This window comes from Cherax quadricarinatus, chromosome 54 (assembly GCF_038502225.1).
Source record: "Cherax quadricarinatus isolate ZL_2023a chromosome 54, ASM3850222v1, whole genome shotgun sequence".
NCBI lineage: Eukaryota > Metazoa > Arthropoda > Malacostraca > Decapoda > Parastacidae > Cherax > Cherax quadricarinatus.
The window spans coordinates 2,302,128-2,374,216 of NC_091345.1; positions in this window are offsets into that span (position 1 = coordinate 2,302,128).

Sequence of the window (72,089 nt, forward strand, 5' to 3'; positions counted from 1 at the left end):
TGCAATACTAGGGTATCCTTAGTGGCAAAACGTTTCCATGATAAAGATTCCTAAGTGTTACACATGTGTCTAATTTATCAGCTCAGTTTACTGTAGAATAGAACTCTGGGAAGAACCAGGAGGCCAGATATTGTTTAAAGAAGAACCAAATGCAATAATGGAATTAAAATAATGATAATAAACGAACAAAAAAATCGTATAGGAAAACAGGAAACTCACAAGAGAGGAATATTTACTACACGAGAATACTAATAAAAAAAAAGATACTATTCTCAAGAAAAAATAGGAAAAATGGTATGACGGCGGCAGTATCCACTTCAGGCTGCGAAGGCGAACATCGGAGGGAAGAGATCGAGGAAAGTGAGATTGGATGATAGGAGATTACTGAAGTTCTCCAGAGCGTGAGGAGCTCCCTAGTCCCCAGCACATCCAAGTGAAGTGGCACGTCAAGGAGGTGAAGGGAAAGGATGAGAGACAGGTTTGACTGCCTCTCCACTTCCTCAGCTGAAGATTATTGTCACCATCACTGACAGCGGGCGGCGAGTCTCTGCCAACAACAAGAACGTCCTGGTCTGGAAACTCTGTGCGAGAGGAAGTTTTCATTACCTTTCTCCTTTGAAATAAGTAAAAGTGCTCTTTAAAATCACTTTTTTGAATATTATTTTTACAAATATAAAATTATTAAGCGATTATTCCATATGTTGAGGGACATTCACGATCCAGTGTTTGAATGACTGCACAGATCTGAGCAGATGGTGCTCAAATTTAAGCAAGCGACCTGTAAATGATAAGTCCACAGTTCGAATTCTAGCAGAGCGATACGAATGAGCAAGTCTCTTTGCTGCATTACTACGTACATTGAGTCTAGTGGGATGGTTAGATGCTTCGCATAACTTGAATACAAACTGATCTCAAACTTCCTCGCGGGTACAACTTCAAAATTTCATGCTGCGAACTAAGTAACAATTTATTCTTTTAAGTTTTATTAGAATTGAAATCATTTAGGATTACAAAACTTCCCTCATCCTCACTTCTGCTTGGTACCAGGGACATCCTGTTGAAAAATTCTATAATTGCAACGGTAGTTGTATAATACTCAATCCCTTAGCCCTTGTCGTTCAGGTGAGAGTTGAATGTTGTAAATATTTTAGTGCCTTCCTTCTTACGTTAGTTTTTCCACGTGTGCATTATGAGAAACCTGCAGAGTTTGAGACAGTTCCTCAGAGTTCAAGTACTTCTTAATCAGTAAAGCCAGGGCCTCTTCTTTTCCTTTCTCTTCTTTTCTCTTTGGAAAAAATTAATTAGTTTTCATAACTAATAGAAAGGTTTCTGTGGTAACAATCAGAACTGAGCATGAGTCTATTATCTCTCGGAATTCAGCGTCCCTCTTTGTTAATCCGTCTATGTGTATATAAATTGTATCTATATTTTAATAAGAATAATTATCTAGCGATTCTTGTTTGATCATGAGAAACTGTTTTTCATGTATAGGTTAATTGTGTGTGTAAGTGGGGGGAGGCAAATCTGAGGGAAGTGCGAGAGAAGTGAGTAGGAAACAGTATGGATTTGCTGGTGTGGAGCTGAGATTGTAGATGCAATATACCGAGTCGGGAAGTAAACAATTGAGGGTGAGGGAGAGGTGGGTAATAGCAGTTGTGGTGGTGAGAATCTGATACTGAGGTAGTATGTTGTGGGGTAGACGTAAATGAATGTAGGCGTGGGAGTAGGTTTTAGATATTTTTCTCCACTCTCCACACCACTTCCTTATCTTATCTATATCCTTCTTGTAAAATCTTATTTTAGAGAGACTTGCAAGTTAAAGTATTTTAGTCTTTGAACCTCCTATCTGAAACATCTTTCTCAGGATGATTTATCCCTGCCAGCATATCTCCCAATCCGGAAGCAGCATTTTACGTTGTGAACTGCCAGACTACATTTCTAGTTCATAGAGGATTTCCTGGATAGGTTTTTCATCCAAACTGTTCTTACTGGTTTCTCTTAAACTGAGTAGTACCATCTGCATGTCATATTTCATATTATGGTTGACAATTTTTATTGCTTTCCTCAAATTTAATACCTTCTGTGTGATGTATGATTTTGTTTATTTACATTATAGTTGCCTAGTATGACCAAAAAAAACGTTTTGCTTCTATGTTTTGCTGTTTCAGCACCAATTGAATCATCATTCTTTTTTCCTTGGTATTTTAGTTTCTACTCTGTCGACGCCACTATTTAGTTGGCTGAACTTATTATTTTCTTCTATATTCAAGCTTACTTTATCATGCATTTTCCCGGCTGATGTTATTTCATTTATTTTCACTTTTTTTTTCTTTTAGTTTAGTTCTCCTCTCTTCTCTAAATCTGAAGAGTTGTGTTTGAAAGAGTCGACTCATATATCTTGTGCTGTCATCAAAATTAAAATCAATCAATCTTTTCGATTCCTGGCTTCCAAGGCCTGGTCAAATCTACTCTTGAAAATGTATATTAATGCTCACTAATAACCCACATGGAGACAGAAGCTCGGAAGATTGATTGATCTGTAAATTTCTACCCTCTTTTGTGATCCTTTTAAGCTGAAGAACATCTCAGAAGGGGGTCGAAATATACATGTTGTGGCATGCAAAGAGTACGTAACCTTTATTCGGCGCATGTACACACCCTCATTGAAAGGCTGTCTCCCCCAACCAGCGAACCAGGTACTAAGGGTTGATGAAGGGGCCCCGTCGTTCAATCAGTACCCAGGTTCCAGCCAATGAGAAGAGGATTTTGGCAATCGCAGAGGTGTTGTGGGTATCACTCACCTGTCTGTCCTTGTCATTCCCATTCTAGAGCTGGTTGAAGCACGGTCTGCTCTCTAGTGGCTTCTATTCTGCCTTGCTTACCGTGGAGTGCACTAATACCTGTTGTTGTACATAGTGTATATAGTGTGCATAATTCTGTTCTAAATTGGTGAAGGATAATACAAGTCAAAAGATTTTCTGCTGTGTTTATTTTGCTCCCTTTACCCCCAGAATAACAGGCCTTTGGGACTCCTGGGTTGTAATACATGTCAATCAATCGTCTGAGTTTCTGTCTCCATTTGGGTTTTTATTGAGCACTGACAAATGTTAATTACTCTTTATATTAATGTTTACCTTCAGCACTTGCTTTATCACATGGATTGATTTACCTCACTAAAAAAACTGAAGTGCATTTCGTAATGAATTAGAGCCTTATAAGGGGATTTCGCCTCTATCAGACCTCTATAGACGACTCGAATGAAGACTTTGAGACCATCAAGTTATACCATCAAAAACATCCCTGTAAAATAAAAGACTGAAGATTTTTTTGAGATCTGTCTACCCAAATTTAGCTCCAGATAATATACTAGAACAATATCAATCCCTTGTTTGTTTCTACTCACCCAGCAAGAATATGGATGCGGAGAGGAAGGGTGGGGGGGGGGGTGGAATTCGCTTTTTTAATTTCGCATCATTTATCAAACTTCCCCCACCTATATCAATCTACATATTCATGTTACTTCCGGATACTGTTCGAATTTGATTCTGGAGAAAAAATTCTGTTGTAATCTTCTTTTTTTTATTTTGAGGTTGAGCCGCAGATTGACTGGACTGCCACACCCTCCCTCGCCAGCCATAGCCATGTTCTGTCTAGTTCCAGTGCTTTTGTTGAGTCCAGGTTTGTAAATAATGAATACTTTCATATTTTTTCACAGGGTTTTACAAAATTATTACTGGTTCCTAACTTTATTTACAAGCTAAGAGCTGTTACTTACATTAGCTCGTTTAGAAGTCTTTTTATTGTTATGAGACATATAGATAGGGAACAGGATGAAGTTGGAGCCATTTGTGGGCCAGCAGGTTCTTTTGATTAGCTAACTTTATTTCGTTGATATCATTATGCTGTACGAACATGTTCCAGACCCGAATCATCCTAGGAATAAATGATCTCAGATGCAGCGATATTCTGGAGAACAGTACAGTCAGAGTGAAATTGCTGCTTGCTACCCGTCTAGTAGTGCAGAAGCTCACTTCTCGCTGTCCTCGGAGTGGGGCCAAGTGTGGTACTTTGACAATATTGGCCTTGTACATAACAGTAAGGTCACCAACATCCCTCCGGTGTTGAAGGCTCTGCTGAAATGACAGATCTATCCAGGATGGGTCCAGGCGAGAGATGAGACGTCTTGCTCTGTTCTCTTCTCTGTCAAGAAGTCGTTGTATGCAAGGTTTTTAGAACTAGTTCTTGGTTCTCATAGCTCACATTTATTTTTATAGTATCCTCTAAAGTTCCACTGGGAAAACATTCTTAAATTTCCCCTTTAGTTCTTCACAATCTTTTCATTCATTGGTCGAGTTTCTGTTGCTGTTCTCAGTTTAACATTTGGTCTTTAATATTCTTATATCAATAGTCAAAAGTTTCACTTCTATTTTAGGCCCTAATGTAATATATTCAATGATTTTTTTTCTCCATTTATTTTCTTATACTGTTTACTTTTGGTGATATATTCCAGGATTTGGATTTTTACCCCCATCTAACGCTTCTCTTTTTTTTGTTCAATAAATCTCTGATTTAACTACGGATTCCTATTCTCTGTTTCTTATATATTTTTTTAACCCCATTTGTTATGAATCACTGATTTCTCATTAAAATTATAATCAGTAAAATCCATCATTTATTGTTTTAACAAACCATCTATTTCAAAATCAAACTGTAATTTCATTGGGAAGCTTCACAATTTCTCTTTATCGATAAGCTGAAATTAGTTATTTCTTCTAGCATCATATATATATATATATATATATATATATATATATATATATATATATATATATATATATATATATATATATATATATATATATATATATATATATATATATATATTTTTTTTTTTTTTTTTTTTTTTTTTTTTTCAACAAGTCGGCCGTCTCCCACCGAGGCAGGGTGACCCAAAAAAGAAAGAAAACAGTTTTCTTCTTATTATTTTTAGTAATCTTTACAGGAAAAGGGGTTACTAGCCCATTGTTCCCGGCATTTTAGTTGACTTTTACAACACGCATGGCTTACGGGGGAAAGATTCTTATTCCACTTCCCCATGGATATAAAAGGAAAAGTAATAAGACCAAGAACTATTAAGATAAAATCAAAGAAAACTCAAATGAGTGTGTATAAATAAATGTGTACATGTATGTGTAGTGTGACCTAAGTGTAAGTAGAAGTAGCAAGACATACCTGTAATCTTGCATATTTATGAGACAGACAAAAGACACCAGCAATCCTACCATCATGTAAAACAATTACAGGCTTTCGTTTTACACTCACTTGGCAGGATGGTAGTACCTCCCTGGGTGGTTGCTGTCTACCAACCTACTACCTAAATATATATATATATATATATATATATATATATATATATATATATATATATATATATATATATATATATATATATGACGTTATACGTCAGAATGCCTAGCTTGAATGGTTATGGTAAAGCATTCATGAGAGATATGGAAAATATATATGACAATTTTTCTAAAAAGCCGACGTGACTCAGCTTGTAGTACGAGACTACCATAGCATTGAGGGTTAGAGAATTAGTGAAGCAAATATGTTAAAGTGATATAAATTCGTTTTCGCAAAGTAATTTTAAGTAAGATACCGTCAAAAATTAGCTCTAAGACAGGTTATTCAGGAGCCACACTGATGCCATTAAATATTAACTGTGAAATTGGTTAATTAAGATATGATGGAGTTTTAACATCGATCCAAACAGACATTCAGACATTTTTATATATCTAGCGCCGATATTTTTTTATGGAAGAACAAGAGAAGCGGCGAGAAAATAAACAAGAATAACGAGAGGAGAAAGAATGAGAATATAAAGAACGTATTGGTTTTTGCTTTAAAGAAAAGTCACATTGGCCTGGGGAAAAAATGCCAGATATTGTCCAGAAGATATTTCCGGAAACTCTTTCATGAAAAGAGATCAAAGGCATTAAACAACAGAAAATTGTAGTGTGATCCCAAAAAATTTGTGGATTTGAAAATTGAAATTAGTATAGTCCAGCATTCCAGGGCTTCGCAACAGTGTACATGTTCTTGAGCAGATGCTGATTTGTGAGTATTATGCTGCCAGTATTTGTGAGTATTATGCTGCCAGTATTTGTGAGTATTATGCTGGAAGATGCTGCACATGTCATGAGAACAAAGGCTATGTATGACAACAGTAGTGCAGCAAGGATGCTGGCCACAGAAGTGGAACAGAGGAAGCTGCCCCAACTGTGGTGGAGTAGAGGAAGTTATCACAGTAGTGTGTAACAGAGGAAGCTTCCACAACAGTAGTGGAACGGAAGGCTATCACTGTAGTCTCGTAGCAGAGAAAGCTGTCACAACAGTAGTGGAATAGGAGGCTATCACTGTAGTCTCGTAGCAGAGAAAGCTGCCACAACAGTAGTGGAACAGAAGGCTATCACTGTAGTCTCGTAGCAGAGGAAGCTGCCACAACAGTAGTGGAACGGAAGGCTATCACAGTAGTCTCGTAGCAGAGAAAGCTGCCACAACAGTAGTGGAACAGAAGGCTATCACAGTAGTCTCGTAGCAGAGGAAGCTGCCACAACAGTAGTGGAACAGAAGGCTATCACAGTAGTCTCGTAGCAGAGGAAGCTGCCACAACAGTAGTGGAACAGAAGGCTATCACAGTAGTCTCGTAGCAGAGAAAGCTGTCACAACAGTAGTGGAACAGAAGGCTATCACTGTAGTCTCGTAGCAGAGGAAGCTGCCACAACAGTAGTGGAACAGAAGGCTATCACTGTAGTCTCGTAGCAGAGAAAGCTGCCACAACAGTAGTGGAACAGAAGGCTATCACTGTAGTCTCGTAACAGAGGAAGCTGCCACAACAGTAGTGGAACGGAAGGCTATCACAGTAGTCTCGTAGCAGAGAAAGCTGCCACAACAGTAGTGGAACAGAAGGCTATCACAGTAGTCTCGTAGCAGAGGAAGCTGCCACAACAGTAGTGGAACAGAAGGCTATCACAGTAGTCTCGTAGCAGAGGAAGCTGCCACAACAGTAGTGGAACAGAAGGCTATCACAGTAGTCTCGTAGCAGAGAAAGCTGTCACAACAGTAGTGGAACAGAAGGCTATCACTGTAGTCTCGTAGCAGAGGAAGCTGCCACAACAGTAGTGGAACAGAAGGCTATCACTGTAGTCTCGTAGCAGAGGAAGCTTCCACAGCAGTAGTGGAGCCGGTAAAGTTATCACAGTAGTGGTGAAATGAAGGAAACTGCCACAGCAGTGATGGACTGCCACAGCAGTGATGGACTGCCACAGCAGTGATGGACCAAAGTAAACATAATATTGGTGACAGAGAAATATATCACAGTAGTGTAGAAACAGAGAACGCTGTCACAACAGTAAATAGAAGAGAGAAAACTTTCACACTAGTGGAATAGAGAAAGATAACGCAGTAATTCTGGAATCAAGAAATCTGTCGAAGAGAAGGCGTTTTACATTAATTGAATAATGCTATAAAAAGCTATCTTAGGAGTTAAATTTTGATATTAACCCCGCTAATGTATAACGTTCATACGTGTAATCCACCCGACCCTTTGTACCTGATTCCACCTCATTTAGCCATTTTATGTACCTGATCACACCTCATTTGGTCCGTTTTGTACATGATCACACCACATATGGCCACTTTTCGTTCCCTGTCTCCCTCCTTTCCTCTCGCCTTCCCTCCCTCCCTCCACACCTGTCCATCCCCCATTACCTCTTATTTCCTCATCTTCTCATCTCTTCCTTTTTCATTCTTTCCCTCTTTACATGACCCCATCTCATTTGGTTATTTTTGTACGTAATTCCATTTCATTTCGCCACTTTTATACCTAATTCCTCATTTGGAGACTTTTGTACCTGATCCCAGGTCAATTAGCCAGTTTTGAAGCTGATCCCACCTCATTTGGCCACTTTTGTACCTGAACCCACCTTATTTGGCCACTTTTGTACCTGATCCCACTTCATTTGGCCACTTTTGTACCTGATCCCACTTCATTTGGCCACTTTTGTACCTAATCCCACTTCATTTGGCCACTTTTATACCTAATTCCACAACATTTGACCACTAAATATCTCCATCTTCATTACCATCTATGGACTTGATTAATAAATCTCTCATGAACTTAACGTCTTTCCAGTAAATATTCTATTACGACATATGTGTCCTGCGCACATGTTGGTATATATAACATCTCCTACCTGACAGAGGATAGATAGTTCACTTGCGTAACAATTCCCAAAAGGATTGAAATTTTTGAGAAACATTCTGTGAGAACAGTGGCGTGCTCAAACCTGCATCCCTTTCACTTTCCAACTGATCGTTAAGTTCAATGTACTTTCTAGACTTTTGTGACTTCCTGAAGCTGGCGACTATACTTCCTTCATTTCTTCGGTATTGCAGATAGTCACACACACACACACACACACACACACACACACACACATAATAACACAGAATAATACAGAATAACACAGAATAACACAGAATAAAGAGATTAGTCGACGAGCCAGAAACGAGTATGCACAGATAAGGAGGGAGGCGCAGCGGCAGTGTGAAAATGACATAGCATCGAAAGTCAAGTCTGATCCGAAACTACTCTACAGCCACATAAGGAGGAAGACAATAGTCAAGGACCAGGTAATCAGGCTGAGGAAGGAAGGTGGGGAGCTCACAAGAAACGACCAGGAGGTATGTGAGGAGCTCAACATGAGATTTCAGGAAGTATTTACAGTGGAGGCTGAAGGGACAACGGGAAGACAAAACAGTGGTGTACAGCAACAAGGGATATACCAACAAGTGTTGGATGAATTACACACAACTGAGGAGGAGGTGGAGAAGCTCCTAAGTGACCTTGATACCTCAAAGGCGGTGGGACCGGACATCTCTCCATGGGTCCTTAGAGAGAGAGCAGGGACACTATATGTGCCACTAACCAAAATCTTCAACACTTCCCTTGAAACTAGGTAACTACCTGAAGTATGGAAGAAGGTAAATGTAGTCCCCATCTTTAAGAAGGGAGACAGAAACGAAGCACTAAATTATAGACCAGTGTCACTGACATGTATGGTATGCAAAATCTTGGAAAAGATTATCAGGAGGAGAGTGGTAGAGCACCTGGAGCGGAACAAGATTATGAACGACAGTAGACACAGATTCATGGAAGGCAAATCCTGTGTCACAAACTTACTAGAGTTTTATGACAAGGTAACTGAAGTAAGAAATGAGAGGGAAGGGTGGGTTGATTGCATTTTCTTGGACTGCAAGAAGGCCTTCGACACAGTTCCTCACAGGAGATTAGTACAGAAGCTAGAGGAACAGGCACGTATAACAGGAAGGGCACTGCAATGGATCACAGAATACCTAACAGGGAGGCAACAGCGAGTCATGGTCCGGGATGAGGTATCACACTGGGCGCCAGTTTCGAGCGGGGTCCCACAGGAGTCAGTCCTGGGACCAGTGCTATTCTTGGTATATGAGAACGACATGACGGAAGGGATAGACTCAGAAGTGTCCCTGTTTGCAGATGACTTGAAGTTAATGAGGAGAATTAAATCAGATGCGGACCAGACAGGTCTACAAAGAGACCTTGTCAGGCTGGATGTGTGGTCCCGAAACTGGCTCCTAGAATTTAAACCCGCCAAATGCAAAGTCATGAAGATCGGAGGAGGGCAAAGAAGACCGCAGACAGAGTATAGGCTAAAAGTCCAAAGGCTGCAAACCTCACTCAAGGAGAAAGACCTAGGAGTGAGTATAATACCGAGTACATCGCCAGAAGCACACATTAACCAGATAACTGTTGCGGCATATGGGCGCTTGGCAAACCTGAGAATAGCGTTCCGGTACCTCAGTAAGGAATCGTTCAAAACTTTACACACTCTGTACGTCAGGCCCATACTGGAGTACGCAGCACCAGTTTGGAGCCCACATCTGGTCAAACACGTCAAGAAATTAGAGAAATTGCAAAGGTTTGCAACAAGGCTAGTTCCAGAACTAAGGGGAATGTCCTATGAAGAAAGCTTAAGGGAAATCGGTCTGACAACACTGGAGGACAGGAGGGTCAGGGGAGACATGATAACGACATACAAAATACTGGGTGGAATAGACAAGGTGGACAGAGACAGGTTGTTCCAGAGATGGGACAGAGAAACAAGGGGTCACAATTGGAAGCTGATGACTCAGATGAGTCAGAGGGATGTTAGGAAGTATTTCTTCAGTCATAGAATAGTTAGGAAGTGGAATAGTCTGGCAAGCGATGTAATGGAGGCAGGAACTATACATAGTTTTAAGACGAGGTATGATAAAGCTCATGGAGCAGGGGGAGAGGGGAACCGAGTAGCGGACGGTGAAGAGGCGGGGCCAGGAGCTGAGTTTCGACCCCTGCAACCACAATTAGGTGAGTACAATTAGGTGAGTACACACACATGCACAGCTTACCGACCGTTAGTCTTCCTCCTTCCTCCTTCTCCTTTTCCTCCTCCTCCTCTTCTTCCTGTCCACTTATTCCTCCTCCTCTCCCTCCTCCTCCTCTTCCTCTTCTCCCTCCTCCCCTCTTCCTCCTCCTCTCCCTCCTCCTTTTCTTCCTCTTCTCCCTCCTCCTCCTCTTCCCCCTCCTTCTCCTCTTCCTCCTCTCCCTCCTCCTTCTCTTCCTCTCCCTCCTTCTCCTCCTCCTCTTCTTCCTCTTCCTCCTCCTCCTCTTCCTCCTCCTCCTCTTCCTCCTCCTCCTCTTCCTCCTCTTCCTCGTCTTTCTCCTCCTCCTCCTCCTCCTCCTCCACTTCTTCCTCGTCCCCCTCCACCTCTTCCTTCTCCTCCTCCTCCTCTTCCCCCATCCTCCGCCTCCTTCTAATCCTCCATCTCCCTCTCTTCCCCTTTGCCTTACCCCTCTTCCTTTCCTTCTCTCGCGATCTTTTCTCTCCTCCGTCCCAACCATTCCCCCTCTCTCTGTTTTTCCTTCTCCTTCCCTTCCCTCCTTCCTCACCCTCTCCCCCCTTCCCACTCTCTCTCCACATACCTCTCCATCACTCTGTCCCACTCCCTCCTTCTAATCATCTCCTTCCCACTTACAACTCCCCTCACCCCCACATACGAACACACATACACGCACACACACATACGCACACACACACATGCACACACACACACACACACACACACACACACACACACACACACACACACACACACACACACACACACACACACACACACACACACACACACACACATACAAACACACACACACACCTCAACTAGGTGAGTACACACACACACACACACACAGCCAATTGACACCTCACTGTGACTAGATAGCACCTAGCCACTCCCTACACTTCCCTACTCTCTCTCTCTCTCTCTCTCTCTCTCTCTCTCTCTCTCTCTCTCTCTCTCCCTCTCCCTTTTCAGTTCCTCTCGTTTCCTTCCCCAGTCTGCTCTTCTTTCCTTCCTCCCTTCCTTTCACCCTTTCTCTCCCTCTAGCTCCCTTCCCACCCTTTCTCCACCCCCGCATCACTCTCCCTGTCCCCCTCCCTCTCTCCCACCATCTCTCTCCCCTTTACAACTCCCCCACCCACAAGCACACAAACAGCACACACCCACATTACAACACCTAACCTGTCTGACTGTGTGTCTCTTCCTCTGCCCCTCATTCCCACTTTCTCTCCACCTCTCTATCAATGTCCTCATCTCTCTCTCTCCCCTTTTACAACTCCCCCCCCCCACACAATTACATCACCTAACAAAAAAAAAGATGGTGGGTCAGAAGGGAAGTCGAAGGCTCACGGGATCAGAGGAAAATGGCTCTTGTAGGGACAAATGGATGACAAAGCAATGTAAAAGGATGGAACAAGAGTGGGAGAGCAAACTAGGTGAGTTTTCTGCTAAAATAGAGAAGAGACAGTCAGAGTTTTCTGTAAAAATGGGGAAGAGGATGGAGGCAGAGAAGAAGAAATGGGAGTCACAAAACAAAGCTGTAGAAGCCAGGATCAGAGTCCTAGAATATGAGGCAAATAGGCTGAAGGGAGTTACAGGGCTATTGCCCAAAGGAGACATAGCATCTGAAGCAGGTACACCCCTACTGAACAAGGAGCCCAATGGAAAGGAAGGAGACATGACTCATTCTAAGGCCATGTCAGTCCACCAAGCAGGGCCGAGGAATGAATGGGGAGAACAGTTGGGAGCAGGGATAGCAGTAAGAGAGGAGGGAAGTGGAGAGGGTGGATAGGTCCCATACAGAGGCACACTCATTCCACCAAGAGCTACAGGAAAAATAAGGGAAATAATGACCATGTACAAATGGGACACAAAGAGAAACACAATAGGAGGAGGAGAGGGAGAGGTCAGTGTTTATTCCTGGGCTTCAGGTGAGCGAGGGGAGGACACACAATGAAACACGGCAGGAAGAAAAACAGGATATTGAAAGCATCATCAAAGAAATAGGCGAGGAGAGCATGACTTAGATAGTAAATTTTCAGAGAATAGGGGGGTTCTTGAAAGGAAGAAATCGTCCGGTTAAACTGATTTTCAAGACAGAAATAGTGTGAAACCACCGCTGAAGTAATTGTCAACATACAAGAGGGTGTTCCTAGACCAAGACAGAACAAGAACAGAATGACAGCAGCTGAGGGAGAGGATACAGAAGTGAATGGGGCTAGAAAGAGAGACAAGGACAGAATCAGCAGAGGGTAACCAGAGCAGGGTAGAGGAATAAGAGCAAACACACACAGAACCACCCCCAGAATCCCACACCCAAAGAAACTTTCTCAACACAAACCACAGTCCACACTTATAGCCCCCACCCTGCACTATGCTGTAGAATACCACAGCACACCGCCAGGTTCCCCACCCTCACAGAACCCCCAGAAAACAGTGTTGGAGAGAAAACTGAAGGTATGGTACACTAATGCTGATGGAATAATGAATAAGTGGGAGGAGTGGCATGAAAGAATCAAAGAGGCATCACCAGACATAATATCTCTCACAGAAACCAAGCTTTAAGGAATGATAGCAGACGCCATCTTTCCAATGAGATATCAGATCCTGAGGAAAGACAGAAGTAACAGAGGGGGTGGAGGAGTGTCACTGCCTATCAGACACCGATGGGATTTTGATGAGTTGGAGAGAGGAGAATGGAGAAGCAAGAAACTACATAATAGGAACACTTCAGTCTAGAGGTCACAGGGTGGTAATTGCAGTGACATATAACCCACCGCCAAACAGCAGGAGGCCAAGGCAAGACAATGATGAGATTAATAGAGTGAGGGTTGATGCACTGGCTGAAGTGGCCAAAAGGGCTCATGGGAGCAGGGCAAAGCTGCTGTTTATGAGGGACTTCAACCAGAAAGAAAATGGCTGGGAGAACCTGGAGCCACATAGGGGCCCAGAAACATGGAGGGCTAAGTTGATGGAGGTGGTACTGGAAAACCTCATGTACCAACACATAAGGGGCACTACCAAAGAGAGAGGAGAGGATGAAATAGCGAGACTGGACCTAGTATTCACCTTGAGTAGAGCAGACATTGAGGACATCACATATGAGAGACCCTTCAGGGCCAGTGATTATGTAGTTCTGAGCTTCGAATACACAGTAGAGTTACAAGTGGAAAGGGAAGCAGGAAAGGCAGGACGAATGAAGCCAAACTACAAGAGGCATGAAGAATTTCTTACACGGGGTTCAATGGGACAGAGAACTGGCAGGGAAGTCAGTAAACGAGATGATGGGATATGTGACAACAATATGCAAGAAAGCTGAGGAGAGGTTTGTACCCAAGGGAAACAAAAATAACAAGAAAGCCAGGATGAACCCTTGGTTCACCCAGAGGTGTAGAGAGGCCAAAACCAAGTGTGCTAGAGAATGGAAGAAGTATAGAAGGCGAAGGACCAGGAGAATAAGGAGAGAAGTCTTCGAGCCAGAAATGAGTATTCACAGGTAAGAAGGGAGGCCCAACGATAATATGAAAACGACTTAACAGCAAATGCCAAATCTGATCCGAAGCTGTTATACAGTCACAACAGGAGGAAACCAGCAGTCAAGAACCAGGTAATCAAGCTGAGGAAGGAAGGAGGGGAGATAACAAGAAACGACCACGAAATATGTAAGGAGCTCAACATGAGAGTCAAAGAAGTGTTCACAGAGGAGACAGAAGAGACTCCAGAAAGATGGAGAGGTGGGGCACACCATCAAGTGTTAGACACAATACATACAGCCTAGGAGGAAGTGAAGAGGCTGCTAAGCTAGCTAGATACCTCAAAGGCGATGGAGCCGGATAACATCTCTCCATGGGTCCTGAGAGAGAGAGCAGAGGTGCTATATATATATCCGTAACAACAATCTACAACATATCTATCGAAACAGAGCGACTACCTACGGTATGGAAGACAGCAAATGTAGTCCCTACTTTTAAAAAAAGAGACAGACGCAAAGCATTAAACTACAGACCAGTGTCACTGACATGTATAGTATGCAAAGTCGTGGAGAAGATTATCAGGAAAAGAATGGTGGAACACCTTGAAAGGAATGAGCTTATCAACGACAGTGAGCATGGTTTCAGGGACGGGAAATCCTGTGTCACAAACCTATTGGAGTTCTATGACAGGGTGACAGCAGTAAGACAAGAAAGAGAGGGGTGGGTAGATTGCATTTTCTTGGATTGTATGAAAGCGTTTCATACATTTCCACAAAAGAGATTAGTGCAAAAGCTGGAGGACCAGGCAGGGCTAACAGGGAAGGCACTGCAGTGGATAAGGGAATTCCTGTAAGGAAGACAACATCAAGTCATGGTGCGTGGCGAGTTGTCAGAGAAGGCGCCTGTGATGAGTAGGGTTCCAAAGGAGTTAGTTCTAGGACCGGTGCTGTTTCTCGTATTTGTGAACGACTTGGCGGAAAAATAGACTCCGAAGTGTCCCTGTGTGCAGATGACGTAAAGTTGATGAGAAGAATTCAGTCAGACGAGGATCAGGCAGAACTACAGGGGGATCTAGACAGGCTGGAGGCCTGGTCCCGCAAATGGCTCCTGGAATTCAACCCCGCCAAGTACAAAGTCATGAAGATTGGGGAACGGCAAAGAAGACTGCAGACGAAGTACAGTCTAGGGGGGCCAGAGACTTCAAACCTCACTCAAGGAAAAGGATCTTGGGGTAAATATAACACCGGGCACATCTCCTGAGGGGCACATCAACTATACGGGCGCATAGCAAACCGAAGAACAGCATTCCGACAACTTAATAAGGAATCGTTCAGGACCCTGTACTCTGTGTAAGTTAGGCCCATACTGGAGTACGTTGCACCAGTTTGGAACCCACACCTAGCCAAGCACGAAAGGAAACTAGAGAAAGTGCAAAGGTTTACAACAAAACTAGTGCCAGAGCAAGGGGTATGTGCTACGAGGAGAGGTTAAGGGAAATCGACCTGACGACAGTGGATGACAGGAGAGATAGGGAGGATATGATTACGACCTATAAAATACTGAGAGAAATCGACAAGGTGGACAGAGACAGGATGATCTGGAGATGGAAAACAGCAACAAGGGGTCACAGTTGGAAGTTGAAGACTCAGATGTATTACATGGATGTTGGGAAGTATTTCTTCAGTCACAGAGTTGTCAGGAAGTGGAATAGTCTGGGGAGTGATGTAGTGGAGGCAGGATCCATACATAGCTTTAAGAAGAGATATGATAAAGCTCATGACTGTGAATCGACCCCTTCAACGAGAACTAGGTGAGTACACACACACACACACTGAAAACTTCTATTCTGCATGATATATATATATATATATATATATATATATATATATATATATATATATTAGGAATTCGCAAGAACAGGCGAAATATTCACAAGCATTGATCTCTGGCCGACGGAGACTCGAACCTACGAACCTTAGAACAAGGTACGCAGTGCTTTACCATCCGTACCACACTGGACAATACCTTGGCGTCCAGCTCACGCTAGACGTTTTGATCCAAGGCAGCCAGCTTTCAGGCAGGAGGCTTACAGCTTTTCATCTCATCCCCTGCATGCATCACGAGATCACGCGATCACGAGAGAAGCGTGTAGCTCAGCTGCATGCGTGATTCTTGTAGGATCGGTGGCGCAGAGGTAAGGTGATGCATACATTGTGCTGTCTCTGGAGGCGGTACAAGGTTCGTAGGGTCGAGTTCTGGCCTGCCGCAGTTTGGTAAATGATTTAAAATCACTTGTTCCGTGAATTCATTATATATATATATATATATATATATATATATATATATATATATATATATATATATATATATATATATATATATATATATATATATATATATGTATATATATATATATATATATATATATATATATATATATATATATATATATATATATATATATTATATGAAAAGATGGGGTGGTAGGGGAAGTGGAATATTCAAACGGCTTCAGGAAGAAATCCAAATATTCTTCCTTGAAGCCTTTTTATCCACTTCTCCGAGGCTATGGGTCCCACAATTTACACCAGAGGTGGAATATATCTATATATATATATTATATATATATATATTAAATATATATATATTATATATATATATATATTTATATATATATGAGTCTAGAAAATATGGAGAACTTGCCCATCATTATATGTTTGTTCCCATAGGCTCAGAGACCCTTGGCTCATGGGGAAAGAGTGCATCTAAATTCCTTAAGGAGCTGGGAAAAAGACTCATCAGGGTAACTAGGGATCCCAGGGCAGCTAGTTTTCTGTTCCAGCGGCTCAGTGCGGCTGTTCAAAGGGGTAATGCCTGCTGTATTTTGGGCACACGCCCCAGCTCTGAGCAGCTGGATGAGATTTTCGCCTTATAATCGGTGATACACACGTAACAACATGTACCGTATATGCCACCTTTATATCAATAATGTATCTCTTAAATCTTCTGTACCATATTATGTAATAAAATATTCCTATTAGTAAATATATATATATATATATATATATATATATATATATATATATATATATATATATATATATATATATATATATATATATATATATATGTGTGTGTGTGTGTGTGTGTGTGTGTGTGTGTGTGTGTGTGTGTGTGTGACTGTGTGTGTGTGTGTGTGTGTGTGTGTGTGTGTGTGTGTGTGTGTGTGTGTGTATGTGTGTGCGCATGTGTATACACCTAATTATGGTTGCAGGGGTCGAGTGTGTGGGGAAAGAGAGAGAGAGGGGTGAATCGAAGAATTCAGTACCATATTTACCCACACTTATATCAGAATGAGTGACCAGTAACTTCCCATTGTTTCTCATAGCTGTGTCCACAAGGCTGGTATCCAGCTACCTCATCTCCTGTATTTGATTGAAGAAGACTCCTTTTGTGGAGGCGAAACGTTTTACCAATAAAAATACCCAAATGTTGCATATGTGTCTTTTGTATCAATCTGTCGGAATTGCATTTGATCAAAAAACTGATAAGAGTCCTAATACTAGTTTCTGCAATCTATTAGCCTATTGGTCAGCTTTGCCTGCTCTTTTATTTGACTCATTAGTATAATAATAGCTATAAAGCAGTAATACTGTCTGGATTGCTAGCTGGACACATTTTGGGTGTTATAAGTGTACTTTCGCCACTGGCTGATAGTCACAGTGGTTGAGGAAATCACTGGCTGGTAGTCACATTGGCTGAGGACATCACTGGCTGGTAGTCACAGTGGCTGAGGACAATATTGGCTGGTAGTCACAGTGGCTGAGGACAACACTGGCTTGCAATCACAGTGGCTGAGTATATCACTGGCTTGCAATCACAGTGGCTGAGGAAGATAATCACCGGGTAATTATTCTTTACAGATGGAACTTCGCCTCTTGTTCAGTATTTCGTTAAAGTTCTTGGGTAATCTTCAAATTACATATCTGTAGATCAATTAATATTTTCACGTTAATAAAGTGTTTGTTACTACAGAGTATTATTTTTAACAAAGGTGCAAAATAATTAGTTAATTTATTTTATGATATCAAAGGCGCTTTGAATGTTGTTAGCGCTCCACCTTCATAATTAAATCATCGAGGTGTAATTAATATACATTTCAGAATTAATGAAACATTCAGGGGGTCACATTACCTCGTCCGCTTCCTCTACTCGGGAAGTAACTTCAGTGTATACGAAGTCAAAAAATATAACGCATTTGTTCACGCAATTAATGTTGGTGCTTGACAAAACCACAGGAGTAAATAAGGTTCTGTGACTTGGTTATCCACATTCCTCTGTAAACTTGACTGACAGAGCTGTCAGCTGGTGTGTTTTATTTACTGAGTTAAAACACAAAAGAATTACGTTCAATGAGCTAAGTGTTGTTTGTTTGGTCTTTTCTGGTCGATTCATGGTCATTCTGTCCATTTAGGCCAGCGCCAGGTTATTATAATTCCACCAGGGCACACATTACCTGTGTCCTCTCCGATATAAAGAATTGGTTGTGGGAAATTCTGTACGTATTTATTAAGAAGCACTACGCTCATTGGAGTCATGCAACTACTGGGTAATCGGAGGCAAGCACGTTTGATCCCAGGAAGAGGAGTGTAGCTCCGGTTGTTTCCCTCGTAATTCCTTTGGAATTACGCAATTCAGTCGAAAAGTCTTCTGCCAAAACTTCACGTTAGTAGCAAACGCGAAATAAGTTCTATTTTTCATCCCCGGCAATAATATTGTTCTTGTGCAATTCAGTGGAAAGGAAAGTTCTCTTTGAGGTTCTCTCTGCACTGTGGCTGTGTAATTACTGCCGCCCGAGTGAACCTTCCCACTTTGTCTATAAACAGAGTCCTTCCTTTTACAGTGACGAGTGTTGATGGTGTGACATGACACTTGTATTGACTCATGAGTCTACATTACTCTGTAACCTGGCGAATTTTCAAGCAGACCTACAAGTGTGTTATACACACCTGTTTTATTATACATGGCATCATTTTGGGGTTCTGCACATCTATTGATCTATTGTACACACTTTCTGTAGTGATTTATACACTACCTGTATTGTTTCACACACCTGATACTATGTTGTACACACTTCCTGCTGAGTTGCATACCTGCTGCTACGTTGTACAAGCCTACCACTGTGTTACTCATCCCTGCTACTGTTTTGTACCCACCTGCTGCTGCATTGTGCTCACCTGCTGCTGTATTGTACTCACCTGCTGCTGCACTGTACGAACCTGTTGTTGCATTGTACACACCTGCTGCTGCTTTGTACACATCTGTTGCTGCATTGTACACACCTGTTCCTGTACTGTACACACCTGCTGTGCTGAACAAACTTTCTAATGTGTTGCACACTCACGCATAAGCTATCAACAAATGCCAAGAACCAGTTAAATAACATCTCAAGTCGTGCGACTATTGCAGGTGAATGCCTGGTTAAAAATTCATTGTGGCTTTATAATTAAAAATTTTCACACCTGTCCCAACATTATAAATTAATGCTAGGCATCACTTGTGCCTCTTGGTGTGTTCACGTCTTATTGTGTTGTGCTAGTGAGTGACGATCGGGTTATGACACAGATTGTTTCCCAGTTTAATGAACCTCGTCTTGGGTCTGTGTATCATTGTAATGCAGGTTAATGAACCTCGTCTTGGGCATGTATGTCACTGTAATGCAGGTTAATGAACTTCGTCTTAGGTCTGTGTATCACTATAATGCAGGTTAATGAGCCTGGTCTTGGGTCTGTGTATCACTGTAAAGTATGTTAATGAACCTCGTCCTAGATCTGTGTATCACTGTAATACAGGTTAATGAACCTCGTCTTGGATCTGTGTATCACTGTAATACAGGTTAATGAACCTCGTCTTGGATCTGTGTATCACTGTAATACAGGTTAATGAACCTCGTCTTGGATCTGTGTATCACTGTAATACAGGTTAATGAACCTCGTCTTGGATCTGTGTATCACTGTAATACAGGTTAATGAACCTCGTCTTGGATCTGTGTATCACTGTAATACAGGTTAATGAACCTCGTCTTGGATCTGTATATCACTGTAATGCAGATTTAATGAATTTACTGGTGTTAGACTTTTAATTTCCATTATCCAAGGATTTTGTTTGTCTTCAGAATCCTTCGTTTGATCAGTCTGAACGTTGGTTTTCAGTCGAATACAGACGATAAAAACACTGCCGGTATTACATACCATTTATAACACGTTGCGTCAGGCGCCTTGCTTCTGCTTCAGAATCTCCACGACTATGGTGCTCTTCGCACCTACTGCTGCTAGGTTGAGGGACTGAATACCTCCTCTTCTGTACATAGTTCTCCTGTCTTCAAGTTATGTCCTGGAATTTGTATTGATAAAGCCACTGGTTGGCGAAACGTGTACAGTAAAGATACCCAGATGTTGCACATGTGTCTCAATTTCATCTTGTCGGTATTGTATACCATTCTTGTACAACGATGCTGGTTTATTGAGTACACGGCAAGTTTTATCCTGTCATAGGTGCTGATGCCTTTTGCTTAATTTTATAGACGGAGAAGTGACTTTCGTCTCTCTGCGAGAAAAGATTGTTTATCTCACTCTAATCCGGCGAGAGATCAAACCTCCAGCACTCATGAATTATTCACATGGGTTTAGCTCTTCTTGTAAATCTATTAATAATACATAACGCGCCGATTTTCATGAAAGTAATCTGTTCGGTAAGAGGTTTACTGAAGTTTTTCATACAGATTTGCAGAGTGTTTGCAGAATGGAACTGTGAGAGAGAATAAAAAACTTGATTTTCTTAGCGTTATAAAATTTTGTGAAAATTGTGAAATTTAAATATTCCACCAGTATATGAAGGTGTTTGTTTTTACGTTATTTCTTAAGACATGGGACTTCCGGAAGCCGGTTAATATGTAGCTAAGACTTCCGGAAGCCGGTTAATATGTAACTAAGACTTCCGGAAGCCGGTTAATATGTAACTAAGACTTCCGGAAGCCGGTTAATATGTAACTAAGACTTCCGGAAGCCGGTTAATATGTAACTAAGACTTCCGGAAGCCGGTTAATATGTAACTAAGACTTCCGGAAGCCGGTTAATATGTAACTAAGACTTCCGGAAGCCGGTTAATATGTAACTAAGACTTCCGGAAGCCGGTTAATATGTAACTAAGACTTCCGGAAGCCGGTGTCCTATGTAACTAAGACTTCCGGAAGCCGGTGTCCTATGTAACTTAGACTTCCGGAAGCCGGTTGTCCTATGTAACTAAGACTTCCGGAAGCCGGTGTCCTATGTAACTAAGACTTCCGGAAGCCGGTGTCCTATGTAACTTAGACTTCCGTAAGCCGGTTGTCCTATGTAACTAAGACTTCCGGAAGCCGGTGTCCTATGTAACTAAGACTTCCGGAAGCCGGTGTCCTATGTAACTAAGACTTCCGGAAGCCGGTTACCTATGCAACTAGTGCATAGAGTACCGGGCTCTAGCTTAGTCTGGTTAATATGTAGTGTTGATAGTTTAGTGTTTAGTGGGGGGGTTATTATTATAATCATGGGGGCCCCGCCTCTTCTGTCATCCTCATGGTTTTCTGTATCTCACATTTGGCTGTATAAGTGTCCAGTCTCATTCTTCAGCTTCACATTATTCCAGACTATGGAGTAGAACTCATCTCCAGACTGAGGGACTGACCACCTCAAAATTACTTCGTCGAGAGTGAAGGACTGATTATATTATCTTCACAGCACTGCTTCTGCTCTCTCCTCTCTATTCGACTGAAGAAGCCTACTGTGTAGGTGATACGCTTCAGAATAAAGATACCTAACTATTGAATAACTAAAGTGTAATGAACACTTGCCAATGCTCCATAATAACCCACATGGAGACAACTGAAAAGGATCCCAAAAGAGGGTCGAAATATACAGATCAGTTTATCTCCTAAGTGTCTGTCCCCATATGGGTTATTATTGAGCATTCCTAATATTTGTACATAATGTCTTACTTAACTACTTGTTGGTATTGTATACCATTGTCATATCCGATAATAATTACATTGGGAGAAGCCAAGTGTTTGTTGGTGTCTTCTGATCGGGTTATGGTCACTGAATGCTGAAGTCCAGCTGCATTTTATTATTGCTGACATTACGTAATAAAACCAAAACCTGCAGAAAAATATTTCATAGAACCGACAGGTTGATGAATTAGACACTTGTGCAACACTAGACACTTGTGCAACACTAGACACTTGTGCAACACTAGACACTTGTGCAACACCAGACACTTGTGCAACACTAGACACCTGTGCAACACTAGACACTTGTGCAACACTATACACCTGTGCAACACTAGACACCTGTGCAACACTAGACACTTGTGCAACACCAGACACTTGTGCAACACTAGACACCTGTGCAACACTAGACACTTGTGCAACACTATACACCTGTGCAGCACTAGACACCTGTGCAACACTAGACACTTGTGCAACACTAGACACCTGTGCAGCAGTAGACACTTGTGCAACACTAGACACTTGTGCAACACCAGACACTTGTGCAACACTAGACACCTGTGCAACACTAGACACTTGTGCAACACTAGACACCTGTGCAGCACTAGACACCTATGCAACACTAGACACTTGTGCAACACTAGACACTTGTGCAACACTAGACACTTGTGCAGCACTAGACACTTGTGCAACACTAGACACTTGTGCAACACCAGACACTTGTGCAACACTAGACACTTGTGCAACACTAGACACTTGTGCAACACTAGACACTTGTGCAACACCAGACACTTGTGCAACACTAGACACTTGTGCAACACTAGACACCTGTGCAGCAGTAGACACTTGTGCAACACTAGACACTTGTGCAACACCAGACACTTGTGCAACACTAGACACCTGTGCAACACTAGACACTTGTGCAACACTAGACACATGTGCAACACTAGACACTTGTGCAACACTAGACAATTGTGCAACACTAGACACTTGTGCAACACTAGACACTTGTGCAACACTAGACACTTGTGCAACACTAGACAATTGTGCAACACTAGACACTTGTGCAACACTAGACACTTGTGCAACACTAGACACTTGTGCAACACTAGACAATTGTGCAACACTAGACACTTGTGCAACACTAGACACTTGTGCAACACTAGACACTTGTGCAACACTAGACACTTGTGCAACACTAGACAATTGTGCAACACTAGACACTTGTGCAACACTAGACACTTGTGCAACACTAGACAATTGTGCAACACTAGACACCTGTGCAACACTAGACACTTGTGCAACACTAGACACTTGTGCAACACTAGACACCTGTGCAGCACTAGACACTTGTGCAACACTAGACACTTGTGCAACACTAGACAACTGTGCAACACTTGGGTATCTTTATTGTGGAAACATTTCGCCAATCAGTAGCTTCCTCAGTCCAATACAGAGAAGAATGGTTGAAAATCAGAAGGAGTTTGAGATAATCAGTTGACCAAGTCTAATGGACTGATTACATCGACTCCATCCTGAGGGAATGATTACCTGAGACTCCGTCTGATCTTTAACCACTCTTCCCTGTATTGGACTGAAGAAACCACTAGTTGGTGTAAAGTTCCCACAATAAAGATATACAAGTGTTAGAGTGAAGTTAGAGTAATAAAGATATACAAGTGTTAGAGTGAAGTTAGAGTAATAAAGATATACAAGTGTTAGAGTGAAGTTAGAGTAATAAAGATATACAAGTGTTAGAGTGAAGTTAGAGTAATAAAGATATACAAGTGTTAGAGTGAAGTTAGAGTAATAAAGATATACAAGTGTTACAGTGAAGTTAGAGTAATAAAGATATACAAGTGTTACAGTGAAGTTAGAGTAATAAAGATATACAAGTGTTAGAGTGAAGTTAGAGTAATAAGGATATACAAGTGTTACAGTGAAGTTAGAGTAATAAAGATATACAAGTGTTACAGTGAAGTTAGAGTAATAAAGATATACAAGTGTTAGAGTGAAGTTAGAGTAATAAAGATATACAAGTGTTACAGTGAAGTTAGAGTAATAAAGATATACAAGTGTTACAGCGAAGTTAGAGTAATAAAGATATACAAGTGTTAGAGTGAAGTTAGAGTAATAAAGATATACAAGTGTTACAGTGAAGTTAGAGTAATAAAGATATACAAGTGTTACAGTGAAGTTAGAGTAATAAAGATATACAAGTGTTACAGTGAAGTTAGAGTAATAAAGATATACAAGTGTTACAGTGAAGTTAGAGTAATAAAGATATACAAGTGTTACAGTGAAGTTAGAGTAATAAAGATATACAAGTGTTACAGTGAAGTTAGAGTAATAAAGATATACAAGTGTTACAGTGAAGTTAGAGTAATAAAGATATACAAGTGTTACAGTGAAGTTAGAGTAATAAAGATATACAAGTGTTACAGTGAAGTTAGAGTAATACTTCACTATTTAAGAGTAAAATGGTTTTCCCAATCTCTTTCTTATCTTACAGATAATAATGTTCTTCTTGTTCTTGCATATTGGTGATAATGTTGTTCTTGTTCTTGCATATTGGTGATAATGTTGTTCTTGTTCTTGCATATTGATGATAATGTTGTTCTTGTTCTTGCATAATGTTGTTCTTGTTCTTGTATAATGTTGTTCTTGTTCTTGCATATTGATGATAATGTTGTTCTTGTTCTTGCATATTGATGATAATGTTGTTCTTGTTCTTGCATAATGTTGTTCTTGTTCTTGCATAATGTTGTTCTTGTTCTTGCATGTTAGTGATAATGTTCTTGTTCTTGCGTATTGATGACAATGTTGTTCTTGTTCTTGCATATTGATGATAATGTTGTTCTTGTTCTTGTATAATGTTGTTCTTGTTCTTGCATATTGATGACAATGTTGTTCTTGTTCTTGCATAATGTTGTTCTTGTTCTTGCATATTGATGATAATGTTGTTCTTGTTCTTGCATAATGTTGTTCTTGTTCTTGCATAATGTTGTTCTTGTTCTTGCATATTGATGATAATGTTGTTCTTGTTCTTGCATATTGATGATAATGTTGTTCTTGTTCTTGCATATTGATGATAATGTTGTTCTTGTTCTTGCATAATGTTGTTCTTGTTCTTGCATAATGTTGTTCTTGTTCTTGCATATTGATAGTAATGTTGTTCTTGTTCTTGCATAATGTTGTTCTTGTTCTTGCATGTTAGTGATAATGTTCTTGTTCTTGCGTATTGATGACAATGTTGTTCTTGTTCTTGCATAATGTTGTTCTTGTTCTTGCATATTGATGATAATGTTGTTCTTGTTCTTGCATAATGTTGTTCTTGTTCTTGCATAATGTTGTTCTTGTTCTTGCATAATGTTGTTCTTGTTCTTGCATAATGTTGTTCTTGTTCTTGCATAATGTTGTTCTTGTTCTTGCATATTAGTGATAATGTTGCTGTTCTTGCACATTGGTTGTTCTTCACTGAACATATGCTACATTCTTCATGCAAACTGGCTAAATTCTCTTTTCCAAATTTCCGTCAATTTACATTAAAAACAGTTAGCAATATCGTGAAAAAACACCCCTAGTGACATTTACAAATGCTTAAACGTTATTTGTAGCCATTGAAAAAATAATAAAAAATCCAGTAAATAAAAAAAATCACCCAAAAACTACGTTTAAAAATGCCTTACATACCAGTACTATTTTTAGTTAGGTTATGTCGAAAATTTAAGACTTTAGTAACTCTTTGGTTAACAAAGAAAATTTGCGTGAAATCACGAAGAGAATAACTACAAAACTTTCTGACCGTCGTGACAGTAGAGTACTAGTGATAGTAGAGTACTAGTGATAGTAGAGTACTAGTGATAGTAGAGTACTAGTGATAGTAGAGTACTAGTGATAGTAGAGTACTAGTGATAGTAGAGTACTAGTGATAGTAGAGTACTAGTGATAGTAGAGTACTAGTGATAGTAGAGTACTAGTGATAGTAGAGTACTAGTGATAGTAGAGTACTAGTGATAGTAGAGTACTAGTGATAGTAGAGTACTAGTGATAGTAGAGTACTAGTGATAGTAGAGTACTAGTGATAGTAGAGTACTAGTGATAGTAGAGTACTAGTGATAGTAGAGTACTAGTGATAGTAGAGTACTAGTGATAGTAGAGTACTAGTGATAGTAGAGTACTAGTGATAGAAGAGTACTAGTGATAGTAGAGTACTAGTGATAGTAGAGTACTAGTGATAGTAGAGTACTAGTGATAGAAGAGTACTAGTGATAGTAGAGTACTAGTGATAGTAGAGTACTAGTGATAGTAGAGTACTAGTGATAGTAGAGTACTAGTGATAGTAGAGTACTAGTGATAGTAGAGTACTAGTGATAGAAGAGTACTAGTGATAGTAGAGTACTAGTGATAGTAGAGTACTAGTGATAGTAGAGTACTAGTGATAGTAGAGTACTAGTGATAGTAGAGTACTAGTGATAGTAGAGTACTAGTGATAGTAGAGTACTAGTGATAGTAGAGTACTAGTGATAGAAGAGTACTAGTGATAGTAGAGTACTAGTGATAGTAGAGTACTAGTGATAGTAGAGTACTAGTGATAGTAGAGTACTAGTGATAGTAGAGTACTAGTGATAGTAGAGTACTAGTGATAGTAGAGTACTAGTGATAGTAGAGTACTAGTGATAGTAGAGTACTAGTGATAGTAGAGTACTGGTGATAGTAGAGTACTAGTGATAGTAGAGTACTAGTGATAGTAGAGTACTAGTGATAGAAGAGTACTAGTGATAGTAGAGTACTAGTGATAGTAGAGTACTAGTGATAGAAGAGTACTAGTGATAGTAGAGTACTAGTGATAGTAGAGTACTAGTGATAGTAGAGTACTAGTGATAGTAGAGTACTAGTGATAGTAGAGTACTAGTGATAGTAGAGTACTAGTGATAGTAGAGTACTAGTGATAGTAGAGTACTAGTGATAGAAGAGTACTAGTGATAGTAGAGTACTAGTGATAGTAGAGTACTAGTGATAGAAGAGTACTAGTGATAGTAGAGTACTAGTGATAGTAGAGTACTAGTGATAGAAGAGTACTAGTGATAGTAGAGTACTAGTGATAGTAGAGTACTAGTGATAGTAGAGTACTAGTGATAGTAGAGTACTAGTGATAGTAGAGTACTAGTGATAGTAGAGTACTAGTGATAGTAGAGTACTAGTGGTAGTAGAGTACTAGTGATAGTAGAGTACTAGTGATAGTAGAGTACTAGTGATAGTAGAGTACTAGTGATAGTAGAGTACTAGTGATAGTAGAGTACTAGCGGTAGCAGAGTACTAGTGATAGTAGAGTACTAGTGATAGTAGAGTATTAGTGATAGTAGAGTACTAGTGATAGTAGAGTACTAGTGATAGTAGAGTACTAGTGATAGTAGAGTACTAGTGATAGTAGAGTACTAGTGATAGTAGAGTACTAGTGATAAAAGAGTACTAGTGATAGTAGAGTACTAGTGATAGTAGAGTACTAGTGATAGTAGAGTACTAGTGATAGTAGAGTACTAGTGATAGTAGAGTACTAGTGATAGTAGAGTACTAGTGATAGTAGAGTACTAGTGATAGTAGAGTACTAGTGATAGTAGAGTACTAGTGATAGTAGAGTACTAGTGATAGAAGAGTACTAGTGATAGTAGAGTACTAGTGATAGTAGAGTACTAGTGATAGAAGAGTACTAGTGATAGTAGAGTACTAGTGATAGTAGAGTACTAGTGATAGTAGAGTACTAGTGATAGTAGAGTACTAGTGATAGTAGAGTACTAGTGATAGTAGAGTACTAGTGATAGTAGAGTACTAGTGATAGTAGAGTACTAGTGATAGAAGAGTACTAGTGATAGTAGAGTACTAGTGATAGTAGAGTACTAGTGATAGAAGAGTACTAGTGATAGTAGAGTACTAGTGATAGTAGAGTACTAGTGATAGAAGAGTACTAGTGATAGTAGAGTACTAGTGATAGTAGAGTACTAGTGATAGTAGAGTACTAGTGATAGTAGAGTACTAGTGATAGTAGAGTACTAGTGATAGTAGAGTACTAGTGATAGTAGAGTACTAGTGGTAGTAGAGTACTAGTGATAGTAGAGTACTAGTGATAGTAGAGTACTAGTGATAGTAGAGTACTAGTGATAGTAGAGTACTAGTGATAGTAGAGTACTAGCGGTAGCAGAGTACTAGTGATAGTAGAGTACTAGTGATAGTAGAGTATTAGTGATAGTAGAGTACTAGTGATAGTAGAGTACTAGTGATAGTAGAGTACTAGTGATAGTAGAGTACTAGTGATAGTAGAGTACTAGTGATAGTAGAGTACTAGTGATAAAAGAGTACTAGTGATAGTAGAGTACTAGTGATAGTAGAGTACTAGTGATAGTAGAGTACTAGTGATAAAAGAGTACTAGTGATAGTAGAGTACTAGTGATAGTAGAGTACTAGTGACAGTAGAGTACTAGTGATAGTAGAGTACTAGTGATAGTAGAGTACTAGTGATAGTAGAGTACTAGTGACAGTAGAGTACTAGTGATAGTAGAGTACTAGTGATAGTAGAGTACTAGTGATAGTAGAGTACTAGTAATAGTAGAGTACTAGTGACAGTAGAGTACTAGTGATAGTAGAGTACTAGTGATAGTAGAGTACTAGTGACAGTAGAGTACTAGTAATAGTAGAGTACTAGTGATAGTAGAGTACTAGTGATAGTAGAGTACTAGTGACAGTAGAGTACTAGTGATAGTAGTTACTAGTGAGACCGTTGTTGCTCCCGCTGGCAACCACGAGAGCTGCCATCGTGTATACCTGGAGGGTTTTTCAAGGGTGAACGCATCCGCTCCCATGTAAGTTTGCACATAATGTATTCTTAAATATTTCACAACTCCCCCCCCCCCTCCAAAAAAAATAAATTAGGAAATGATTATTACATACCATAGGGACAAGATGACATAGCCATTATAAATTAATATTGTAAAGAATGAAATTTTACTAAGCTATGGGAGAAATTTAATTGTGTGAAATCCAGTATTTTATTGACATGTATACCAAGAGGTGATATTATGCTGGGTATTTACACTTGGAAGTTCATTTTTATCCCTAAAAGCATTCTTGATTGGTGGTGAACAGGTGACGTGGAGCCTTAAACTCTCGTATGGTCAATAAATTTTGATCCCACCAATCAACCATTTCTCTTTTAGGAATTTGTCAAGACAATTCTTTCAGAAACTGTGGCGGCTCAGCCAATTCTTTCAGCAACTGTGGCGGCTCAGCCAATTTTTTCAGCAACTGTGACGGCTCAGCCAATTCTTTCAGCAACTGTGGCGGCTCAGCCAATTCTTTCAGCAACTGTGGCGGCTCAGACAATTCTTTCAGGAACTGTGGCGGCTCAGACAATTCTTTCAGCAACTGTGGCGGCTCAGACAATTCTTTCAGCAACTGTTCAGTTCTGTTGTAGATTCCCCGGTATAATCTCCCGGCCTAGGCCTTTCCAAAAGAGGTGGCCCGGGCTTGGCATTCTTTCACCGGAGTGCCCCAGACCAATGTCTGGCATAGGAGGAGGTACAAGTACCTCTGAATCTTGTAAGGCTAGCTATCCCCAGGCCTAGCCCCATTCCCCCTACCCCACGGGGCTCGGAGGGAGAAGCTAGGCACCTTGGGCTGCAATAAACCCCGCCCACACAGGGCTCGAAAGGTGTGGCAGCTGCATAGCAACAGACCATGTCAGGAGGTGTAAAGGCAGGAAGCACTACAGGACCATTTTGGAACCACACCCCAGCTTTGATCATTAAGCCCGAGCGCTAGAAACCTTAAGAATGCCTCTTGCTGTGTGTGTGTTGCTGCTGCTACTACGCCACTTGTCTGTTGCACTCCCTTCCCTTTTCAGCAACTGTGGTGCCTCAGACAATTCTTCCAGCAGCCGTGGCACCAAGAACATTTTTTTCAACCTTGATGGGCTCGCTGTGGACTATGTAATAGCTGCAACCCGAGTTTACTCGTCGTAGCCTGAATATGAATGTCGAGACCTTTCTCTCTCAGTGACGAGTGTTGATGGTGTGGCAAGAGGCTCATGGTGTGTCATACACAGCATCATCACCAAGTGTATATATATCTTAAGTACACACTTGCTGATGCCAGCAGTGAACTAAAGAGTTGCAGCCGCTTTAAGTGGCAAGTGGTTCACAGTTTAAGAAGAAGGAAGATAAGGAAGGTTAATAGAGAAGATGTGAAGGTAGGAAATTGATTCTCTGTTCTCCAGGACGAGTGTACTTCAGTGGTTAGTGAGGTTAAAGGTACCACTGACTCCCCTGCTAATGAAGGTAAAAATATTCTAATTGTAGGAGATTCTCAGGTAAAACATATGGATCGTGCATTTTGTAATGGAGATAGGAAGCTCAGACAAAGGGTGTGCCTCCCATGAGCTGGTGTTGGTGACATAGTCTGCAGGTTGGATAATATTATGTTAGGTAATGGGAACAAGCCCATTATCTGTCTTAGTGCTGGTGGAAATGACATCAGGAAGGGCAGGAGACAGGAGCTGCTGGATAAGTACAGGTCAGTCATAGAAGTTGTCAGGCCTGAGGGATGGTTCCCAATCATATCCAGCATCTTGCCTAGAAGGGGAGGGGGCAACGAATGGATATCTAAGGCAACTGGTATAAATTGCTGGCTAGACAGGTAGTGCAAGGAACTTGCAATCCCATTCATTGATAACTGGGACATATTTTACTGCAAGCATGATATGTATGCAAGGGATGGGGTTTGTCTCTCTGGGGCTGGAGTGGTTGCATTAGCCAATTCGATTGAGGGGGTCATTGATGACTTGTCTAGGAATTCAAACTGATAGAATATAGGAGTATGGGTGTTTGTGGGAAACAATCAGGCTGCAGTATTAGGGATGAAAACATCAGATATTACCAGGATACCCCAGGGTTATGTTTAAAGACAATATTCAAAATAAAGTTGCTAGTAAAGGCAAAACAATTGTTCAACAAGCAAAGAGAGATAGTAGAGGGCAACGAGAGACTAGCTCCCTTAAGGTTTACTATACAAATAGTAGGAGTCTAAGAAATAAGATAGATTAGCTAAGATTACTTGCAAGTGCAGGTAATATAGATATTATTGCTATAACAGAAACCTGGTTCTACTTGAAAGATAGAGAAATGCCTTCTGAATGCAATATACAGGGTTATAAACTATTCCACACTGATAGGGTCAACAGGAATGGTGGTGGAGTGGCGATGTTTGTCAGATATAATTTAAACTGTTGAGTTAGACAAGATGTAAGATTAGAATCATCGGACACAGAATCTGTTTCGCTACAGTTTCTCGAAGGCCGTGAAAAATTAACTTTGGGAGTGATTTATAGGCCCCCAAACCTTGATAGGGAGTGCAGTAGGCTGCTATGGAACAAAATTCATAAGGTATCTAGATATGAAAATGTTGTGTTAATGGGAGATTTTTACTTTAGACAAATTGATTGGAACAATGTGACAGGAAATCTTGAGTCTAGTGACTTTCTAGAATGATACGGTTCAAGACTGCTTTTTAAAACGGTTTGTGACAGAACCAACTAAAGGAAACAATCTGCTTGACTTAGTTCTTGCCAACAAAGAATCACTAGTTAATAATCTTGAGGTTAGTGATGAGCTAGGGGAAAGCAATCACAAATCACTTATTTTCAATATATCATAGAATTTCCCAGATAACTGCAATCAAGTCGCTGTGCCAGATTTTCGCTTGGCCGACTTCATGGGTATGAGAAATTACCTGGGTGGCCTAAATTGGAATGACCTTACTATGTGTAAGGTAGGTAGAGTTGGTTGCCAATATGTCGTATTTCAAAGCATAGAGCACATCTCACTAGTCAAAAGAGAGGCATATATAGGCGTATCAAAAGAGGGTGAGTGCAGTTAAGAAATAAATATATTCAATTAAAGAGAGAAATAAAAAAAGGAATAAGAAAAAACAAGAAGTGATTATGAGGCTAAAGTCACAAGGGATTCGAAGACTAACCCAAAAGGGTTCTTTCAGGTATACAAGAGTAAGATTAGGGACAAGATAAGCCCACTTAAGAGTAACTCAGGTCAGATCACTGGCAGGGATAAGGAAATGTGTGAAATTTTCAATACCTACTTTCTCTCAGTTTTTACTCAGGAAGATACTAGCATAATTCCAGAAATAATAAATTATGTAGAACAGGACGATAATAAACTATGCACAACTAGGGTAACTAGTCACATGGTCCTCAGACAAATAGAGAAATTAAAACCTAACAAATCCCCAGGCCCTGATGAGCTGTTTGCAAGGGTTTTAAAGGAATGTAAAGAGGAACTCAGCATACCTTTGGCTAATCTTTTCAATATATCACAACAAACTGACATAGTGCCAGACAGGAGGAAAATGGCAAATGTAATACCTATTTACAAGGCAGGTGACAGGTCCTTAGCTTCAAACTAAGACCAATAAGCCTTACTTCCATAGTTGGTAAATTTATGGAATCAATAATTGCCAAAGCAATTCGTAGCCATCTTAAAAGGCATAAATTGATTAATGAATCTCAGCACGGTTTTATAAAGGGGTGTTCCTGTCTTACGAATTTACTAACTTTCTTCACTAAGGTATTTGAGGAGGTAGATCATGGTAATGAATATGATAGTGTGTATATGGACTTAAGTAAGGCTATCGATAGAGTTCCACATTAGAGACTATTGAGGAAACTTAAGGCACACGGAATAGGAGGAGAAATTTTTTTCTGGGTAGAGGCATGGCTGAAAAATAGGCAGCAGAGTGTTTGTATAAATGGGGAGAAATCAGAATGGGGGCAAGCCACAAGGGGTGTTCGACAGGGGTCAGTGATGGGCCCCTTGTTGTTCACAATTTACATAAACGACATAGATGGAGGAATAAATAGCAACATAAGCAAATTTGCTGATGACACCAAAATAAGCCGTCCAATTCATTCTAATGAGGACATTAGAGCACTCCAGGATGATTTGAATAGACTGATGCAATGATCAGAGAAGTGGCAGATGCAGTTTAATATAGGCAAATGCAAAGTTCTAAATGTTGGACAGGAAAATAACCATGCCACATACAAACTAAATAATGTAGATTGAGAAAAGGATTTAGGAGTTCTGGTTAACAGTAATCTAAAACCAAGAATCCTTGGCTTCATAGCAAGAAGTATAAACAATAGAAGTCCTCAGCTTGTTCTTCATCTCTATATATCTTTGGTTAGGCCTCATTTAGATTATGCCGCACAATTCTGGTCACCGTATTACAGAATGGATATAAATGCACTGGAAAACGTACGAAGGAGGATGACAAAATTGATGCTATGTATCAGAAATCTTCCCTACGAGGATAGACCGAGGGCCCTGAATCTGCACTCTCAAGAAAGGCGTAGAATTCTGGGAGATATGTTTGAGGTGTATAAATGGAAAACAGGAATTAATAAAGGGGATGCAAATAGCGTGCTAAAAATATCTTATATAGACAGGACTCGCAGCAATGGTTTTAAATTGGAAAAATTCAGATTCAGGAAGGATATAGGAAAGCACTGGTTTGGTAATAAAGTTGTGGATGAGTGGAACAAACTTCCTACTACCGTCATAGAAGCTAAAACCTTGTGTAGTTTTAAAAATAGGTTGGATAAATACATCAGGAATGTTCATGGTGCATTATCTCCTTACGAGTAAATCTTTGGTGAAAAAACAAATTATAGCCTAAGTGTGAAGTAGGCTATACCATATAAGCTTGCGTAAGCACACTCTATGACGTTCGTACAACGACGAAATCGCCTTACGACGAATTTATCTTAGAATGTATCCCTGTCGTTAAGCGATGCATGACTGTATATTGGATTATACACATACGTAGATTCACACACTAGCTGTATTGTAGACACCTGTTGTCTTGTTCACCCCTGTTGTTTGGTTGTATACACTTGTATTGTACACCTGCTGTGTTCTTCACACCTGCTGTGTTGTACATACCATTGTAGTGTATACCTGCTATATTATACATCTCCAGTTAACATACCTACTGTATTGTACATTCCTGATTTTACTTTATACACTGATGCTGTTTGTACACACCTGATGCTGTATTAAACACCTACTGTGTTGTACACTATTTTCGTGTTATGTTGTACAAACCTGTTGCTGGATACACACCTGTTGCTGTTATATATACACCTGCTGCTGATATACACACCTGCTCTTGTTATACACACCTGCTGCTGTTATATACATACAAGCAGCTGTCTTAAATACATAAGTTGCTGTGCTGTTCACACTTGCTCGTGCTTTGGACACATTTACTTCCGTGTTTTACACACATGCTGGTGCGATGTAGACAGAACAGAAGCAGGTTAAAAATCTCATTAATCTAAATCTTGTAGCTGGATGCATTGCATGGATTTTCCTTTGAGATTATATATAATAATAATTTTGCTACCCGAGCATAGTCTTTTATTCATTATTGCCATTAAGAGAATTAATGTATAATACGGCATCCGAGGCACCAATGATCATCCTGCGCTATGAATGTTAATAACACTCAACCTCTCTAATTAATAAACGAATGCTAATTAATATATTCGATACTGTATGACCACTAATGACTGGTTCATTGGGTCACATTACCACGTCCACTGCATCCACTTAGGTTTTAACGCCAGTATATACTGTACAAAATATACACACGTTACAACTTTCTTTGAGGTGGCACAAAGAGCCAACGGAATTTGGGATATTGACGAAAATGGAAGTGTGAACAAGGTTAAGTTAGGTGAGATATGTCAGAATACAGGACAAGTGTTTCCTGACGCGGGTCTCTTGGTCATCTGACCGAGGCCTTCCACTGGCTTACCGGTCTACAACTTTAATAATTATGATCATGACTATAATTATTTCATCAGTGTAAAGAAGATTATAAAAACCTGTCAATTCTCATCATGACTCTCAACTAGTTACCTGATTATCTGCGCTGTCAACTAATGTTTTCTTTCTTAATTGAAAGTTTGACAACACTAGCAACATACACATTGGAATTACCCAAGTGTTATTTTGATTCTGTAGTCTGGTCATGGTCACTGAGTGTATTAGGCTTACTCCATGAAGGTATTATTGACTCTATATACCTGGTGTTTCAAAAAAATAGACCCAATTTCAGTATGTACTACTGTGAAATTAGGTCCATCATTTTCAGATAATTGTTTATCCCCTTCACATTTTTTTTTTATCTGGCAGTTAATAATGCATTTCTGCTTTATTGCAGTTTCAGGTGGAAGGCATTACTGCCGCCCGAGGGAAGTTTTCCAGTTTGAATTCAAGTACAGAGTCTTGTAGTGATGAGGGTAGAAGGTGTGACATGAGAGTCTCGTCAGCTCATCAGCGTGGAATGATGATAGATGGTGTGACATGATAGTTTCGCCAACTGTGTTATACTCACTTGATGTATTATACACACTTCCTGTGTTACACTTGCTGTGTTATACACACGTGTTGTGTTATACACACTTGCCGTGTTATACACGCTTGCTGTGTTACACACATTTGTTGTGTTATACCCACTTGCTGTGTTATACATACTTGATGTGTTATACACACTGTGTTATACAAACTTGCTGTGTTACACTTGTTGTGTTATACACACTTGCTGTGTTATAAATACTTGCTGTGTTATACACACTGTGTTATACAAGCTTGCTGTGTTACGTTTGCTGTGTTATACACACTTGCTGTGTTACACACACTTGTTGTGTTATACACACTTGCTGTGTTACACACACTTGTTGTGTTATACACACTTGCTGTGTTATACATACTTGCTGTATTATACATACTTGCTGTATTATACATACTTGCTGTGTTATACATACTTGCTGTGTTATACATGCTTGCTGTGTTACACATACTTGCTGTGTTATACATACTTGCCGTGTTATACATACTTGCTGTGTTATACATACTTGCTGTGTTATACATACTTGCTGTGTTATACATGCTTGCTGTGTTATACATACTTGCTGTGTTATACATACTTGCTGTGTTATACATACTTGCTGTGTTATACAAGCTTGCTGTGTTACACTTACTGTGCTGTACACACTTGCTGTGTTATGCATACTTGCTGTGTTATACATACTTGCTGTGTTATACATACTTGCTGTATTATACATGCTTGCTGTGTTATACAAGCTTGCTGTGATACATTTACTGTGTTGTACACACTTGCTGTGTTATACATACTTGCTGTGTTACACTTACTGTGTTATACAAGCTTGCTGTGTTACACTTACTGTGTTATACAAACTTGCTGTGTTAAACACACTTGCTGTGTTAAACACACTTGCTGTGTTAAACACACTTGCTGTGTTACACACACTTGCTGTGTTATACATACTTGCTGGGTTATACTCACTTGCTGTGTTATATATACTTGCTGTGTTATATATACTTGATGTGTTGTACATGCTCGCTGTGTTATACATACTTGCTGTGTTATACATACTTGCTGTATTACACACACTTGCTATGTTATGTATTCCTGCTCTGTTACACACACTTGCTGTGTTATACATACTGTGTTATACACACTTGTTATGTTTTACACACTAGGTGTGTTATACACACTTGCTGTGTTATACATACTTGCTGAGTTATACATACTTGCCGTGTTACACTTGCTGTGTTATACACACTTGCTGTGTTATGCTTGCTCTATTACACACACTTGCTGTGTTATACATACTGGCTGTGTTACACACACTTGCTGTGTTATACACACTTGCTGTGGTATACATTCTTGCTGTGTTATATACACTTGCTGTGTTATGCTTGCTCTATTACACACACTTGCTGTGTTATACATACTGGCTGTGTTACACACATTTGATGTGTTATACACACTTGCTGTGTTATACATACTTGCTGTGTTATACACACTTGCTGTGTTATGCACACATGCTGTGTTACACTTGCTGTGTTATACACACTTGCTGTGTCATACACACTTGCTGTGTTATGCACACATGCTGTGTTACAGTTGTGTTATGCACACATGCTGTGTTACACTTGTTGTGTTATACACACTTGCTGTGTTATACACACTTGCTGTGTTATACATGCTTGCTGTGTTATACTTGCTCTATTACACACACTTGCTGCGTTATACATACTGGCTGTGTTACACACACTTGCTGTGTTATACACACTTGCTGTGTTATGCATACTTCCTGTGTTATACACACTTGCTGTGTTATACACACTTGCTGTGTTATACATACTTCCTGTGTTACACACACTTGCTGTGTTATACACACTTGCTGTGTTATACACACTTGCTGTGTTATACATACTTCCTGTGTTACACACACTTGCTGTGTTATACACACTTGCTGTGTTATACACACTTGCTGTGTTATACATACTTCCTGTGTTACACACACTTGCTGTGTTATACACACTTGCTGTGTTATACATACTTCCTGTGTTACACACACTTGCTGTGTTATACACACTTGCTGTGTTATACACACTTGCTGTGTTATACATACTTCCTGTGTTACACACACTTGCTGTGTTATACACACTTGCTGTGTTATGCATACTTCCTGTGTTATACACACCTTCTGTGCTGCACACATTTGCTGTGTGATCACCTGCTGTTACATACACTTTGCTGTGTTTACACGCTGGTTGTGATGTACTCACTAGAAACGTGTACAATACTGGTAGGAAATAAAAGCATCCTCCTGTTCCTCGGATTAAGCCTGATTACCACTTCCTACCCCCCTCTAATTCCCCAAACGCCGAGTTGAACCCACGGATTTAGCGCTTCGTTATGATTGTAATATGAATATGAACAATAAAGAATGTTGTATGTGTGTACTCACCTATTTGTGACTGCAGGGGTCGAGTCATAGCTCCTGGCCCCGCCTGTTCACTGATCGCTACTGGGTCCTCTCTCTCCTTGCTCCATGAGCTTTATCAAACCTCGTCTTGAAACTATGTATGGTTCCTGCCTCCATTACGTCACTTCCCAGACTATTCCACTTCCTGACAACTCTATGACTAAAGAAATACTTCCTAACATCCCTTTGACTCATCTGAGTCTTCAACTTTCAATTGTGACTCCTTGTTTATGTGTCCCATCTCTGGAACATCCTGTCTCTGTCCACCTTGTCAATTCCTCGCAGTATTTTATATGTCGTTATCATGTCTCCCTTAACTTTCTGTCCAGTGTCGTCAAGCCGATTTTCTTTAACCCTTCTTCGTACGACATTCCCTTTAGCTTTGGGACTAGTCTTGTTGCAAACCTTTGCACTTTCTTTAATTTCTTGACTTGTTTGACCAGGTCTGAATTCCAAACTGGTGCTGCATACTCCAGTATGGTCCTAGGTCTAACCCCTGTGGAACCCCGCTCGTCACAGGCGCCCACTCTGATACCTCGTCACGTACCATGACTTGTTGTTGTCTCCCTGTCAGGTATTCTCTGACCCATTACAGTGCCCTTCCTGTTTTGCACTAATCTCTTGTGAGGAACTGTGTCGAAGGCCTTCTTGCAGTCCAAGAAAATGCAATCTACCACCCCTCTCTCTCGTGTCTTACTTCCGTTTCCTTGTCATGAAACTCCAGTAGCTTTGTGACACAGGATTTTCCTTCCCTGAATCCGTGCTGGTTGTCATATGCTTGTTCCGTTCTAGGTGCTCTATTACTCTCCTCCTGATAATCTTCTCCATGACTCTGTATACTATACACGTCAGTGACATTGGTCTGTAGTTTAGTGCCTCGTTTCTTAAAAATGGAGACTACATTTGCTGTCTTCCATACCTCAGGTACTTGCCCAGTTTCAATGGATTTGTTGAAAATTGTTGTTTGTGTCACACTCAGCATCTCTTCTCCCTCTCTAAGGACCCACAGAGAGATATTGTCCCGTCCCACTGCCTTTAAAGTATCAAGTTCACTGAGCAGCTTCTTCACCTCCTCGGTTGTGTGTATTTCATCCAGCACTAGTTGGTACTTCCTTTGTTGGTGTACCCCCTGTTCTGACTTCCAAGTGTCCTTTCTGTCTCCACTGTAAATACTTCCTTAAATCTCATGTTGAGCTCCTCAACATACTTTTCGTTTCATGTGAACTCCCCACCTTCTTTCCTCAGCCTGATTACCTGGTCCTTGACTGTTGTCTTCCTCCTAATGTGGCTATACAACAGCTTCGGGTTAGACTTGACTTTCGATGCTATGTCGTTTTCATACTGTCGCTGGGCCTCCCTCCTTATCTGTGCATACTCGTTTCTGGCTCTCCGATTAATCTCTCTATTTTCCTGGGCCCTTTGTCTCCTGTACTTTTTCCATTCTCTAGTGTACTTACTTTTTGCCTCCCTACACCTTTGGGTAAACCAAGAGCTCGTTCTGGTCTTCCCATTATTTCTGTTGCCCTTGGGAACAAATCTTTCCTCTGCCTTCTTGCATTTTGTTGTCACGTATTCAGTCATTTCGTTTATTGATTATTCTACCAATTCTCTTTCCCACTGAACCTCCTGCAGGAAGTTCCTCATGCCTGTGTAGTCGCCCTTTTGTAGTTTGGCTTTTCCCATCTTACTCCTGTTACTCTCTCCACTTGTAACTCTACTGTGTATTCAAAGCTCAGAACCACATGATCACTAGCTTCGAGGTGCCTTTAATACGTAATGTCCTCGACGTCAGAGCTACTCAGAGTGAACACGAGGCCCAGTCTTGCTGGTTCATCTTTACCTCTCTCTCTGGTAGTGTCCCTAACATCTTGATCCATGAGGTTTTCCAGTACCACATTCATCATCTTGGCTCTCCATGTTTTGGGGCCCGTCAATCATTCTTCTCAACTAGTGTCTCCACCAATGCTCTGTTGCTCTCTTCATATTCTTCTCTTGGCCTCCTGCAGTTCTGCTGCAGATTGTGCATCACTGCAAAGACTACCTTATGTCCCCCAGACAGAATTGTACCAATGTAGTCCCTTTCGACCATTTCGTCCATTCCTTCCATTTCCTCAAATCCCCATTGGTTTTTTATGAGCAGTGCAACTCCTCCTCCCCCTCTGCTCCCTCTATCTTTCCTCAAAATCTAATATCCGGGTTGGAAGATTGTATCCATTATCATTCTGGTGAGCCTCGTTTCTATGAGTGCTATGACGTCTGGGGACTGATTCTTTCATGCTACTCCTCACATTTATTTGTTATTACATCCGCATTCGTATACCAATCCTTGAACTTCTTTTTTAAAACTGTGGTCTGGGGAGAACGTTGGGGTTGGGGAGCAGGAAACCTGGCAGAGAACTATGGGGGGTTGCTGTTGGGGTGGAGTTTGTGATGAGGGTGGGGACAGTGGCTACGGTGTGTGGGTCTTGGGTTAGATTGTTTGGTTGCATTGGGGTTGTCGTGGTTGAAGTCGTTCTGTAGATGGTTCTGAGGGAGGCTGTATTTACTCTTCCTCCTGAGTCTGGGTTCTCCTGTTCATCTCTGTTTGCCTCTCTTTCCTCCTTGCGTATGTGTACCCTCTCTTTCAGTGTGTGTGTGTATGTGTGTGCGTAATAAATACTGATTCATATGTGTACCATTTCATATGTGTACCTTTTCACATCCAGTGAACAGCAGGGGCACCGAAAACGCAATAATGGGAACACTGTCTCTACATCATTGGCCTCACAGTCTTCAGCATTCTGCCAGCAGTTATCAGAATTTCCAGAACACATTAAGTTTTCAAAAGGAAACTGGATCACTAACTCCGCCAAGAGCCAGATCAACTAGGCTGCGAAGGCTTTGTTGTTTGCTAAAAGCAGCAGCCTGGCTGAAGAGGCACTTCACAAAGGAGTATCGCCACAAGTATGCCTTCACTGTTTAACGCGTTACTGTGTTCAACGCCTGACAACCCTGAGTCACTGCGTTCAACATCTGACTACCCTGAATCACAGAGTTCAACACCTGACTACCTTGAGTCCCTGTGTTTAACACCTGACTACCTTGAGTTCCTATGTTCAACGTCTCACAACCTGGTGACGTGAAAAAGCGACGTACGGGGGAGTGGTTGTGAGACGTCACAAAGCGACAGCAGACAGTTGATAATAAGGAAGAAATGCTAAAGAAATAAATACAATAGGAAGTTATTTATCAGCTCGAGACCAACAGACTGTAATTAAACGGTAATCACACCAGTTAATTAATTTATGAAACCGAATAAAACAGATATTTTGAAATACTTGATGAAAATAGTAAATTAATATGGTAATTACGTGACTCAACCAATGCATAATTACTACCTAGTTGGAATATTTATTAACGGTTCAATAGGAAAACTTTAATTTGGTTGGTGTGTGTGTGTGAGAGAAAGAGAGAGAGAGAGAGAGAGAGAGAGAGAGAGAGAGAGAGAGAGAGAGAGAGAGAGAGAGAGAGAGAGAGAGAGATGTACTCACCTACAAGTGGTTGCGGCTGTGGTGGTAGTTGTGGCAGCAATTTTGACGGATGTGGTTGCAGCTTCAGAAGTAGTTGGGGCGGCAGCTTTGGTGGCAATTGTAGCGAACACTGTGGTGGTGGCAGCTTTGGTGTTGGCAGCTGTGGTGGTGGCAGCTGTGGTTGTGGCAGCTGTAGTGGTGGCGGCTGTGGTGTGTTGGCAGCTGTGGTGTTGGTAGCTGTGGTGATGGTAGCTGTGGTGCTGGTAGCTGTGGTGTTGGCAGCTGTGGTGGTAGCAGGTATGGTAGTAGCATCTGTGGTGGCGGCTGTGGTGGTAACAGCTGTGGCGGTGGAAATTGTGGTGGTAGAAGCTGTGGTGATGGCGGCTGTGGAGGTAATAGCTGTGGCAGTGGGAACAGTGGTGGTAGCAGTGTCTAGGGTTCCTGGGAAAGATAACTGTGATATCCTTCTCTTCTCTTGTAATGACTCAAGTTTATTACTCCGTTATCGTGGTCTTCTTAGGAAACATTCATGAAACCACTACAGTTCTTCCGTTCATTGTTTTGCATATTTATTGACTCTTGTTTTCTGATCTCAAAGAAACATCTCTGCAATTACACGTTTGATTGTGTTTTTAAATTCGTATACATCACGTGTAGTGTAGATAATAATCTCACCAGCTGTATTCACTAAGAAACAGGTATACAGAAACTCTTGTGCCTCTGTTACGGGCTTTATAAACAGCGTCTTCCTCTACGTTTGTTCCTCGAAAAAAAATTATTTACAGCCTTCTACCTTCCCTGCAGTGAAGTTCATTCCTTATTTCTTCCAGTACCTTACGATATATTAAAATCAAATGTAGTACCCCCAGATCTTCCCTAATCAGCATTGCGGGTTGATGTTTCCTTACTCTATCAGCTGCGGAACCTATTTAGCCCTATTGTTGTGCTCATTAATATACTTGAACACGGGTAGGAGGTAGCAGTTGGCTAGCGGGTCGTTGTCCGGGTGGCTATGCCTACTCTCAGCCTCACTCCTCTTGCCTACCTGCTGGGTTATGAAATTGTTACTCGTATTTTATTTCCCCTCTCACATCTGCACGTCCAACCACCTCTGTCTCTCATCTCTTCATTTTCTCATTTCCCATTTCCTCATTCTTCACAGTCCATTTTTACAGTCTTGAAGATTATCAAAAAGATCACATGCAAAACAGATAGCATTCATATACACAGATAACAACAGCCCACACATAAACAAATAACAACAACACTCACATACATAGATAACAAAAGTCCTTACATACAATGGTAACAACATATCTCACATACATCTTACGTAGGAACACCCACAGCTTTCTCATGGACATAAGTTCACATCCCTCACAGATTCACAAACCCACAGACCCACAGCCCTCACATGGACAGAACCACAGCAATCACACGGACACAGACCTACAGATGGAGAGACCCATGGACCTCATCGATAGTCCTAACATGGACAGAGGCACACAACCCACAACCCACACATTCACTGAGAGCCAGAGCCCTTACTTAGAGACCTACAACCCTCATTTAGAGACCTACATCTCTCAAGAGACCAGTAACCCTCATTTAGAGATCTACAACCCTCATTTAGAGACTTACAACCCTCACTTATAGGGAACAACTCTCGTTTAGTGAGCCACAACCCCTCATTTAGAGAGCTACAAATACCGATTCTATTAAATCAGAATCTGTGATGCCGCCTTACAAATTGCAATGTTTACCATACTTACCGCTTTAAGCTTTTAGAGGCTACATCTATAGGCAGTTTAATTATTACTGTATTCCTATTCTTCATTACATGCTCTAAAAAGCCTGAGAACTAAGGGTAACATGCTTGAAAGAAGGGACGTAAGTCAAACTTTTATGGATAATTTTAGCCATAAGCCTCACGGAGCATGATAAATTCAATGACTTGGCTAAACTAGCCAAGAGAATCTAGAATATACTTTTTTTTCTCAAATAAACATTAAAACAGAGTTGCTAGATAAAAAAAAATAAGTATAAGAGCACAGAGTGAAACTAATAGACTCATTATCCATCGTAATAAAATGTGTTAAGTAAATCATATCTGTGTAGAAAGCAACAAGATCTGTCAGTACAATTACTATGGAATATAAAAATAACATGAAACGTGAAGTGTATGGATGGAGACAGAAACTATGTACCATGACATCTTAGATTATCCAAGCTTACAATCATTTACAGCCACGTCCTAACAAACTCCTGGATGAAGTGACTGGTCACATTATTATTTATAATAAGGCATCCGAAATCCTGGGATTCTCTAAACATTTTGTACCGGCTAGAGAAGAATGAACTGTTATTTTTTGAGAATGTAACATAAAAAATTATCAGAAACAAAATCATGAAAGCTTATTGTGATTATATCTCCATTTTGCACTGTGCAACGTGGCTATGAAAATAACTTAGTAAATTAAATGCCTGTAATATTTTAAATATGTAACTCTGTACATGGAGTTATGTTAAAAGAAATTGTGACCTCTGCTATCCGTTCTTAAGAGCTGTTGTTCACAGGATGAGTAAGAGTGCTCACGAAACTAGGCTCTCAGGCGGAACAAAGTAAATAAAGCCTACCCATTATTTTCATGTTTTATTTCCATCAGCCTAAAAGAAAATTTTATTAGGTTCTAGGTGCGTGATATTCTTTGAATCCTGTCCATGTTTCTCATTATTTTCTTCTTCATCGCTTCATAATGAACATACATGACAGAGCTTCCTCTCTCAGTAGTGTCGATAACTCTCAGGAGGATATACCTCCCTCTCTAGTGTGCGTCTCTCTCCCGCCAAGTAGGATCTCAGACACTCAGTAATATTTCAAGCCCTCGCTAGAGTTTTCCTTCCTCAGTAAGGTCTCTCCTTATCAGTCCGGTCTTCCTTCTTCAGCAAGGTCTCTCTTCATCATACGGTCTTCCTTCCTCAGTAAAGTCTCTCTTCATCTGTACGGTCTTCTTACCTCAGGAGGGTCTCCATCTCTTCCTTAGAATTAATCTCCTCCACAATTCCCAAAGAGGAGATCTTCGCCAGTTCTATTTATTTTCTCATTTTCAATTCCTTGCCGTATTTCTTTGCCTCTTGTACTCTCTCTCACCGACATTCCTTGGGGCTGATTTCCCTCTTCAAGGTTCAGTGGCTTTCCTTGTTCACTTGTTAAAACCTCCACTTTTATTAAGTTGCAAATATACTTCTCTGCTATTGTCACTGCGTAGTCCCGGTCGTTTTTTTAAACTGATTATTTCATTACTTACTGAATTATTATTTCTGTGTGTCAGTGGCTTAGCAGATATGCCATTTTCAAACTGTCTCTCCGATTCCTTTCTGGTTTTAATATACTACTTCCTGACATTTCTGCTCATTTTAATAATTTTCCACTCGTATTCTCATTCTACGTTCGTTAAATTTTTTCCTCTTCTTAGCTTCAACTTTTCCCTATTTTCTTTTTATGAAGGGTTCTTCCTATATTTGTCTTCCCTTGCTATATTATTGCGTTGCATGAATCTCTTATGGTCCTTCGGATGTATCAGAGAGGTACTCCATCATGCACGACGCTGACCTCCCGTTGTGCTGTCTTCCACTCTGGGTGAGATAACATCTGCCTCATTCCCTCAACATTTACTCTGCTGTAGGTTATCCTGCTTCTTCCTCTTTTGCTTCCCTCATCCATCAACCCCAACTCCACCACTGGCTTCAACTTTTGAACTCAGTAGTAGTCGCTGACTCTTTGTGTCTGGGAGGATCGAGTCCTGGTTCCTTGCACCTGTGTGTGTGTGTGTGTGTGTGTGTGTGTGTGTGTGTGTGTGTGTGTGTGTGTGTGTGTGTGTGTGTGTGTGTGTGTGTGTGTGTGTGTGTGTGTATGTGTGTGTGTGTTTGTGTGTGTGTGTATGTGCGTGTGTGTGTGTGTTTGTGTGTGTGTGTGTGTGTGTGTGTGTGTGTGTGTGTGTGTGTGTATGTGTGTGTGTGTGTTTGTGTGTGTGTGTGTGTGTGTGTGTTTGTGTGTCTGTGTCTGTGTGTATAATAAGTTTCAAAGATTCTTGGAATTCTTCTTTATCTTACATTCTATGCCCTTCTATAGCCTAAAGAACATGAAAAAGGAGAAACACTGCAATAGGCCTCCAGTCTCATTCTAGGCAAGTTTAGCGTACACCCACCCACGCCCACTCATGTACTTATCTAATCTCTTTTCAAAGCTACTCAGTGAATTTACACCGGAGTTTGTTCTACTCATCCACAACTTTATTGCCACACTAGTGCTTTCACGTATTTTCTAAACCTATTTTTTTTCCAACTTGAACGTATTGCTGCAAGTCCTGTCTTGATTAGATATTTTTAGTACGTTATTTATATCCTATGTATTTGTTTCTGATTTCCATTTATACACCTCAATCATATTCCTCCTATTTCTGCGCCTTTCTGGAGAGTGAAGATTCAGTGCTCTCAGAGTGTCCTCGTAGGAAAGATTTCTGATACATGGGATCAACTATCTCATCCTCTCTGCATGTTCTCCAGCACATTATGTCACTCTGTAATGTGGTGGCCATAACTGTGCAGCATAACCTAAATGAGACCCATCCAAAGACATACGAAGTTAAAGTATAACCTTAGGACTCCTATTATTTATACTCCTTCATATATAGCCAAGAATTCTTTTAGCTTTCTTCCGAACATTTACATACTGTTGTCTGAGCTTTAGATTACTGCTAACTGTAGCTACTATATCCTATTCGCATTCAGAGTAACTGAGATATACCTTATTCATTTTGTAAGTGATACGGTTTTTCTCTTTTCCCAGGGGTAGATTAAACTGCATCGGCCACTTCTCCAACCACTTCCTGTAGCGCTCTAGTGTCCTGGTCAGAATTAATCCGATAGCCTATTTTGGTGTCAACAGCCAACTTGCTTATGTCGTTATTTATTCTCTCATCTAAGTCGTTTATGCATATTGTGAACAACAAAGGGTCAAACACTGACCCCTGTGGAACACCGTTATGAAGCGTCCCCACTATGATTTTTCCCCATTTATGCAAACTCTGTTACCTGTAGTCAATCACACCTCTGTCCAGAAGAAAATTTCCCCTCCTTTTCCGTGTGCCACTACTTTCTTCAACAATCTCCAGTGTGGAACACTATCAGAGGCCATATATGTGGTTATCAGCTTTAACAACCTGTCATCATAATTCTTCATTGTCAGATGTGGTTGTCAGTGTAGCAAGTAAGTTCATCACAATATCGCTTACCAAATCTTTTAGTGGCAATTTGTTTTAATAATTACTGGAGCCCTCTTTCTGCCTGACGTTTTCAATATGTTGATGTGCGGTCTACATTCTTCGTTAGACATTTATCTACATCATATTTCGTCATTCATCAAACTCTCCATTTGTTTAGTTGAACAAGTCATCGTGCAGTGATCGGCAGCAATATTTATGGGTTGTTTTACTTAAGATTCTTGCATCATGCTATTCCTTCCAGTTACACAGATCCTTATGGCACTCCACTAATAAAATCTCTCCTCGCACGCGAATGGAGGAACACTGCAGCAGGCGTACCCAGACTAAGGGTCGACAATCTAAATAAATTCTTTATGAACTAGACCCAAAATTTGGTCATCTCAAAAATCTCGGATGTTATCTCAACACCATAAGGTTTTGAAAAGGCAATAAATGACATGCCCATGCACTCTGCCCCAGACTCATGGAACTCCGTGTTCGTCAAGAACTGCAAGAAGCGCCTGACGCGTGCCTTCAGCATTCTATGGAGAGGGAACATGGACACAGGGGTCATCTCACACTCACTAAAAACAACAGACATAGCCCCACTCTACAAAGGTGGCAGTAAAGCAATTGCAAAGAACTACAGAACGATAACACTGACATCCCATTCATAAAAATCTCTGAAAGGGTTCTGAGAAGCAAGATCGCCAACCACCTAGATACCCATCAGTTACACAATCCAAGGCAACACGGGTTTAGAGCAGGTCGCTCCTGCCTGTCCCAGCTACTGGACCACTATGACAAGGTCCTGGATGATGTGGAGGATAAACAAAATACAGAAGTAGTATATACAGACTTTGCAAACGCTTTCGACACATGTGACCTTGGTGTAACAGTGCACAAAATGCGTGTTAAAGGAATAACAGGAAAAGTTGGTAGATGGATCTAGAACTTCCTGACAAATAGAACACAATGAGTAATAGTAACAGAGTAAAGTCTGAGGCAGCTACAGTGAAAAGCTCTGTTCCACAAGGCACAGTACTCGCACCCATTCTATTCCTCATCCTCATTTCTGATATCGACAACGATGTAAGTGTCTTCCTTTGCGGATGATACCCGAATTCCCATGACAGTGACCTCCACCGAAGACAAATTCTAACCATACAATATAGTAAAAAAGTAATGTGAAGGACCTGGCAGTGATAATGTTAGAGGATCTCGCCTTCAAAGACCACAATAATGTATCTACCGCATCTGCTAGGAAAATGATAGGATGGATAATGAGAACCTTCAAAACTAGGGACGCCAAGCTCATGACGATTTTCTTGAAATCGCTTGTTCTCTCTAGGCTGGAATACTGCTCTACAATAACTGCCCCCTTCAAAGCAAGCGAAATTGCTGACCAGGAGAGTATACCAAGAACTTTCACGACACACATATGTTCGATGAGGCACCTAAATTACTGAAAACGGTTGAAGGTCCTTGATTTATATTCCCTGGAATGCAGGCGAGAGAGATACATGATAATATACACTTGGAAAATCCTAGAGGAATTAGTACCAAACTTGCACACGAAAATCACTCCCTATGAAAGCAAAAGATTCGGCAGGAGATGCAACATTCCCCCAGTGAAAAGCAGGGGTGCCACGAGTACACTGAGAGACAACACAATAAGTGTCCGGAGCCCAAGGCTGTTCAACTGCCTCCCAGCATACATAAGGGGGATTACCAATAGACCCCTGGCTGTCTTCAAGAAGGCGCTGGACAGGCTGTGGTTCGTACTTCAGTTTACGTACGGCAGCTGTAACAGCCTGGTCGATCAGACCCTGAGCCACCACGAGGCCTTTTCTCAGACCGGGCCGCGGGGGCGTTGACCCCCGAAACCCTCTCCAGGTATACCCCAGGTATACCCATGTTAATAAAACGTCTAATTTTGTTATATTCCTTGTCAGTATTTAGAAGTTATTCCCTATTCACCTTTTCCATTATTCTCCAATTAAACTATTTGTTTGAGATTGAAATCCTTGATACTTAAATTCCTTTTCCACTGTTTATCTCTGTATTGGACTGAAGAAACCACTCTGAGGCGAAACGTTTCCTCAGTAAGGATTCCCAAATATTGTTCAAGTGTCTTGATTCTTCAACTCCTTCGGTAATTACTGTAGATTTGGAAAGTTTCTAATCTCTGTAGCTCCTCACTCATTTTCTCCTCGACTTTATTGAAACTGTCATTGTCTTATTCATTGTATTTCGTGTTTAATATTGGGATTCCTCTCTTTACAAACATGAAAATAGGATGTAATTCCATCATACTCTTGACCATTTTATTCTCTTACAGAATTACTTTTTTTTCCCTCACTTCTTACATTTTTGTATTTCTTTCTGGCCTTATTGAATCTCTGATAAGTTCCATGAATAACTAGTTTCCTGTACTTATTCAAAATGCTTTATTTTTTTCATGGCACTCCTGCTCTTTCTTTTAAACTAATCTTTATTATTCTCCTTTTTTATTCCATTTTCTTGTAAGATTCAGAACTCCTCTTACAAAGTAATTACATTCAGTATGTCTATTGCAACAGTAAATCCCATATAGTTTCTTTGAAATACTGTGTTAATGAATTACATTTCTCTGGTTAATTATTACTGCTCCAGTGTATATTGTTCCATTACTGTGTCTCTACTTCAGAAAACTCAGCGCTATGAAACTATACATTTTCTAAACCATACCACGGGTGAGGGATTAAACTCGTGGCGAGTAAGTCGTAAAACTCCCGGCCAGTTGGCTAGCTGGCTACAGTAAGTTTCAGCCTCTCTATGGTACATATTTATACACCATTGAGAAGTTAGCAGAGCCCCACTGTGACCACAAATGCATAAACAACTTCTGTCAAGGCTGAGGACCTGAACATCTCAATTTCTCTCTTCAAATACATCCGGTATATCAGTCACTTCAGTACTCCACTGTAGAAGCCGGAAATAAATACCAATGCGTTGCGCACCACCCCTGTGTGTTTAGTGAAGAAACCTTTCTCACAGGCGAAACGTCTCAAAGCTTTTTTTTATCAGCAACTGTGTCCCTTTTCTCCAACGTGGCTCACGAAATCGTAATGACACGATTGCAAACAAACTATACCACGGGCGGGATTGAACCCGCGGTCAGAGTGTCTCAAAACTCCAGCCCGTCGCGTTAGCCACTGGACCAGCTAGCCACAATAAGATTCCTAGTTGGACGGATAATATTGTGGCTAGCTGGTCCAGTGGCTAACGCGACGGTCTGGAGTTTTGAGACTCTCTGACCGCGGGTTCAATCCCGCCCGTGGTATGGTTTCCTTTTCTCTACTTGTCGGCTCTGCGCCATGTGCCTCCAGTCATGCAATGAATGACACCGTAGCGGGATTATGAACAGCCATCATGGTAAAAGTAACTGATCACGTAAGATTTCAATCACAAAGATAATTGACACACTCAGAGGTTATAAAAGATGTGAAGGAAGTTTGTTTGATGGGGATGGTTATGGAAAACTATGGTAGTGCATGTCAAGGACAAAATAAGAAATAGGAAGAATGAGCTAAGAAAAGCATCATCTTCGCACGTATGTTGTATTTTTTTCAAGATTGATGGAATGATCACATCGACTCAAGGCTGAGGGACTGATTACCTCAAACTCCTCCTATTCTTCACTGTTCTCTTTTGTGTGGACTGATGAAGCCACTGTGTGGCGAAACGTTTCCTCATTAAATATACCCAAGTGTTACGCGTGTGTCTAATTTATCAACTTGTAGGTTCTCTGAACCATTCATCTACAAAAGCATCTACTATTTACCATAAGGATTATAGTTCATCTTATGTAAATGTCGGAATACCAGAAACTTTAGCGTGCTAATACCTTGCTAATGTAAATACCATGTTGGGTAAAAGCTCCTGGAGAGCGTAACGAATCCACAATAAAAATGTCGCATTAGTTGCGTATGTGTCCTTTTACCAAACATATTGTTTGTAATTCTACCAACATTATTACAGCAAATACCTTGCTTAGGTAAACAGTGAGGAAAGAAGGGCAGCTAAGGGATGAAGAAAACGATTTTTAGAAGAGGATATTTTGCAGAGTTGATAGTATTTCTGAACACTGTACAGTGGGAAGAGAACTGGGAAGCTGATGAGCACTTCACACCCAGAAGAATAAGTAGCAATTGTGAAAGAAAAAGAAACCGTGGATCAACCAGAGATAGAGAGTCAATAAGATAAGCTTTCAGTATTCTCATGAAAAAAAAATTAATAACCCTATACACGAAATGTATCAGGTCTGTTTGGAAAAAAGGCACACTCGGGCATGACTGGTATTTGAAGACAAATATCAATGTTAGGAAGTGTATCTTCAGTCTCGGGGTGGTCAGGAAGAATAACCTTAATGAAAAAATGATGAAAGTTGACTCTATGAATACACTAATGACTAGGAATGACACGATACACAAAGCTAGAAGGTAGTGAGCCACGTAGCTAAGTAGTAATCAAGAGGCGTGTGCAGGGAAGGGAAAGAGTGAAAGTGCAACTACAAGTCGGTGAAAGTATCTGGAAAAAGCCATAGCGTTTGTGAGTATTCTGTGAGTATATAGGAAGAGCAGAGAAGAATCTCATGAGATCCAGAGAGTTCGCAAGAGTTAAGAGAGTTCCCTGAGAGCAGGTGCCACTGAGGTTGGTAGCAGGTGAACACAGAGGCAGGAAACCCACGCACCTGCGACCTCGTATACCAAATGCAAATGCGGATGGAATACGAGCCAATCACGCCGCAAGTGAATCGTATATTAAGTGTGTTATTGAAGTCTCAGTGTCTCACTCCCCTTTACCCCTTCCTAACCCAATACCTTCCCAGGCTGTGGTTATATATATATATATATATATATATATATATATATATATATATATAGATATATATATATATATATATATATATATATATTCTAGGTACTAGGTTGGTAGACAGCAACCATCCAGGGAGGTACTACCGTCCTGCCAAGTGGGTGTAAAACGAAAGCCTGTAATTGTTTTACATGATGGTAGGATTGCTGGTGTCCTTTTTTCTGTACCCTCTTGGGAGCACCGCTGGGTCACCAGGTCATCGACACTGTCCTCAAGGACAAATTGAATGCCTTGATGAGAATGGAGAAGTGAATAAGGGATCTTGATGCCCATGATGCTCTGTATCTCCTCACAAGGTGCCTTACTATTCCAAGACTCTCTTACTTCCTGAGGTGTGCACCCTCCTTTGACAACCCAACACTCGACGAATATGACGCACTCCTGAGGTCAACCATTAAGAAGGCACTGAACCTGTCACTAGAGGATCAGCAATGGGATCAGGCAACCCTCCCAGGGCGACTGGGAGGTATAGGGGTGCGCAAAGTAACGCATGTTGCTTTACCTGCTTTTCTGTCTTCGTGTTTGGCTTCCAGTGCATTAGTCAAGAAGATTGTTCTCGAACGCTTGAGAGACGTGGTAGGAGCCCTAGACCCCAGATTTACTGAAGCAGCGATTCGATGGGACACCCTTACAGATTCCTCCAGTAGACCAGCGCTTCCCAAACAGCACAAACAGTCCCACTGGGACAAACCGATCATGGAAAAAATCACCAACACAATGCTCTCCAACGCCACAGGAAAGGACAAAGCTCGTCTCCTGGCAGTGAAGGTACCACACGCAGATTTCCTGTTCCCAATTCCTCCTTGGACACTCGACTAGACCCACAGGCCATTCGGATTGGTGTTGCTCTTCGCCTAGCCGCCCCCATCCTCACCGAACATAGGTGTACTTGCGGCAGGGCGACAGCTGGTCAATTCGGACTTCATGGTCTCGTGTGTCACACAGCAAAAGGGAAGTATGCCAGACATGAGGAGGTCAATGACATCATAAAGAGAAGTCTCGCCACAGCCCGTTGCCCAGCTCAACGGGAACCCCAAGTGCAGAGGTCTGACGGATGTCAAAAGCATCCTGATGGAGCCACTATGTTACCCTGGAAGGATGGAAAGCAGATTGCCTGGGACTACACCTGTGCCGCCACATTGGCAGACACCTACTTGCCATACTCCGTAGTGGAAGGGGGTGAAGCTGCCAGCCACAGGGAGACCAAGAAGATCCGCAAATATAAAGGCCTTCCCCCTTGCTATAACTTCATCTCAATAGGGTCGGAGACCCTTGGAGCATGGGGCAAGTGTGCTCTAAAGTTCCTCAAAGAGCTGGGTGAAAAGCTCGTCATAGAAACCAAGGACCACAGAGTGACCAGCTTCCTCTTTCAAAGACTCAGTGTTACGATCCAGAGAGGAAATGCCTGCAGCATTCTGGGCACGCGGCCCACTGCCGGGGAGCTGGAAAAAGTATTCGAGATGTAGCTCTGAGTTACCTATGTTGTTTTATTTTATGTTGTATCTTTGTGAATGTTTTGTCAATGTAATTTGTCTTTAAATAAAATATATATTAAATATAGGGGGTGGTAGGAGAAAATTCTTAAACAGCTTCAGGGAGAACCTTGAATTTTCCATGAAGCAAGTTTATTCTTTTCTCTTAGGATGAGGGTCCCCAGGACAGTTATAGAGGTGGTACCTCCCTATATATATATATATATATATATATATATATATATATATATATATATATATATATATATATATATATATATATATATATATATATATATATATATATATATGTTCGGGAGAGGGGTGGGATTAAATTTTGGGGAATCAAATTCAAAATGGGAATTGACACAGTTATTTTTTCTGATGATACTGTGCTTATGGGAGATTCTAAAGAAAAATTGCAAAGGTTAGTGGATGAGTTTGGGAATGTGTGTAAAGGTAGAAAGTTGAAAGTGAACATAGAAAAGAGTAAGGTGATGAGGGTATCAAATGATTTAGATAAAGAAAAATTGGATATCAAATTGGGGAGGAGGAGTATGGAAGAAGTGAATGTTTTCAGATACTTGGGAGTTGACGTGTCGGCGGATGGATTTATGAAGGATGAGGTTAATCATAGAATTGATGAGGGAAAAAAGGTGAGTGGTGCATTGAGGTATATGTGGAGTCAAAAAACGTTATCTATGGAGGCAAAGAAGGGAATGTATGAAAGTATAGTAGTACCAACACTCTTATATGGGTGTGAAGCTTGGGTGGTAAATGCAGCAGCGAGGAGACGGTAGGAGGCAGTGGAGATGTTCTGTTTAAGGGCAATGTGTGGTGTAAATATTATGCAGAAAATTCGGAGTGTGGAAATTAGGAGAAGGTGTGGAGTTAATAAAAGTATTAGTCAGAGGGCAGAAGAGGGGTTGTTGAGGTGGTTTGGTCATTTAGAGAGAATGGATCAAAGTAGAATGACATGGAAAGCATATAAATCTATAGGGGAAGGAAGGCGGGGTAGGGGTCGTCCTCGAAAGGGTTGGAGAGAGGGGGTAAAGGAGGTTTTGTGGGCAAGGGGCTTGGACTTCCAGCAAGCGTGCGTGAGCGTGTTAGATAGGAGTGAATGGAGACGAATGGTACTTGGGACCTGACGATCTGTTGGAGTGTGAGCAGGGTAATATTTAGTGAAGGGATTCAGGGAAACCGGTTATTTTCATATAGTCGGACTTGAGTCCTGGAAATGGGAAGTACAATGCCTGCACTTTAAAGGAGGGGTTTGGGATATTGGCAGTTTGGAGGGATATGTTGTGTATCTTTATATGTGTATGCTTCTAGACTGTTGTATTCTGAGCACCTCTGCAAAAACAGTGATAATGTGCGAGTGTGGTGAAAGTGTTGAATGATGATGAAAGTATTTTCTTTTTGGGGATTTTCTTTCTTTTTTGGGTCACCCTGCCTCGGTGGGAGACGGCCGACTTGTTGAAAAAAAAAAAAAAATATATATATATATATATATGTATATATATATACATATATATATATATATATATATATATATATATATATATATATATATATATATATATATATATATATATATATATATATATATATATGTATATATATATATATATATATATATATATATATATATATATATATATATATATATATATATATATATATATATATATATATATATATATATATATATATATATATATATATATATATATATATATATATATATATATATATATATATGCAAAACAACCACTCTGAAAGAATAGAGAAATTCCAAGCGCTTTCGTGACTACTCACATTATCAAGGAGTGATATGTGAGTAGTCACGAAAGCGCTTGGAATTTCTCTATTCTTTCAGAGTGGTTGTTTTGCATATTCTGAAATCACCTGTTTACTGTGATCTTATTGCATATATATATATATATATATATATATATATATATATATATATATATATATATATATATATATATATATATATATATATATATATATATATATATATATATATATATATATATATATATATATATATATATATATATATATATATATATATATATATATATATATATATATATATATATATATATACAATAAAATCACAGTAAACAGGTGATATCACAATATGCAGAACAACCACTTTGAAAAAATAGTGAAATTCCAAGCACATTCGTGACTTCTCACATTATCATGGAACTATAAAAAGCAAAACATCAACAGGAAGGCATATAAAGGGGCAAGACTACACCTCACAATCAAGTCACAATAACAAGACTACACCTCATAGTCATGTCACAATAACAAGACTACACCTCATAGTCATATCACAACACCCGACTCTGAAATACACCTGATACTCTACCCAAGCATTAAGATTTTTTACTTGTCTAATATATCATTAAATTCTTCCCAAATTTTATTAATTATAAATGAGTCCAATTTATATAAACCTAAAGAAATATTCATATTATCTTCAAAACTGCTTTTTATGAAACAAGATTCAATTATATTCCTGTCGACCATGGACTTGCTTGATACAACTTTCTCAACTTTTTGAAAATCAATTGGATGGTTAAAATCTCTTACATGAATAAATAGAGCATTGGAATCTTGTCCAGTTCTAATGCTATATTTATGTTGTTTTAATCTTAGTTTGAGATTTTTACCAGTTTGACCGAAATAAACTTTATCGCATATATTACAAGGAATCTTATAAATACATCCGTCAGCATTTTGGGGGGAATTCTTTATCAAAATTTTTTTACTGTATCAAGATTTTTAAATACAACTTTGATATTAAAAGTCTTAAGAAGAGAAGACATATCAACCAAGTTTTCATGGTAAGGGAGAACCAACATATTTTTAATTGAATAAGATTTGGTTGTCTCTTCTTGAACTTTAAAAAGTATTTATGGCAATTTTAAAGGATTTATCAATTAAGTTTCCTGGGTATTTTAGATCATTAGCTATTTCAAAAATTTTTGAGATTTCTTCATCGCTGAATTCTGGACTGCAAATACTTAAGGCTCTCAAAAACATTGATGAGAATACCGACAGTTTGTTATTGAATAAATACCACTCGTCCATGGTTACAATGATATATATACATATATATATATTTATATATATATATATATATATATATATATATATATATATATATATATATATATATATATATATATATATGTATATATATATATATATATATATATATATATATATATATATATATATATATATATATATATATATATATATATATATATATACAAGACAAGCCATGGGGGTGGAAATCTGTAGCTGAAATACTTTCACACTTCTCAGTACGTCATCAGGAGCTATGCAATGTTGCAAGGTAGCAACTGAAGGAGTGAAGGGAAGTTTTCTCAGAGTGGCATAGTGCAGTCTGCCGCCTGCCGCAGCCTCTCTCAGAATGTAGGGGAGATGTCAAATATTATGAAATTAGAAGGCATAATAGCCAGCCCCAAGCTTTTTTTAGCCGCTTAGAACGAGTCATTTGACTTGAAAAAATATGTTTCTCGGTGGATACTATATACAGTGGAACCTCTGGACACGAACACTTCTGAACACAAACAAATCGGTTCACAACCAAAAAATTCTACAAATTTTTGCATTTGGTCACGAACACATAATCGGGTGCTGAACAAACACAGCCACGCCAATTTTCACATTCTGTGCCATTTTGTTTGCATGCACCAATTTTCCCAGTTCCTATTGTTTGTGTATACCTAACAAAGACCCTTGTCTTGTAGTCGGTCTCAGACGTGCGTTCATTCACTGTGAACTCCTTGTGTTGCATTTCGTGTGTTTTTGAATTCAGTGCCAGTAACCGGCTAAGGCTTATAATTTTGGTAAATATTTTTTTTCCTCAGTTGTTTGTTGGGCTATCTTATTGACACTTGGGCAATGTATGATGGAAAGATGCTTCTTAACGTATACCAAAAGTGAAAGAAAACGGATATAATAACAGGGTTCACTTCTCAGCCATTAGACGACCCTTAAAACTCTTAAAAAAAAAAACTGTTTACAGCGAAAGGTTCAGAGGGGTTCTAGAACGTACTCATGCAATGTTAGTTTTCTCTGTTGTTCAAGGTTTTCTCAGTGTTACTCAAGGTTTTTACATTTAGTTTACTATTAAACTGTACATTCTATGGTATAATTAATTAGCTTTGTGCTTAAAAATATTAAAAAACAATATTTACATACAGGTCGTAGGGATCTGGAATAGATTAATTGTATTTACACACAATCCAATGGGGAAATTAGGTTCGGGACACGAACAAATCGGGTCGGGACCAGAGTTTTGGAACGAATTATGGTCGTGACCAGAGGTTCGACTGTATATGGATTGTTAATATTCTATGTAACCTATTTAATTAATAAAAGAAATGAAATGAAAATGCTCTTTGTCCATTTAAATGTCCTGGTGTGGAGTACTCGAGTGTTCCCAGGGGTACTTAGAAGTTTCTCTTCACATTTTCCAAAATATTGTTTGCCATTTTTCTCAGCGTTGATTAATAGCCTTACTTGGGAATCTTCTATACCGTTCCGATAATATTTCTATGATCCAAATTTCTACTTCTAATATCCTTTAACCTCACTACCTATGTTATCAATTATTGCAGAGAATTCAACACTTTTATGTTTTTTAAGTGTTATAATATTAACAAATCTGCGTGCAAAGAACCTAATCTATACTGTATCATGGTTCTCATCAAATGTATGAGCGCTTGAAGTTTAAAGTTGCTTAGAATAGGCATTTTTTCAGTTATTGAACAGAAGTCAGTTTTTCAATTTGTTTAATAAAAATGACAAATTGGAATTTATGCAGCTTAATAACAACACAACCCTATAAACACAGTCACCAACATTCATTCAATCGCTGTCTTACCAGAAGACTTCCGATGACTCTCACTTCAGATGACTCTCCTAACTGCAGCATCTTCTCCCATCCTCTAGAGTGCAGACACTGTACTTCCCACCTCCAGAACAAAAGTTGGGATAACCACTTTCTCTGAATCCCTTCATAAATATTAACTTTCTAACACTTTAATAGCATGTCAAGTTGCAAAAACCACTATCTTCCAGTCTGATCTCATGTGCTCACACAAACCTTCTCTACCCCTTCCTGTCCACTTCCCCCATCCCATCCTTGGATGACCCCTCCCTCCAATCCTATCTGGGATGATCCCTCCCTCCACCCCTTCCAGGGATGACCCCTCCCTCCAACCATTCCTGGGATGATCCCTCCCTCCACCCCTTCCAGGGATGACCCCTACCTCCAACCATTCCTGGGATGACCCCTCCCTCCACCCCTTCCAGGGATGACCCCTCCCTCCAACAATTCTTGGGATGACCCCTCTCTCCACCCCTTCCAGGGATGACCCCTCCCTCCAACCATTCCTGGGATGACCTCTCCCTCCAGCCCTGACTGGGATTTCCCCTCCCTCTCCTTCTCTCCACTCAAGATTTATATATCCTCGTAGTCACCGCATTGTGCTCCCTCCTCTCTAAGTGTTCAGACTCTTCTTCAGCTGTATGAATTATAGTTTTGGTATAATTCTACAATAGGTGTTTTGAGTGCTCTGCATAATATTCACACTATTCGTAGCCCTCACACACATCTCGGTCCCTCCATCCTCTTCCTCGCTGCAACTTTTAAAGTTCACGATTCATACCCATACAAGTGTTAATAACACTACCCTGGCACGTTCCATGTTTGCCTTCATGGATTAAGCTTGCTTTATGTATTTATAAATACCTCAATGTACCATCCTCCTTCTTCCTCCTCTTCTATTCTATGGTTTTCCTTATTTTTCAAAAATCCATCTGACAACAGGTTCACTCTCAAATTTCTGAACATATTTACTTCCTCCATGCTCAGTAATAGGTTCATTTTTAAATTTCCTGCCTTTGCATGCCCTCCCTAAAAATATTCACCAGCCTGTGCAACTTCTCTTCAGAATCTCCCAAAAGAACCGAGTCATTGGCAAATAACAACTGTGACCATCCTCACCAAATCTTTGACTTTTAATTCTACAATTTTCACCAACACTAGCATTCACATCTTTTACATCCTCTCCATAAATATGTTAAAAAATGGGGACATCACATATACTTGTCTAATGCCTACTTTTACAATTAAATAATCCCTCTAGTCTCACCATTCGCATGGAAACTCTTTAGTGGTTTTAGTGATTTACTGTTAATTAATTCGATGGAATTGCAATGTTTTGCAAAATTACTGTCACATGTATTATCTAATTCTACAGTTGCGTCATGAAGTCTCTTACCTTCATGTAGGCAATTTTTCACTTGTATACTTCAATGTACATTAGGTCTACACATTTTTCTCACTTTCCTATATTTTCCTTATTCCTCTGAAATCCTACTTTCTGTCTTTCCCTTAAATAATTAATATCAATAATGTTTATACTATACATTTTCCCCATTATACTTAACAAGCTCATTCCCTTACAATTTTTGCATTCACTCTTCTACCATTTTTCCTTATACAAAGGAATTGTGCTTGTTTTCTGCCATTCCTTAGGTACTTTCCCTTCCTTCATAAATATGGTGATCATACACCATCCACTCCAAAACAATAACTTCACCTGCTTTTAATATTTACATTTTTACCCCAACTACCTCCAGCTGCTTTACCCACTTTAATTCTCCCTGCTGCCTCATATACTTCCCCCCTCCCCTTTCACTTACATTAAAGTCATCCTTACTCCTGCAAGATATTATTGCTCCCTGCCCAATGCATGAAATCACTCCATCTCTTTCCTTATCAACATTCAACGACTACTCAAAATATTCCCTCCATCTTCCCAGTATCACCACCAACACATCCAAGATTAATTTAATTGAGTTTCGACTGTAAATTCACTTGTTTCCAAAGCCTTTTTAACTAATTGAGTTCCCACCAAAACATGATATTATTATCAATATTTTTATTTTATGAAACTTCACCCACTATCTCAATGGTTTTCGTTTTGCTCTCTCTCACCACTCTTTAATTTCTTTTATTTTCATATACTCCGCCTTATGCATATCACTTTAACATTGTAAAAAAAATTCTCATGTACCATCATTTTTTACCTCCTGATTCCACTGCTTATTCTTATTGCCACTCTCACCCACCCTCTTATATCCATAAACATCTGCTGCACACTCTAATGCTGCATTCTTAAATCTACTCCATACCGCCTTCGCTCCCTCACTACCTGCATTCTCTCTAGCCATCCTGTCTCCCAGTAGTTACTTATATCTTATCCTAATTTTTATACGTTCATCTGATGACCCACTGATGACATTTTGCTCTATTTGTAACTACCACTAAATAATGATCTGATGTATTTATTGCCACTCTAAAAAATGTACTTTAAGAATAGAGAGGAGAATTTTTTGCAAGTTTTTTTCTCCCCACATTTTCTAAAGTGCGCTAAAGTGGCACACTCTCGGCCAAAATACTTGTGTTAAATCTTGGAGAGCTGAGATAATGTCTTCTGCGCAGCCAGGGTGTTGAAATCACAAAAAAAAATGTATCAGAATACGTAATTTTTCACTTTTTGAAACTAAACATTGCATTAGAGTTGGTTGCAATAATAACGAATAGCATCCTAAAGATGTATCTTAGATTAAGTTTCAGTCACAGACACCTGCCATAATATCGTCTATCACCGCCGTCAGCAGTTTAAAATTTCACACAAAACTTCATTTTAATAACATGGAATACCATTCTGGTGATGTATTTGTAACCTGGTTCAAATCCTAGAGACATATAACAATATCTTTAGCCGCCTCTGATATCTCTAAATAAAAGCGAAAGAAAATTCGATTGATCACTTTGAATGTATGCAGCTCTTCGCTTATTTTGTCAATTATGAAAGTATTTTGTTGACAAAATAACCCAGAACTCACCACGAGGAGGTGGCTGCATGCAGAGTTCCTCCCTGCCCGACCCAGCCAACCTAGCATCATTACACTTAACAAAACCCACATACGGAAGTTACTTTTACTGTTTAGCAATGCAAAACAGTGATGCAATAGGTAGTAGGAATGGAAAATTTTCAGACGTACCTACCTGGAGTCTACCTGGAAAGTGTTCCGGGGGTGAACTCTTTTGCGACCCTGTTCATGACCATGGTTGGAACCACATCTTGTCTTTAATAGGCAGGCACAACATTGATGACTTACCTATACTCAGGTGGGCACCAGTAGTTGTCAGATAGTGTATATGAAATAAGATGCATGACAAAAAGCTCAAATACTAATCCAAATTAATATCAATTCATGTAGTGCAAGAACACTAGATACAGTGTTATCCAGTTACATTATTATCTAGTTATATCGTTATCTAGTTAGGATAACAAGTGAGTGGAACATATATTATGTGTTTTCAACCTTATACAGTAGTGTGCTAATTTACTAGGACAGGAGTAAATTTTGTGATTATCTCATAACATGTCTTAGTCTCCGGCTTAATTAATTTAGTTTGGGTTCTCTTCTTTTCAGAAGAGTTTGCTACCGACTTCTGCCAAGCATCCAGCTCTGGTATTACCCTGCGACTCTCGTCAGTGCTACAACAGCTGTTCTGTATGGCTATTCCTACAAGCATCCTCTGTGAGTGAATGTGGTTTTTGCCAATTTCTTCCCTTAATTTAATGATTACTACTGAAATTCTTGGAGGATATTCCACCTAGGAAGCTTGCAAGTACTGTAGCTCTTAAAAAACATGCTGATTTGAGTATCAGACAGATTGACAAAAACTGAACCTAGCAAAGCCAACAGATGGGCAGATTCTGAAGAGAGCTGACGACACTGGTGATTGTAGTGCTGCGTAGAGGAAGACATAGAAGAAAACGAAAGACAACACCTCACGATGACATTTCCTCCCGTTTTCTATTCATACACCTCAGTCATATCTCCCCCATAATTCTACGCCTTTCTAGAGAGTGAAGATTCAGTACCCCCAGTCTATCCATTTTTATATAATTACCAGGTATCCAGAGATAGTGTCTATACGTAGTAGTAATACAAAATAAATTTTGAACGCTTTTAATAGATTTAAATCCAAAATGAAAATCCCACAGACTATCCAAAATGAACAAGGTACCAACTTCACTGCTAAAGATTTAGGGAAGTTTCAAAGCCTCACAGGTATTAAACAATCCTTTTCAGTTGCTTATATCCTCAGTCATGAGAGACACCGGAGAGATTCCATCCAACTTTGAAAACAATCATGTGAGGAGATAAAAGGCAGAGGAGACAGCAGAATGGAGAGATAAGAGGCTGGAGAGGAGACAAGATGCTGTGGATGAGAGAGGAAATACCATTAGCTCACCTCCTTCTACGGAGAACTTCAAGTGAGTAATATTGACAATTTAAGTACTGTTTGTATTCTTTCGTATGTTTTCACTCTCAGCTTTTACATTCTGTGTGTCTGTGTGTGTGTTTGTGTGTGTGTGTGTGTGTGTGTGTGTGTGTGTGTGAGTGTGTGTGTGTGTGTGTGTGTGTGTGTGTGTGTGTGTGTGTGTATGTACTCACCTAATTGTACTCACCTAATTGTGGTTGCAGGGGTCGAGACTCAGCTCCTGGCCCCGCCTCTTCACCGATCGCTACTAGGTCCTCTCCCTCTCTGCTTCCTGAGCTTTGTCATACCTCTTCTTAAAACTATGTATGGTTCCTGCCTCCACTACTTCACTTGCTAGGCTATTCCACTTCCTGACGACTCTATGACTGAAGAAATACTTCCTAACGTCCCTGTGACTCGTCTGAGTCTTCAGCTTCCAGTTGTGACCCCTTCTTTCTGTGTCACCTCTCTGGAACATCCTATCTCTGTCCACCTTGTCTATTCCCCGCAGTATCTTGTATGTCGTTATCATGTCTCCCCTGACCCTTCTGTCCTCCAGTGTCGTCAGTCCGATTTCCCTCAACCTTTCCTCGTACGACATTCCCCTGAGCTCTGGGACTAGCCTTGTTGCAAACCTTTGTACTTTCTCTAACTTCTTGACGTGCTTGACCAGGTGTGGGTTCCAGACTGGTGCTGCATACTCCAGTATGGGCCTAACATACACAGTGTACAGTGTCTTGAACGATTCCTTATTAAGGTATCGGAACGCTATTCTCAGGTTTGTCAGGCGCCCGTATGCTGCAGCAGTTATTTGGTTGATGTGTGCCTCGGGTGACGTGCTCGGTGTTATGGTCACCGCACGGTCCTTCTCCCTGAGTGAGGTCTGTAGTCTTTGTCCACCTAGCCTATACTCTGTCTGCGGTCTTCTTTGCCTCTCCCCAATCTTCATGACTTTACATATGGCAGGGTTGAATTTGAGAAGCCAGTTTCTGGACCACATGTCCAGCCTGTCCAGGTCTCTTTGCAGTCCTGCCTCATCCTCATCCGATTTAATTCTTCTCATCAGCTTCACATTATCTGCGAATAGGGACACTTCAGAGTCTATTCCTTCCATCATGACGTTCGCATATATTAAAAATAGCACTGGTCCTAGAACTGACCCCTGTGGGACCCTGCTCGTCACAGGCGCCCACTGTGATACCTCTTCACTTACCATGACTCGTTGTTGCCTCCTTGTCAGGTATTCCCTGATCTATTGCAGTGCCCTCCCTGTTATATGCGCCTGATCCTCCAGCTTCTGCACTAATCTCTTGTGAGGAACTGTGTCAAAGGCCTTCCTGCAGTGTGTGTGTGTGAGCGTGTGCGTGTGTGTGTGTGTGTGTCTGTCTATCTGTCTGTGTGTGTTGGGGCGTATGTGTGTGTATATGTCTGAGGGTGTATGTGTGTGTGTGTGTGTGCGTGCATGTGTGTGTGTGTATGTGTGTGTGTATGTGTGTGTATGTGTGTGCGTGTTGGTGCGTATGTGTGTATATATACATATATGTGTGAGTGTGTGTGTGTGTGTGTGTGTATGTTAGTTTCCATTTTGTCCTAGGCACATGTCGATTAGACACTAGGCCTGTTGTGTGTGTAGGTGTGTGTGTGTGTGTGTGTGTGTGTGTGTGTGTGTGTGTGTGTGTGTGTGTGTGTGTGTGTGTGTGTGTGTGTGTGTGTGTGTGTGTGTGTGTGCGTGTGTGTGTTCGTGAGTGTGTGTGTGTGTGTGTGTGTGTGTGTGTGTGTGTGTGCTTAAGTGTGTATGTGTGTCTGTCTGTCTGCCTGTCTGTCTGTCTATCTGTGTGTGTTGGTGTGTATGTGTGTGTACTCACCTAGTTGTACTCACCTAGTTGAGGTTGCAGGGGTCGATTCCAAGCTCCTGGCCCCGCCTCTTCACTGGTCGCTACTAGGTCACTCTCCCAGAACCGGGAGCTTTATCATACCTCTGCTTAAAGCTATGTACGGATCCTTCATCCACTACATAGCTTCCCAAACTATTCCACTTCCTAACTACTCTGTGGCTGAAGAAGTACTTCCTAACATCCCTGTGATTCATCTGTGTCTTCAACTTCCAACTGTGTCCCCTTGTTGTTGTGTCCCATCTCTGGAACATCCTGTCTTTGTCCACCCTGTCAATTCCTCTCAGTATTTTGTATGTCGTTATCATGTCCCCCCCATCTCTCCTGTCCCCCAGTGTCCTCAGGTTGATTTCCCTTAACCTTTCCTCGTAGGACATACCTCTTAGCTCTGGGACTAGTCTTGTTGCAAACCTTTGCACTTTCTCTCATCAATATTCCTTCCGTCATGTCGTTCACAAATACCAGAAACAGCACTGGTCCTAGGACTGACCCCTGTGGGACCCCGCTGGTCACAGGTGCCCACTCTGACACCTCGCCACGTACCATGACTCGCTGCTGTCTTCCTGACAAGTATTCCCTGATCCATTATAGTGACTTCCCTGTTATCCCTGCTTGGTCTTCCAGTTTTTGCACTAATGTCTTGTGTGGAACTGTGTCAAACGCTTTCTTGCAGTCCAAGAAAATCCAATCCATCCACCTCTCTCTCTCTCTTGTCTTACTGCTGTCACCATGTCATAGAACTTCAGTAGGTTTGTGACACAGGATTTCCCATCCCTGAAACCATGTTGGCTGCTGTTATGAGATCATTCCTTTCTAGGTGTTCCACCACTCTTTTCCTGATAATCTTCTAAATGACTTCGCTTACTATACATGTCAGTGACACTGGTCTGTAGTTTAATGCTTCATGTCTGTCTCCTTTTTTAAAGATAGGGACTACATTTGCTGTCTTCCATGCCTCAGGCAATCTCCCTGTTTCGATAGATGTATTGAATATTGTTGTTAGGGGTACACATAGCGCTTCTGCTCCCTCTATCAGGACCCATGGATAGATGTTATCCGGCTCCATTGCCTTTCAGGTATCTAGCTCACTCAGAAACCTCTTCACTTCTTCCTCGGTTGTGTATACTGTGTCCATCACTTGGTGGTGTACCCCACCTCTCCGTCTATCTGGAGCCCCTTCTGTCTCCTCGGTAAACACTTCTTTGAATCTCTTGTTGAGTTCCTCACATACTTCACGGTCATTTCTTGTTGTCTCTCCTCCTTCCTTCCTTAGCCTGATTACCTGGTCCTTGACTGTTGTTTTCCTCCTGATGTAGCTGTATAACAGCTTCGGGTCAGATTTGGCTTTTGCTGCTATGTCGTTTTCATATTGTCGTTGGGCCTCCCTTCTTATCTGTGCATATTCATTTCGGGCTCCACGACTGCTCTCCTTATTCTCCTGGGTCCTTTGCCTTCTATATTTCTTCAATTCCCTAGCACACTTGGTTTTTGCCTCTCTGCACCTTTGAACCATGGGCTCATCCTGGCTTTTTCATTATTCCTGTTACCCTTGGGTACAAGCCTCTCCTCAGCCTCCTTGCACATGGTTGCTACATATTCCATCATCTCATTAACTGGCTTGCCTGCCAGTTCTCTGTACCACTAAACCCCGTTCAGGAAGTTCCTCATTCCCGTGTAGTCCCCTTTCTTGTAGTTTGGTTTCATTCGTCCTGGCCTTCCTGCTTCCCCCTCCACTTGTAGCTCTACTGTGTATTCGAAGCTTAAAACCACATGATCGCTGGCCCCAAGTGGTCTTTCGTATGTGATGTCCTCAATATCTGCACTACTCAAGGTGAATACTAGGTCCAGTCTTGCTGGTTCATCCTCTCCTCTGAATTCTAAGTCCAGTCTTGTTGGTGTGTATGTACTCACCTAGTTGCACTCACCTAGTTGAGGTTGCATGGGTCGAGTCCGAGCTCCTGGCCCCGTGTGTGCCTGTGTGTGTTGGTGCGTATGTGTATGTATGTGTGTGTGTATGTGTGTGTGTGTGTGTGTATGTGTGTGTGTGTGTGTGTGTGTGTGTGTGTGTGTGTATGTGTGTGTGTGTGCGTTTGTGTGTGTGTGTATGTGTGTGTGTTTGTGTGTGTTATTCGGTTGATGTGTGCCTCCTGCGGTATGCTTGGCACTATGCTTACTCCTAGGTCTTTCTGTGTGTGTGAGGTCTACAGCCACTGCCCCATGAGTCGGTACCCCATGTCAGTTTTCCTATCCCTTCCCTAATTTCCGTAACCCTGCATGTGCTGGTGCTCAGTTCAAGTGATCATTTATGTGACCAATCTCACAGCTTCCCCAGATGCTAATATTAATAGCCTTTCCTTGTTCTCATCAGTCTTATATTCCTAATTAGGTTTACATCCTCAGCAATCAGGGATTCATCTGACTGATTCCCATCTTGAATATCATTCACATATGTCAGAAGCAACACTAGTCCATACATCGTTCCTGGAAGAACACCGCTTGTTACTCCTTCCCATTTTGACACCTTCTCAGGGTGTTTCCATGATCCACTGTAGTACATTTACGTTTCTTGTATGCATCTGTAGATTTTGCAATAGTCTTATGTGAGTCACAGTTTATTTTCCTGTTCCCTTCCTGTATCTAACTCTTGTTTCTTTCACTTTTAATCTTCTTTATCAAATCATTTTCTTTCTTAGTATTAAATTCATTAATCTTGTGTCTTACAGATTTTATATCTTTTGTTTACTGGCAAACTACACTATCTTCGTGTGTAATTTCCTGTTGGTATTCTTCTCATGAGTATTCCTGCAAAGATGTATACCTCTGGCTGTTCTTTCGTCTAGTTGTATACAAAAGTGAAAAGCAGTACTGGTTCTAGTACTGACCCTAGGGAACCCCTCTATTTACACTTTCCTATTCCGACACTACCCTTGACACTCACAATAATGTATCGCGTACTTCCTCTTAAACCACTGTAGTGCTTTTCCTGCTATTCCTGATTGCTCCTCTAAGTTTGTGCAATACTATATCGAATATCTTCTTTCATTCAAAATATATATAGTCAACCCTTACCTCTCTGTTTCTTGCTGTCGTTGTTTATGAAATTATTCATTGCCAGTTACTCACCTGCTCGTTTCCATATAATCTTTTCGATAACCTTTCATATTCTGAATGTCAGGGAAACTAGCCTTTAGTTTAATGCTACCCGTCTGTCCCATTTTTTAAAATATCTGGACTTCATTTGTTGTTTTCGACACCTTTGGGAGTTGCCATGCGTCAGTTAACTTGTTTAATATTGCGCTTAGTGATTCACACAGTTCTTTTGTTTCCTATCTGAGAACCCATGAAGAGACATTGTCTGGTTTCGTTGGCTTCTAGCTATCTGGTTCGCTCAATAGTTTCTTCTCTTCTTCTCCCATTGAGTGTATTGTGTCCAGCTCTCAGTTATGTTTTGTTTTGAGTTACTGTGTCTGAGTGGGAAGGGAGGACTGGGGCTTTTAAGATTATGTGAGACTGAACTTAGTGTACCCCATGAGGATGAGCTTCCACATGGTGGGGCAAAGCCTGGAATCCATTGGATGTGGAGCTTCTGCACCTGTTACATACTGCTCTTGTCGTTGAATGTTTTTCTTTTTATTCTATTCCTCGTTTGTTCCCTCTCCTGTATTGTTCTGTCCCGATCGAGGCACAGGCGATGATGTCTTTCCATCCCAGCTCAACAGAGCTTTTCCGTCTCAAAAATCGATCTCATGCCATTTTAAGGGTCAGTTCGAGTGATTATATTTTGTCCATTTCACATCTTTCAGTTCTCTGATAGCTTGCTACTTCGTGCACCTCAGTCTCATCACCTCCTATCTTTTCAGAATTATTCCGAATTTTCCTTTCTCCCGCTGCTCATGTCTCATCGCTTGACCTCCTTCTTTGCTTTTCCATTTCTTTGGTTTTTCTGTAATGTCTTTGTTTGAAAGTGTATCCTTCCATGATGAGAAGGATATTTACAAAGAGTAACCAGTTGCTCCTTTGTCCCTCGAGATTGAACTGCAAAGTGGGTTCTATCAAGATTGAAATGCGCAGGGACTCTCTCAGTCTATCCTCTGAGCACACTTATTCGTCTCGCTAGATGCGCTGAGCTCACTTATTCATCTGACCAGATGTTCTGAGATCGTTTGAATCATCTAGCCATCTCACCAAATGTCCTGGACATTTTTATTCGTCTCTCCGAATATCTTGAAATCACTAAGTTCATTAATTTGTGAGACAAATAAGTGAGCTCAGGACGTATTTGTCTCAAGGCTTCTAACGTGTTATGTTAGCCGTGGCCACACTACCTGGCTCACTTATTCTTCTTGAGCTCACTTATTCTTCTTACAAAATGCCCTGGGTTTATTTGGATTCACCAGCTGTCCTACGCTCACACATGCATCTCACGGGATGCTGAAAGCTTACTTCCAGACGAGCATCAATACTCTTCAACTTCAATGCTCTCTTCGAATCTCTTTCTCCATTTCCATCTTCCCTTTTACTCTCAGTAACTGCAAACCACCTTTTTCCTCACACTGGTTTTTTTTTTCTGACTGCAGTACAGAGTCCACTGTTTATCGCTTCCACATATTTCATGTGAAATACAGAAACAAATGAACAAACTGATAATTATTATGTGGAACAGATTACTGTCCTGTGGAAGCGGATATTGTCATGTGGAACAGATTACTATCCTGTGGAACAGAATTCTGGCATGTGTAACAGATTACTATCCTGTGGAAGTGGATACTATCATGTGTAACAGATTACTATCCTGTGGAACAGGATGCTATCCAGTGGAGCAGGATACTATCATATAGAACAGATTGTTATCCTAGGGCTTTCCAGATTCATACAATAAAATTCTTAAGAAAAAGACTTTAAAGTTATTGTTTTGTCAGTAATATTTTCCTCTAAATCTGTATGATTAAATAGGTTTAAAGCGTCTCCACCTCACGAAGATCAATAAGGCTACATGTTACTCTTAACAAAAGGTAACGAATTCTTCAACCCTGAAGTAAGGACTACAGTTTACTCGCAGTGTATATACACCAAGGGATACTTGTCTCTTTTTACCACTACATTGCATGGTTAATGGAATTTGAAACCTATCGACTACCCTTGGGTCATTAAGACTGCATATCAGCTATACACCACGAGTTCAGTCCCCGCCAGTGGTATGGTTTGTTTGCAATCGTGTCGTACTTTAATTCTAATATTAATAAACAATATCGACAATTTTAAGAATGAAACACAGGTGCATCACTAGGGTAGCATTACTGCCGATATCTTTTAATTGCGCAGCAGGATTCTTCAGTCGAATTCAATATATGAGGACTAATTACCTGCCCCTGCTTAAAGCTGAGGGAGTGACCAGCTCTTTACAACACCGAGAGACTTATCACTTCTGCATTTCTGTCTTTAGAGTCATATTCACCTGTATTTTACTGAAGGAGTCTGCTGCGCAAGCGAAACTCATCGGAAATAGATACCCAGGCGCTGCATGTGTGTCTTAGTAACCAATACTTTAATACCTAAAACAGGGGTTAAAGTAAATGCTCAGTGTATGTACACTGAGAAACATACATACACCTCTCTGTGTATGTATCCTCTAAATTACTTCAGAATTTTAAGTCCTTATAATTTCATCCAGGTCTCAAAAAAACAGACCAAAAAATATATTTCAAGGAGCAGAAAGAATGTTGAGGTTAACGTCAGAGTTTCAAGGAAGCTAAAATGTTCAAGACATTTCCCCACCACTAAGTAGATTCCTTCTTAAATGAAGTCGTCGTGTCGTGTTCCAGGCCATTGTCTTTAATGGTCTCCCTGTGTGTGCTCCGCCTGCCAGACGACAGCTCCGACAAACTCATCTTCACTACACACTCTGGGCTCTGACACATGCTTACACTGCAGGAAATATCCGAGTCATTATTTATAATGTATTATATGCATTCAGTTTTCGTTTCTTGTTCTCGCATCATTTTTGGTATAAATATTGGTAACAGACAACGATAAATTAGTTTAGAAGGATACGTAAACAAATACTAGGACATATTTATTGTTTTCCTGTCGTTAGCCCAATATTACATTCTTCAGGTCACCATGTGTCACTCGCACCTCACTCTCTACCTATATATACTGCCTTTTTTAACCTCTGTATGTTAGAAGTGACCAAGGGTCCAGGACCGACACGTTTTCTGATAAGTATGTCCCATTGTTTGTTCACATATCTTCCTCTCATTACACTGGACAGCAAAACATTTATGTTCGATCTATTACTGAGATAAATAAAAGTTTTCTTATGTAATATGGGAATAATGATTCCAAATTTGAAGTCGAATTTGATTTACCTCGTCACGGACTTTAGCTTTTGGAAAACATGCAATTCCTAGAGTTATTTATAAACCAAGTTCCATCAGAATTTACAGCACAGTTATTATAAAGAGTCATTAAGAACTTGTTTGATATTGTAAAGTAACTGCTAAGGAATGCTTCAAGAACATTAACTGAAGTATTCTAACTGGAAGCAGAAATTATTTAAAAATGTTTTAAGCATTTGGCTTTACGCTTATGATTAACAGTGATGTCTCTCTTTAGAAACCAACATTGGTCCACTATCATGTTATGACTAACAGTGGTATCTCTTAAGAAACCAACAGTAGTCCAACATCATGCTATGACTAGCAGTGGTGTCTCTGAAGAAACCAACAGTAGTCCACCATTATGCTGAGATTTACAAGCCCCTGATAGTGTACCTCCATCGTACTGATGTCCTGATGAAACCTTTCACCATGCCAAGATTTAATAGAAAAAATCTGGATGTGAATAATGAAAGTGCATTTTCAAGGACATACGGTAATCTTGTGCTACATAGACTCCTATCAAGTTTTGCACTAACTCGGAAAAAACATTTTCGCTCTGTGCTTTCCTAGGAATTTCTGGATAATCTGGTTGAAAGCTCCCCATGCAGCCAGCTCCAGTAGGGTCAGTTTTGACAGGAAAACTGCTCTAGATAACAGTAAAGGTATTTGTGGACCAACAAATACTCCGGTTTCAAGTGTTGCATCAGTTAAAACTCTTCCAGTTTTTTCCTTAGAATAAAAAAAATCCTGTACCTCCGTCATTCATAGTATTTACAATTTTTTTCATTAGTCACAACATTATTTGTAATTGTGACAGAAATATCTTTTGAGGATGCACCAGGTGCATGTGTTGTACTTTGAATTTTCCTAAAAAAAAAAAAAAGTCTTGTCGTTTTTTCTTTGATCTTATAGTAGTTAGCATCGTCACTGTTCCACAAACAAAGGACATTTCATGCGTTTTATATAATCAAGTTGAAGAACAATTATTAGCCCTTTCTCTTTTAGGTTCCCACATATATACCACTTGTGTTAACTATATTTAGTTAGTCTAAGTAGAATTTCCATGAACTCGTATGTTTTTCTCTAATCCCACGGCATGAGTCACTGGCACAGATAGCTTTTCAATGGCGTTGTGAAGGAGCACAACTTTCAAACTGATATTACTGTAATTGATGAATATTCTCCATTCATCAGAATAGTGCTCAAAGCCTAGTTCCTTCATAAGATCATTCACATCAGTAGATGTGAATGATCTTATGAAGGAATTTTCGTGCACACCAAATATGGCGTGCTCGAGAATGAGATTTATCTGTGCC